The following is a 72,089-nucleotide window of genomic DNA, read 5'->3' on the forward strand; positions in this document are numbered from 1 at the left end:
CATTCCAGCCTGGGCGACAGACTGAGACCCTGTTTCAAAAAAATAATAAAAAATAAAAAAATAAATATCACCTCTTAAGCGTTAAAATCCCTGAGGTTGAGCCATTTCTGATATGGAGGCTTTTACCCTCTCTATTATTTATGATGTTGTTTCTATTCACTTTCTTTTTCCCTATGAGATTTAAGGGCCAAATCCACCTGCTCTTTCCATTCTCCAAAAACTCATGGAAATGAAATGGCAACAAAGAACTACTCAGTAATTTGACACTGGAGATTCTTATCTCTCCCCATTTTACTTAGACAATGTGAAATTTAGGAGGGATAAAAGTAAAGTCCTGCCCTAATGTCAAAAACAAACCAATGGCACGAGAACAGGACAGCAGAGGCGTGACTGAAGACTGAAGTGCTTAGGTCATTTCTAGCTGAATGAGCACAGCTTAATGTGCAGTTCCCAAGGATGCTGATCAAACCCAGCAGAATGCTTACTATGCATGGGGCAGCAACGTGTGGACAGGCAGGTCGTTCTGGGATTGACATTTTGAGAAGGTCATAGAAATATTAGACAGCAGCTGGAGGGCAGTGATCAGGATGGAAACGGTTGTATGTATGGGTGATGGTGCATGAATTTAGAAAATGAATTTAGTCTTTGAGCCAGTGCTTTTGTCTGAAGCTTTACGTCTCTCCCAGCTCTTGTGACAAATTCGTACCACCAAAGCGATGGTATTAGGAAGTGGGGTGCTTTGGGAGGTGATGAGGCAGAGCCCTCATGAAGGAGGCCACAGAGAGCTAACTAACTGCTTCCACCATGGGAGGACACAGCGAGAAAGTGCCATCTGTGAACTAGGAAACAGGCCCTCACCAGACAAGGAATTATTGGCATCTTGATCTTGGACTTCCCAGCCTCCAGAACTGTCAAATATAAATTTCTGCTCTTTATAAGCCACCCAGGGTATGGTGTTTTTTATAGCAGCCCGAACGGACTAAGATGCCAGCGATTTCATTTCTAGGTCTCTGGCTGAGTTTGCATCTTATTGTGGCTATAACAAATCACAATAACGAACTGGGCAGCCTAAGGAACACAAATTCATAACCGCACAGTTCTGGAGGACAGAAGTCCAATGGGTTGGCAAGGCCGCGATCCTGGAGGCTACAGGGAAGACTTCATTTCCTCGGCTTTTCCAGCTTCTAGAGGCCTCCTTTGGCTTGTAGTCCCTTCAACAATGGCGTCACTCTGGCCTCTGCTTCTGTCACTGCATCTCCTTCTTCCCCTCTGCTTCTGCATCACATGGCCTGCTCTGTGACTCTCTTGCCTCTCTCTTACAAGGACCCTTATGATTATAATGGGCTTACCACACAATCCAGGATCACCTCCTCCCACCTACTGCAAGAGCCTTAATTTAATCACTTCTGCAAGTCTCTTGTCATGCAAGGTAACAAATTCACAGGTTCTGAGCATTAGCATGTGGGCATCTTTGGAAGGCCATTATTCTGTCCTCTACACTTGCCTACAGAATACACAAGTGTGCAAGGATGTAGGAACAATGATCTCAAATAATGAAAACACAGAGACAGCCTAACATCTGACAACAGGGTTCTGGTTGGATAATGATGCAGCCATTCTATGGAATATCACACAGCCATAAAAAGATGGAGGTAGGTGACATGGAAGGATGTCTGCGATGTATTATTTATTTATTTATTTATTTTGAGACAGGGTCTTACTCTGTTGCCCAGGCTGGAGTGTAGCGGCGCGATCTTGGCTCATTGCAACCTCTCCCTCCTGGGTTCAAGTGATTCTCCCACCTTAGCCTCCTGGGCAGCTGGGATTACAGACTCATGCCACCAAACCCGGCTAATTTTTGTATTTTTTGAAAGAGACGGGGTTTCACCATGTTGGCCAGGCTGATCTCGAACTCCTGACCTCAAGTGATCCACCTGCCTCAGCCTCCCAAAGTGCTGGGATTACAGGCTTGAGCCACTGTGTCCAGCCCATGATGTATTTTTGAATAAGAGATAATTTTCAGAAATTCATAATTTGTTCAAGAAATACTTTCAATGCCTACTATGTGCCAGGAGCTGAGAACACAGCAGTAAGTTAAACAGGAAGAATTCATATTCACTTTCTAAAAACTGTATACAGAAATATGTGTATGCATGGGGGGAAAAAAGTCTTACCTGGAAAGTAAACGGTAAGTTGTTAATAGTGATTCTCAGGAGAGGAAGAGTGGGGCATGGAGATAGTGAGGATTTGCCAGGCTTACTTTGATATTTTCATATGGTTTTATCTTTTCAACAAGCACTTGTTATTTCTGCTAAAAATGAAAATGAACTAAGGTACAGTTATCAAGACAAATTATTATGCGAACTCTAACTTCTTGATGATAAAGCTGTACCAATCTGCAAAAGAGAAAGAAGGAAGGAAAGAAGAAGAGAGGGAAGGAAGGAGAGAGAATGGAAACAAAGAAAAGGGGAAAGGAAAGGAGGAGAAAAAGAACAAGCTGGTAAGTGTTAACTTCGAGAAGGGAAGGCTTGAGGGGCACTTTGCCAAGGCTCTTGAGGTTCAAAGTATCCCTCCCTCCCCTGCAGGAACTGGCAGCTCCTCCAGATATATTTCTTTCTATCCTCTCTTTGGGCACCTGGGCCTGTGCCTGTGCACAGTAGGTTATCAGTGACATATTGTCGACAAGCGAAGCAACAAATGGAAATGCTGGTTAATAGTGGAGAAGCCACTTCATCAAGTCAGGGCGCATCTTTGACCCCCTAAGCCATCAGGCACATTCACCAGCCTCAATTTTTTTCTGTTTTTTTTTTTTCTGTTTTTTTTTTTGAGAAAGGGTCTCGTTCTGTTACCCAGGCTGGACAGCAGTGGTGCCATCATAGCTCACTGCAGCCTCATCCTTCCAGGCTCAAGCGATCCTCCCACCTCAGCATCCCTAGTAGCTGGGACCACAACCCCAGCCTTAATACTATACCAAGTCTGGTTCTGTTGCCCAGGCTGGAGTGCAGTGGTGTGGTTTGGCTCACTGAAACCTCCAGCTCTCAGATTCAAGCAATTCTCCGTCTCAGCCTCCCAAGTAGCTGGGATTACAGGCACCTGCCACCACACCTGGCTAAATTTTATATTTTTAGTAGAAACGGGGTTTTGCCGTGTTAGCCAGACTGGTCTCCAATTCCTGACCTCAAGTGACCCACCCTCCTCAGCCTCCCAAAGTGCTAGAATTACAGGTGTGAGCCACCTTGTCCAACCCTCCCCTCATTTATAACCATTTCAGGTCAAACTCTGGTCCTTCCCAAACCCCTGGAACTTCCTAGTTTCTTCAAGGCACAGATTCTGCTGTTTGGGGAAGTGGGTGGAAATTCTAGCTCACTTATTTCAGCCGCAGTGGTCCCCAAGATGAATCTGTGGTTCGCTGCTTCCTCACCCTGAACTGTAATCTCTGAGCTGGACTTTCTGCCCTCTGCATGTGTCTCCGAGACTGAGGCTTTGTGGTGGGACGTGTGGGGGGAAGAGGAGGGATGAGGCCTTAGGCATGGGGACCCCCTATCCTGGGCACTGTGATCTCAGCCCTACATTCCCCTGATAGACACTGCCTCAGGTTGCACGCGTGGCAGATGGTTTTTCTGAGAACACCACCCAGTAACAAACAAAACCGGCTGTGTCTTTTCATTTTACTCTTCGTTCTTAGTGTTTTAGGAAAAAAAGTATCTGGACTTGAGAACTATTAGCATGTTTTACTGAGAAAACAAGGAACCTCTGATTTTCTTGGGAAACAATGAGAGTTGTCACTTCCTTTTGGTGTTCTTAAGCACAAGTTGAAACAAGGAAAACACAATTTCGATTAGTTCTCGTCGTCTCTTTGAATGCCTACTTCACCCTTCCTAGAGCTACAGTGGTATGAAATTAACACTGCTCCCTCCCAGCACTTTGGGAGGCCGAAGCTGGTGGATCATTTGAGGTCAGGAGTTCGAGACCAGCCTGGCCAACATGGCGAAACCCCGTCTTTACCCAAAGTACAAAAATTAGCCATGTGTAGTGGTGCATGCCTTTAAGTCCCAGCTACTTGGGAGGCTGAGGCACCAGAAATTCTTGAACCTGGAAGTTGGAGGTTACAGTGAGCCGAGATCATGCCAGTGCACTCCAGCCTGGGCAACACAGCAACACTCTGTCTCAAACAAACAAAAAAAAATGTAGCTCGATTCAACCTGCCAGGTCCTCCATGACATGTCCCCACTCCTTCACTGCTCTATCCTCTTCTCCTCCCATCCTCCCCCCTCAACTCAGGCAAGTTCCTGCCTCAGGACCTTTGCACATGCTATTCCCTCTGCCTGGAACACTCTCCCCTCAGGCGTCTGCATGTTTCCCTCCCTCCTGCAAGTCTTTGTGCTCCAATGTCACCTTCTCAGGGAAGCCCCCCTGACCACCCTCTGTAGAACTGCAGCCCCCACCCTGTCTCAGCCCTCCTAAACCCAGCCCTGCTTTATTTTCCTCCGTAGCACTTGTCACCTCCTAATAGATCACTTAGTCAGTTTGACTGTCTACTCCCTTTCTAATGGAAACTCCAGGAGGGCAAGGATTTTTGTGCATTTTCTTTACCATTGTTAACCAGTCTTAGAACCATCATCGAATCTGAGTCTTTAGAGATGAGTTTTGCATCATGTGTCCAAAATCTTATAAACATGGCCAGGCACAGTGGCTCACTCCTATAATCCCAGAACTTTGGGAGGCCGAGGCGGGTGGATCTTCTGAGGTCACGGGTTCGAGACCAGCCTGGCCAATATGGCAAAACCCCGTTTCTACTAAATACGAAAAAAACAAAAACAAAAACAAAAAAACAGTGGGGCATGGTGGCGCATGCCTGTAATCCCAGCTACTCAGGAGGCTGAGGCAGGAGAATCACTTGAACCCGGCTGGCAGAGGTTGCAGTGAGCCGAGATTGTGCCATTGCACTCCAGCCTGGGCAACAGAGTGAGACTGTCTCAAACAAACAAAAAAAACCAAAAACCAAATCTTATAACCATGCTCATGATTCCACCCAGCTATTCTACATCTAGGAATTTATCCCTTGGAAGTAATCACAGATGTGCACAAAGATATGGTTAGAAATGTCACAAGGGCAAAACACTGGAAATGATGAGAGCTGGCATTTAATTATCACTTACTGTGTATAGACCTTGTTGCAAACATTTTATGTGCATGAACTTATTTAAACTTCACAGCAACCCTAGAACCTGCTGATTAGTGTCATATTTTACAAGTGAAGGAACAGGCGGAGGGTTTGAAGAGTATGTAGTAAAGCCAGGATTCAAAGTTGTGTGTCTTGTGTCTGAATCAAGAGCCCATACTTTTTTTTTTTTTGGAGAGAGAGAGTCTTGCTCTGTTGTCCAGGCTGGAGTGCAGGGGTGCAATCCCAGCTCACTGCAACTTCTGCCTCCGGGTTCAAGCAATTTTCCTGCCTCAGCCTCCTGAGTAGCTGGGATTACAGGTGCCTGCCACCACGCCCGGCTAATTTTTGTGTTTTTAGTACAGACGAGGTTTCACCATGTTGGCCAGGCTGGTCTCGAACTCCTGGCCTCATGTGATGCACCCGCCTCAGCTTTATCAGATTCTCAAAGACCTCCAGGAACCAGGGTTGTAGAATAATTTTCCTACATAAACAAAGTTAGGAATTGTCAATACTGCTTTTAGCATAGTCTTTAAAAAATTGTTTTTTTACCTTCCTTCCTTCCACATAAGCTTCCCTTTTCTTGTCTCTAAACCATGTTAAGAATCTGGAATGTCACCATAGATGTATCTTTAGGCCAGGTGCAGTGGCCCTTGCCTGTAATCCCAGCTTTTTGGGAGGCTGAGGTGGGAGGATTGCTTGAGGCCAAGAGTTCAAGACCAACCTGGTCAACCTAGTGAGAGCCCATCTTTACAAAACAAAACAAAAATAAAAACAAAATCCAAGACTCTTTAATGACTTGGAAAGAGCTTTGTTATATATAGTTAACTGCAAAAGGCAGCTTACTAAAGAGAGTCTACGTTCTGACCACATTTTCATTAAAAATGTATCTCTACCTATATGCATGGTAAAATGACTCAAATTGACTATGTATGTTAATAACGCCACTTCTAGGTAATGAAATTCTGGGTGTTTTAAAACTTATTTTCTGGTCTTGTTTGTATTCATTACATGTTTATGGGAATCTTACTTTTGTCATTAAACCTACTTTTTGTTTTTAGAAAAAGGCAGACTTTGGGCAGACAATTTGGTAGTCTCTATCAGAATTTTAAGAGATGGGGGTCTTGCTGTGTTGCCCAGACTGGTCTCGAACTCTAGCAGTCCTCCATCTCGGCCTCCCAAAGTGCTGGCATTATAGGCATGAGCCACCATGCCCGGCCCCCTATCAGAATTTTAAATGTACTTACTCTATGCTCCATCAATTCCACCTTTCCAGAAGTCTGTACTACAGAAATCCTTGCACATATGGCTGCATATAAGTCCTGTGACATTCACTGTGACGTTGTGAAAATTTATAAACAGCCCAAATCCTTCAGAGAAGTTGAGTGGTTAAATAGAATACGATATTTCCCTACTCTGAAAACCTCTGTGGTTGTTAAACAAGAATAAGGTAGATAGATCTCTGAGATATTGTTAGGTAAAAAAGGGAGGGCACAGAACAGAATGTATAATAGGATCCAACCTACATAAAGGACTATATGTGAGCATGAAGGCGTTGAAAGGGGCTGGAGGGAAGCCATCTGTTTGTTGATGTTGTTACCTCCCAGAGCTGGGTGTGGGTGTGGGAGGTGATGGTGGAGGGGACTTGATGTTTTGTTCTGCTTACTTGAATCTTTCAGAAGTCTGTACATGCATGACCATGTATTATATATGTCATCAATTTAACACGGTAAAAATATGAAAGTTTTAAAATAAAAGCCCCTAAACTCTAAAATGTTTTCCCCTTACTGAACTGCTCAAGGACTCCATTTGCAAACTGATAGAAAGTCTTAGGAAACGGCCATGGGTTTTGGTTACTGTCTAGATAGAAACAGGCTCCATCACTGGGCCGGGCGCAGTGGCTCACATCTGTAATCTCAGCACTTTGACAGGCCGAGGTAGGAGGATCATTTGAGGCCGGGAGTTTGAGATCAGCCTGGGCAACATAGCAAGACACTGTTTCTATTTGAAAAACAAACAGGCCAGGATTGTGGCTGACACCTGTAATCCCAGCACTTTGGGAGGCTGAGGCAGGCAGATCACTTGAGGTCAGGAGTTTGAGAGCAGCCTGGCCAACATGGTGAAACCCCATCTCTACTAAAAGTACAAAAATTAGCCAGGCATGGTGGTGCATGCCTGTAACCCCAGCTACTCAGGGGGCTGAGGCAGGAGACTTGCTTGAACCTGGGAGGCAGAGGTTGCAGTGAGCTGAGATTGCGCCACTGCACTCCAGCCTGGGTGACAAAGAGTCCGTTTCAAAACAACAACAACAACAACAACAACAAAACTGTAAAAAACAAACAGGCTGTGTCTCCAGCAAAGGACAAATGATTATGTAAACAGTGATGCAGCCATAAGGGGCACTTTTTTTTTTTTGAGACAGGGTCTTGCTCTGTTGCCCAGGTTGGAGTGCAGTGGCGCCATCACGGCTCACTGCAGCCTCAACTACCCAGGCTCAAGCAATTCTCCTACCTCAGCCTTTCTGAATAGTTGGGACCACAGGTGCTGCCACCACACCTGGCTAATTTTTAAATTATTTGTAGAGATGTGGTCTCACTATGTTGCCCAGGCTTGTCTCAAACTCCTGGCCTCAAGTGATCCTCCCGCCCCAGCCTCTCAAAGTGCTGGGATTACTGGCATGAGCTGCTGTGCCTGGCCTGGGGCACAATCTCATGTCCTAAGCAAGAACACTAGTTGTGAATATCTTGGAGCGATGTGGAAAGTAAGGGACAAAAGTCAAGTGGGAAATTGTGCAAGTGCTGCTGGGCTTACAGCCAGGCAGGATGACGCGTGCCCCGGATAGAGGTAGGAGGGCTGCAGCGCACAGCCAGGTGGGACTATGGCATCTTAGTCCAAAGCTGTTTCTCCCAGGGCTTTCTCATCCCAGCTCTGAAGCTACAAGCCTGCAAGTCATCTGGAATCCTGTCGTCACCACATCCTCTTGGCTCCCTTCACTTCTTGACATCCCCACAGTTCTCCCTCTGGCCCCAGGCACCTTCATCTCTCACCTCCTTTATCACAGCAGCCTCCCAAGGGGTGTCCTGGTTTCCCAAGGCCATCTGTATTAGTCTGTTCTCACACCGCTATAAGGACATACCTGAGACTAGGTAATTTATAAAGGAAAGTGGTTTAATTGACTCACAGTTCAACATGGCTGGGGAGGCCTCAGGAAACTTATGATCATGGCAGAAGGAGAAGCAAACACATCTTCTTCTCACGGCAGCAGGAAAGAGAAGTGCCAAGCAAAAGGGGGAAAGCCCCTTATAAAACTATCAGATCTGTGAGAACTCACTATCACGAGAACAGCACGGGGAAAACCGCCCCCATGATTAAATTACCTCCCACGGGGCCCCTCCCATGACACGTGGGGATTATGGGAACTACAATTCAAGATGAGACTTGGGTGGAGACACAGCCAAACCATATCACCATCCTTCTCCATCCTGGAACGCCCACACTGTTCCCTACTTAAAGATTTGACGTCCTGGCTCCCTTGCCTGGATGCTCCAGGCCTCCGTATGTCCGGTGGCTCCACAGACTACCCAGACGGCCCTTCTTACAGTGCGGCCACCCCTCTTGCCCCAATTATTTACCATCTCAGCCTGCTTGTCTTCTTCATGATTCTATCCCTGTCTGAAATCCTCACTGTTACTTGTTTATTCCCGATCTCCCCCACTAGCCAGCATTACTCGAGGGCTTACCACGTGCAGGACACTGCTGTAAGCATTTTACATAGAACCCATTTAGTGCGCCTCAAAATCCTTCCAGGTGAGTATAATCATGGTTCCCGCTTTACAGATGAGGAAAGTGGGGCACCGAGCTAAGCACCGTACTCCCACGTCACGTGGCTCCAAAATGGCAAAGCTGGGGTTTGAACTTGGGGGCTCCCAGCCCAGAGCCTGGACCCCTAATTACTAAATGATCCTACCTGAAACTACTGATGCACTAAAAACTGACTTTTTTTGAGATAGCGTCTTGCTCTGTTGCCCAGGCTGGAGTGCAGTGGCGCAATCTTGGCTCACTGCAACCTCCGCCTCCCGGGTTCAAGCCATTCTCGTGCCTCAGCCTCCTGAGTAGTTGGGATTATAGGTGTGAGCCACCATGCCCACCTGATTTTTGTATTTTTAGTAGAGAGAGGATTATGCCATGTTGGCCAGGCTGGTCTTGAACTCCTGACCTCAGGTGATCCACCCTCCTCCAACTCCCAAAGGGCTGGGATTATAGGCGTGAGCCACCACACCTGGCCAAAAAATGGACATCTTACTTACTTTTTGAAGATTCAAATTGTCTTGAGGAGCAGCCAGTGTCCTGCTCACTCCAGTGCTGGGGAGCAGGACCCCGGGCACCCCCACCCCTACCAAGCTTTTATTGCCTTTAGTGATTTGGGGCATGTGTCTTGACCTGTTTTTCCCTGGACCTAGGATAAACCAGGCTGTTGTTGACAGAGTTCTGGTTTTTGTTGAAGCTCTCAAAATATCGAATCCATAAGCTTGTTTTCCTTGTTTAATTCTCACCAGGGTCTCATGGCATGGAGACCCTCCTGGCTAGCACTGATGGCATTGAAACTGTGGCAGTGCCTCTGGTTGCAAAAAATAGGGGATCAACGCCTATTTGGGTTCTATTTTTATTAAAACCCCATTAGCTTGTTTCTATCGGAGCAATTAAAGTGTCGAGGCCTGATGCTCTGCAGGGGCTGTGGAGGAGGCGCTTTCTTGAGAGCAACTGTTCTCAGGCGGAGAACTTTCTTTTCAAAAGGACCCCTGGGGGCTGAAGTCTCAGGCTTATTCTCAGCCCCAGGTGAGTTTTCTTAGCGGATAATTTGGTAACATCCTCTGCAGCTGGGCTTGAGTTAATGAGGTTGAAGATCACCTAATTTTCCCCCTTCCTTTTTTTTCTTTGCCTGATTTTGTAACTCACAGTCTAAAGGCTTCTAACCTGCTCCAGCAAATGTTAATTCTGTTCACACTTTGCCAAGTGTGAAATTTCACCCAGCACAGCTGTGCAGATGCTTTTCTGTTTCTACCCTGGCACCTTAAAATCAGCTAAACCCAGTCGAGCTGGGCCCTGTCCTCGTTCCACGCCGGGGTGGGCACAACCTGCCGGCTAGGGTGTGTCCCCACAACACGACTCTGTGCATCTTAACACGGCAGCACACTCTGGAACTTGACAGCTTGCAATTCGGAGGCCATGAATTGAGTGCGTGTTAGGCTCGGTGCTCTGTGCTCTGGAGGACTCAGTAGGTCTGGGGTGGGCGCTGGAATCTGTAGTTCTAGCAAATTCACAGGTGATGCTGATGCAGCTGGCCTGGGGACCACACCTTTGAGAACCACTGTGGTGGGGTTTATTTTTTTTTTTGAGACGGAGTCTTGGTCTGTCACCCAGGCTGGAGTGCAGCGGCATGATCTGGGCTCACTGCAACCTCAACCTCCCGGGTTTAAGCGAGTCTCTTGCCTCAGCCTCCCGAGTAGCTGGGACTACAGGCCATGCCACCATGCCTGGCTATTTTTTGTATTTTTAGTGGAAATGGGGTCTTGCCATGTTGGCAAGGCTGGTCTCGAACTCCTGACCTCAAGTGATCCATCTTGGCCTCCCAAAGTGCTGGGATTACAAGCATGAGTCACTGCAGCCAGTTCCTGTTATGGACTTTTGCTTAAATGTTACCTTCCCCAGAGGCCCTCCAGTCACACACAGCCTGACTTGGAAGGTGGCCCTGCCAAAGGCTCTCAAGGCAATATGTATGGCCCATCCTGGGCTCACACTTGTGATGATCTAATAATGTCCTCCCACTCCCTGACCGTCAGCTCTACCCCTATGGCCAGCTCTATCATATTTACCCCTCAAAGGATCTGCTCTCTGCCTCCTCCCCACTCCCTCACCTCCTGTCACTCTCGTCCACACCTCTGCCACCCAGGCCTGCTTTGTTCCTTAAAGCAGGCCAACCAAGCCACACAGTTCTCACCTTTTCCTGCCCCAGGACCTCCTCTCACTGCTTGGAATGATGACCTCCTCTGGGCTCTTCACCCAGCCAGCTCTGCATCTTTCCTCAGAGAGCCCCTTTTTGGACTCACTAAAGAAGGTCCCCGAAAGCCGAGCAAAGTGGCTCACACCTGTAATCCCAATGCTTTGGGAGGCTGAGGTGGGATGGTTGCTTGAAGCCAGGAGTTCTAGACCAGCCTGGGCAACATAGTGAGACCCCCATATCTATAAAAATTAAGAATAAGAAAAATTAGCCAGATGTGGTGGTGCACACCTGTAGTACTAGCTACTTGGGAGGCTGAGGCATGGAGATCGCTTGAGCCCAGGAGTTCAAAGCTACAGTGAGCTAGGGTTGTGCCACTACACTCAAGCCTGAGTGACAGAGTGAGACTCTGTCTTTATACACGCCCTTTAATTCACCTCACAGATCTTATTGCAATCCTGTTTATAGTCCGTCTTGCCCTTTACAGTGTAAACTCCACAGGGCAGTGAGGGATGACCATTCCACTCCCGACTTCAGACCCTCACTGGAGGGGCGAATGAATGAGTGAATGAGTGGGATTAATTGCTGCTGTCAATGAAATTCACAGCAGAAGAAGCCAGAAAACAGCCAAGCCTGCCCTGCAGGGGACTGGTTGAACTGTATAGCCTCTGCTTTCTCGGATTCTCCCTTCCTCTGGACCAACCATGAGCCACCCATCACTTGTTTTGAGCAAGGCAGTTGGGGGTGAGGCAGACAGAAGGAGGCAAGGGAGTTTTTGCAACAGCCAGAGCTGCAGATTAGACACATGTAATCAATCCGGAGAGCCACGCGGTGTTCTGCCAACTGAGATACACAGATTAAACAGACCAAGGGCCCCTGAGGCAAAATGCCATGCAAAATAACTTTTCAAAAATAGCAGCTTGCAATCTCGGGAATGAGCACGGGTTGTCAATGACATGAGCAGTCTTTTGAAACAGAAGGAGGAGTCCTGTTTTTACTGCAGATAATGGTGATATGACATAGGCATAGGTTGGGCCAAAATTTTTCCAAAGGAGACACTTAGAAGGGATAGCGAGTCCTACAGAAACGGTGTTGGGAGGACCAGGACTGAAGCGAGAGATGCCTGATAGCGCAGTGGGAAGAGGCTGCCCTGGCCTGCTCTGTTGCTTATTGCACAGTGGAGCAGAGCAGGGAAGAGGCGGATCTCAGGATCAGCCTGACCTGGGTTCCAGCCCTGGGCCCAGCACTGGTTGCTGTGTGACCTTCGGCACACACTTAACCTCACTGAGTCTATTTCTTTCTCTGTAAAATGGGGATAACAATAATTTATCTCTTAGGGTTTTTATGGAAATTAAATAATACATATAAAATTAGCTGGGCATTGTGGCAGGCACCTGTAATCCCAGCTACTCAGGAGGCTGAGGCAGGAGAATGGCTAGAACCTGGAAGGTGTAAATTGCAGTGAGCTGAGATGGCGCCACTGCACTCCAGCCTGGGTGACAGAGTGAGACTCTGTCTCCAAAAAAAAAAAAAAGAACACCTGTAAATCAGTAAGAAGATAAACAATCCAGTAGAACAATGAGCAAAACATGTAAACAGGCATTTCACAAAAGAGGAAGCATAAATGGCCAATGAATATATTTTAAAACCAGGGCCTGTTGTGGGGTGGGGGGAGGGGGGAGGGAAAGCATTAGGAGATTCACCTAATGTAAATGACGAGTTAATGGGTGCAGCACACCAACATGGCACATGTATACATATGTAACAAACCTGCACGTTGTGCATATGTACCCTAGAACTTAGAGTATAATAAAAAATAATAAAAATACAAAAAAAATTTAGCCAGGTGTGGTGTTGCATGCCTGTAATCCCAGTAATTCAGGAGGCTGAGGCAGGAGGATCACTTGAGGCAAGGAGTTCAAGAGCAGCCTGGGAAATACAGCAAGATCCTGTCTCTAAATAAGTAAAAGAAGTCAGGTGTGGTGGCATGCACCTATAGTCCCAGCTAGTCGGGAGGCTGAGGTGGGAGGACTGCTTGAGCCTCGGAGTTCAAGGCTGCAATGAGCTATGATCCCACAACTGCACTCCAGCCTGGGTGACACAGGGAGACCTTGTCTCTAAGGAAAAATAAAAAAAGATACTACAAAGAAAATTAAAAGACAAGCTACAGAATGGGAGAATTTTGCAATACAGATAACTGACAAAGGATTAGTATAAAGAACACCTATACTGGCCAGGCGCAGTGGTTCATGCCTGTAACCCCAGCACTTTGGGAGGCCGAGGTGGGTGGATCACCTGAGGTCAGGAGTTTGTGACCAGCCTGGCCAACATGGTGAAACGCTGTCTCTACTAAAAATACAAAAATTAGCTGGGCGTTGTGGCAGGCACCTGTAATTCCAGCTACTCAGGAGGCTGAGGCAGGAGAATTGCTAGAACCCAGAAGGCATAGGTTGCAGTGAGCTGAGATGGTGCCACTGCACTCCAGCCTGGGTGACAGAGCGAGACTCTGTCTCCAAAAAAAAAAAAAAAAACCACCTATAAATCAGTAAAAAGATAAACAATCCAGTAGAACAATGGGCAAAACATGTAAACAGGCATTTCACAAAAGAGGAAGCATAAATGGCCAATGAATACATTTTAAAATGTGCAACTCATTAGTACTCAGAAAAATGCAAATCAGAATCACATTTATATATACAAATTTATATATATAAATTCTTTTGTGATAGAGTCTCATTCTGTCACCCAGGCTGCAGTGCACTGTAGCCCTAAGCCTCTATACTCAAGCAGTTCCCCTGCCTCAGCTTCCCATGTAGCTGGGACCACAGGTGCATCCCACCATGCTTGGCTTTTTTTTGTTTTTAAGTAAAGATGGGGGTCTTGCTATATATCCTAGGCTGGTCTCAAGCAATCCTCCCACTTTGGCTTCTCAAAGTAGTGAGATTATAGGTGTGAGCCACTGTGCTCGGCCATAGTGAGATATTTTTTAATACCCATTAAATTGGCAAAAAAAAGAATTCTAATAATGGAAACTCTTATACACTGTTGATGGGTGAATAAAGTCATGTGATTTGGCGGTAGCTTGTGAAGTAGAGCACTGGCAGACCCTATAAGCCAGCACTTTCACTTGGGTGTTCATCCCAGAGAAATGTGTGCTGTGTAAGAATCTGCACAGTGACAATGTTTGTAATAGAAAAAAAGCTTGGAAATGGACCAAATGTCTGCTGATAACAGAACACTTATAGAAGTTGTGGCATGTTCCCACAATAGAATAATATACAGCAGTAAAAATGAGCTGCGATGACATGATTGAGTGAATTAAAATTGAGTGAAAGCAGCAAGATGCAGCTGACTGCATGCAACAGGAACTTAGTTTCCAAAGTTTGAAAACAAACCAGGCCTGGCGCGGTGGCTCACGCCTGTAATCCCAGCACTTTGGGAGGTCAAGGCGGGTGGATCACCTGAGGTCAGGAGTTTGAGACCAGCCAACACGGTGAAACCCTGTCTCTCCTAAAAATACAAAAATTAGCCAGGCATGGTGACACATGCCTGTAATCCCAGCTACTTGGGAGGCTGAGGCAGGAGAATTGCTTGAATTCAGGAGGCAGAGGTTGCAGCGAGCAAAGATTGCACCACTGCACTCCAGCCTGGGCAACAAGAGTGAAAATCTGTCTCAAAAACAAACAAACCAACCAAAAAACAAAAAATCAGGCCAGGTGCGGTGGCTCACGCCTGTAATCCCAGCACTTTGGGAGGCCGAGGCAGGTGGATCATCTGAGGTCAGGAGTTTGAGACCAGCCTGGCCAACATGGCGAAACCCCATCTCTACTAAAAATACAAAAATTAGCTGGGCGTGGTGGTGTGCACCTGTAATCCCAGCTACTTGGGAGGCTGAGGCAGGAAAATCACTTGAGCCCAGGAGGCAGAGCTTGCAGTGAGCCAAGATCATGCCACTGTACTCCAGTCTGTGTGACAGAGCAAGACTCCGTTTCAAAACAAAACAAAACAAAACAAAACACCACCAAAATAATATATTCACTAGATATAAAAACTAAGGAAGTAATAAATATAAAATCCAGGATAGTGATTACTCTGGAGGTAGAGGGTGGCAGAGAAACTATGCAGGAGGCAATGATCATGTTCTCAACTTAAATTAGTGGAAGTTAGTGGGTGTTCGTTGTATGACACTTCATAACATACAGATATGTTACATATATTTTTCGGCATGTATCAAATATAAAATAAAAAGTATATATATATGTGTGTGTGTATATATATGTGTGTGTATATATGTGTGTGTGTGTATATATGTGTGCGTGTGTGTGTGTCTGTGTGCGTGTATATATATATATTTTAAGACCTAGTCTCACTCTGTCACCCAGGCTGGAGTACAATGGTGCAGTCTCGGCTCACTGCAACCTCTGCCAGCCGGATTCAAGCAATTCTCACGCCTCAGCCTCCCAAGTAGCTGGGACTACAGATGCACCCCACCACACTCAGCTAATTTTTGTATTTTTTAGTAGAGATGGGGTTTCACCATGTTGGCCAGGCTAGTCTCGAACTCCTGACCTCGGGTAATCCATCTGCCTTGGCCTCCCAAAGTGCTGGGGTTACAGGCATGAGCCACTGTGCCTGGCCAAAAAGTATACATATTTTTAACAGCCCTGGAATAGTTCATCCTTCTGGGCCCCTTTGACTTTAGGCTATGATTTCTGAGCCGCTGTGTAGCAGCTCCCAGTTTAGGGAGGTTTGATAACATCTCCACAGCCTCCACCAAGTGGCTACCCTTGTATCAGTTTATTTGATTTTGCAGCAAATGACTGTCAGGGGCTTGAAGATGTAACCTCTTTCCTGTGAGGTTTACTCTGAGACTTGAGTCCCTGAGGGACCTTGCCACATCATGTGGATGACATGAGGAGGTGGGTATGCATGAGCTGTAATTAAGCAAAGCAATAGTTTCATCTCCATTTAACTCAGCTGAACACTTTGTTCCTTCCACAGATACGTATACGATAACCCGTGACACACTGTTCTTCTATTTTTTTTTTTCTATTTGAAGTGGCAGAAGAACCCTTTAAAATCACAAAGGCTCTTTAATTTTTTTTTTTTTTCGATTAGCCAGGCATGGTGGCACATGCCTGTAATCCCAGTGACTCCTGGAGGTTGAGGCAGGAGGATCCTTTGAGGTCAGGAGTTCAAGACCAGCCTGGGTAATATAGCAAGACCCTGTCTCTAAATAAATAAAATAAGCCAGGCGTGGTGGCATGCACCTGTAGTCCCAACTAGTCGGGAGGTTGAGGTGGGAGGATTGCTCTGTCTATGAAAATTAGAGTCTTTGAAAATGGGGTGAGGTTTTAGCTTTTATTGATTTCTTTTGAAAAAATGCCTTAAACATTGGGGAACTGGATTTTCAATCCTGGCCATACACACACATGATGTGTTATATGGCTTCCCCCTCCCTAAAAATCTTTAAAATGATCTAGGAATTCAGGCGGTAGGATCCTCTGAAATGTTGGTCAAGGTCTGAGCTGGCTCAAAACCTGGGAAAAGACTTCTTGGACTGCTGAACTATTTAAAAAGAAGCATGCCAGCATGGTGGTTCATGCCTGTGGTCCCAGCTACTCAGGAGGCTGAGGCGGGAGAATCACTTGAACCTGGGAGGCAGAGGTTGCAGTGAGCCAAGATCGCGCCATTGCACTCCAGCCTGGGCAACAGAGCGAGACTTTGTCTCAAAAAAAAAAAAAAAAAGTAAATAAATCAAAATAAATAAATAAATAAATAAATAAAAAGAAGCACATTACTTCATGTTTACCTAGCATCTCAGATAAAGAAATCAGAGTGAACATGAAATGCTAAATTAGAAAACAAGTGTCCTTTGAAATAGTCTTTAAAATGTTCTGCTCCTGAACCAAAGAGATAGCTGAGTGCCAAGTCCCCTCGGTCCTATTAAGATAAGGCCACTCTCTGGGAACAACCATCGTCATCTCTCTCCTCCACGACTGGCAATGCTGGCTTTTAATACTGGTGTCTGCCTCCAGTCTAACAAGCCCCAAACCAAATCCCAAGCACACTTTCCCTTCTTCTTCTTCTTCTTCTTTTTTCTTTTCTTTTTTTTTTTTTTTTTTTTTTTTGAGACGAACTCTTCCTCACTCTGTGGCCCAGGCTGGAGTGCAGTGGTGTGATCTCTGTTCACTGCAACCTCTGCCTTTTGGGATCAAACAATTCTCGTGACCCAGACTCCCAAGTAGCTGGAACTACAGGCACACGCCACCACGCCTGGCTAATTTTTGTATTTTTGGTGGACACAGGGTTTCACCATGTTGGCTAGGTTGGTCTCAAACTCCTGACATCAAGTGATCTGCCCACTTCAGCCTCCCAAAGTGCTGGGATTACAGGTGTGAGTCACTGCGCCTGGCTACTTTCCCTTCAATGAATGACACTTTCTTGTATGTACCTCATTTGCTGCACTTGAATCTATACTCCTTAGCTACCTGTTTGCTTTCCTGTGTCCAAAGAAAAGAAAATGCCCTCAAGGAAGAATTTTTGTTCTACAAAAGGAGACATACAAGTCATGTGAGAATCAAATAAACTTTTTTTTTTTAAACCTGGAAATAAACTTCTCTCTCAAGGGTGATACAGGAGCAGAAAGCGTTGTAAAGGCTTGAAACTCTGGGTTCTTTCTTCTTTTTTTCTTTCTCTCTTCCTTCCTTCCTCCCTTCCTCCCCCTTCCTTCCTTCCTTCCTTTCTTCCTCTCTTCCTTCCTTCCTCCCTTCCTCCTCCTTCCTTCCTTCCTTCCTCCCTTCCTCCTCCTTCCTTCCTTCCTTTTTCTTCTTTCCCTCCCTCCCTCCTTCCTTCCCTTCTCTTTCTTTCTTTCTTCTTTCTCTCTTTCTTTCTCTCTCTTTCTTCCTTCCTTCCTTCCTTCTCTTTTTTCTTTCTTCTTTCTTTTTTCTTTCTTCTTTCCTTTTCTTTCTTTCTCTTTCTTTTCTTTTCTTTTTTTTTTGAGACAGGGTCTTACTCCCTTCACTCAGGCTGGAGTTCAGTGGCGCTATCACTGCTCACTGTAGCCTCAACTTCCCCGGGCTCAAGCAGTCCTCCAATCTTAGCCTCCTGAGTAGCTGGGACCACAGGCATGAGCCACCACGCTCAGCTAATTTTTTATTTTTTGTAGAGGCGAGGTCTTACCATGTTGGCCAGGCTGGTCTCAAACACCCAGGCTCAAGCTATTCTCCTGCTGCAGCCTCCCAAAGTGCTGGGATTATAGGCAGGAGCCACCTCGCTCAGCTGATTTTTTCTTTGTCCTGAGCCACAGGTGGGAGATGTTTGCAGGATGAGCTGATTCCATGTGCTCCATTATGAATTCTGAAACACTGGCAGTTCCCAGGAACTATTTTCAGAGCTATGCTGACATTTAATCATGTTGGTGTAGAAAGCCATGCTTGTTTTAAACTCATTTAGACACAGAGAAAATTAGCTAGAGAGTGCCAGAAGAGAAAGGGGAAGAAAATCAAGTTATTGCTATCAAAGAGAAAGAATGCTAAAAGTTCTAAGTAAAATCAGAGGCCTTTTCCTGTCAGTTGCAAGTACTAGGGGAAAAGTAAAAATTTCAATGAAAGGCAAATATTCGACCAGGCACAGTGCCTCACGCCTGTAATCCCAGCATTTTGGGAGGCCGAGGCGGGTGGATCACCTTTAGGTCAGGAGTTCAAGACCAGCCTGGCCAAGATGGCGAAACCCGGTCTCTACTAACAATGTTAAAATTAGCCAGGCGTGGTGGCAGACACCTGTAATCCCAGCTACTAAGGAGTCTGAGGCAGGAGAATCGCTTGAACCCGGGAGGCAGAGGTTGCAGTGAGCTGAGATGGTGCCATTGCACTCCAGCCTAGGCAACAGAGCAAGACTCCATCTCAAAAAAATAAATAAAAATGAAAAATTAAATTAAATTAAATTAAAAAGAAAGAAAAGCAAATATTCTTTTTCTTCTTGATGAGCTTACCAGTAGTTTCATCCTATGCAAGCTCCAGCTGGCCCCAGTGCGCCTGCCTCAATGCAGTGAAACCTTTCCAATAAGCTGAACTATTGAATTAATGTAGCGAAGAGTCTGATGCAGTTTTGCTTTAAAATGTGATTGCCCTCTAAGTGCAATGTGGGACTTTGGATTGGATTCTGAAACAGGAAAAGGACATTTATGGAAAATCTGGTGAAATCTGCATAAAGCCCGTGGTTTAGTTAAAAGTGTTGTAGCAATGTTAACTTCTTAGTGGTGATAAATGTACCATGATTATGTAAGACGTTAGGGCAAGTTGGGTGAAGGATATATGGGAACTCTCTGTCTTACCTTTATGACTGCTCTATAAATCTAAAATTATTTTTAAAATAAAAAGTTTGGTTGGGTACAGTGGCTCATACCTGTAATTCCAGCACTTTGGGAGGCCAAGATGGACGGATCACTTGAGTTCAGGAGTTTGAGACCCACCTGGGCAACATAGCAAGACCCTGTTTCTACAAAAAATAAAAAAAATTAGCTGGTGTGGTGCTGCATGCCTGTAATTCCAGTTACTCCAGAGGCTGAGGTGGGAGAATCGCTTGAGCCTGGGAGTTTGAGGTCAAAGTGAGCTGAGATCACACCACTGCACTCCAGCCTGGGTGACAGAGCGAGACCCTGTCTCGAGAAAAAAAAAAAAAAGTTTAATGAAATGATGCTTACTTTGTTGATTTGAATTGATCTTGAAAAAGCAGATACAGAAAGGAGACCTCTGTTTCTGGGTGTGTCCTCGTTTGCAGCTTTCCCTAGACCTCAAGGCTGGCAACAGGACAGCGTAGCCCAGGAGGAGAATGCTGCTATGCTAAAGTAAGGTTGCTTGGCAAGCAAGTTGTGTCTGGCTGCACTGTCTCCTTTGATTAACTAGGCAGAAAAGCAGAAGCCTAGAAAAACAAAATGAGCTCAAACAAAAGCAGGCTGGGCCTGTCACCTATATTAGTCATTTGCTCTCAGGAAAAGAGTGACTCTACATTTTTCCAGACTTGTCCTTGATTCACTGTACATTTTATTTGTTACCATTAAGGATGAGAAATTTTCTCCTCCTCATTCAAAAGGATAATATCAAGAGTTAGCAAAACACACACACACACACACACACACACACACACACACACACACACACAGACACAGATTTAGCAACAGAATTCCAGCTTTCAGATACCTTTCCTTAGGTTTAGAACATTTACTTAATTGTCTTTCAAACAAACGTTTCTATGTGTACTCAATACTAAAAATTTATCGGCCGGGCATGGCGGCTCATGCCTGTAATCCGAGCACTCTGGGATGACAAGGCAGGTGGACTGATTGAGCTCAGGAGTTTGAGACCAGACTGGACAATATATTGAGACCTCGTCTCTACAAAAAATACAAAAATTAGCCAGGCATGGTGGCACATGCCTGTAATCCCAGCTACTTGCGGGGCTGAGGTGGGAGGATTGTTTAAGCCTGGGAGGTCAAGGCTGCAGTGAGCTGTGATTGGGCCACTGCACTCCAGCTTGGGTGACAAAGTGAGACCTTGTCTCAAAAATAAAATAAAATGACCTAAAAATCTGCCTTCACTAGATAAGGAATGTTGAAATTATATTTCTTAGACTAGTTCTTACAGTTGGCCTGGTGCAGTGGCTCATGCCTGTAATCCCAGCACTTTGGGAGGCCAAGGCGGGTGGATTACGAGGTCAGGAGATCGAGACCATCCTGGCCAATGTGGTGAAACCTCGTCTCTATTAAAAATACAAAAATTAGCTGGACGTGGTGGCACGCACCTGTAATCCCAGCTACTTGGGAGGCTGAGGCAGAAGAACTGCTTGAACCCAGGAGGCAGAGGTTGCAGTGAGCTGAGATCACACCACTGCACTCCAGCCTTGGTGACAGAGCAAGATCTGTCTAAAAAAAAAAAAAAAAAAAAATTCTTACAGTTAAGCATCTACCTTACATTTTATAGATTTTCCTCCTGAACACAAAAATATCTGTGTGAGAAATATATATATGGCCTCTGCAGTTATTTTCTTTTGCCAAGGTCAGTTTAAAACATTACATTTTCACGTAGACACAATTGTTTCAAGCATAAAGATCAAAAGCTCTCTTGGGGCCAGGCGCGGTGGCTCACGCCTGTAATCCCAGCACTTTGGGAGGCCGAGGCAGGCGGATCACGAGGTCATGAGATCGAGACCATCCTGGCTAACACGGTGAAACCCCGTCTCTACTAAAAATACAAAAAATTAGCTAGGGCGCGGTGGCGGGCGACTGTAGTCCCAGCTACTCGGGAGGCTGAGGCGGGAGAATGGCGTGAACCCGGGAGGCAGAGCTTGCAGTGAGCCGAGATCGTGCCACTGCACTCCAGACTGGGCGACAGAGCGGGACTCTGTCTCAAAAAAAAAAAAAAAGCTCTCTTGGGGTTTCTTGAAGGATCGGGGCAGGGGGAGGGACAGAACAGACAGACACAGAGTGGAACTGACTGCTGTTTGAACTTGAGTCACTCAGTGCTTCTGCGTGCCAGTTTCACTAGTTCAGATACAGTATTCCAGAAACCTCGGGTTCAGAGGTGCTGAGAGATCAGTGAGAAGCTCTGTTAAGATGCTCAGAATTCTTAGGGAGAAGGTGGACTTTTTATTTAAAATAAGAAACAAATTATTTCTGCCATGCAAGCAATAAAGAAATTCAACATCAGATTAGCAGGGTAAAGATGACTTTTTTTATTTGTTTTTGAGACAGTCTTGCTCTGTCACCAAGGCTGGAGTGCAGTGGTGTGATCTCAGCTCACTGCAACCTCTGTCCCCTGGGTTCAAGTGATTCTCCTACCTCAGCCTCTCGAGTAGCTGGGATTACAGGCGCCCACCACCATGCCTGGTTAATTTTTGTGTTTTCAGTAGAGACAGGTTTCACTGTGTTGGCCAGGCTGGTCTCAAACTTCTGACCTCAAGTTATCCACCTGCCTCGACCTCCCAAAGTGCTGGGATTACAGGCATGAGCCACCGCACCCGGCCCAAAGATGAGTTTTGAACAAAGTGTGCTGGGATAACTGGGTAGCCTTTTTCTCTGAGATGGGAGGGTCTTGAGCAGAGATTCAACAAGATTGGATATACTTTTTAACAAGAGCACTCTGGCTGCTATGGTGAGAAGAGTCTGAAGATGGAGTGGAGGGTGAATGCAGGGAGGCAGTTAGGGGGTGACCCCAAACTCCAGGAAAGAAATGGTAGGGGCCTGGCCCAAGTGACAGCACCACAGGTGATGGGGAGGTGGCCGGATGCTGCAAATGATTTGACGGTAGACCCAAAAGATATGGAGAGTAAGAGGAGGAAGGTCAGGGGAGACATAGAGTTTTTGTTCGGAGCAATAGGGAAGGATGGAGTTGCAAAAAATGGAGATGGGAAACATCAGAGGAGGAGCAGGCCACGGGGAAGTAGAAACATCAAGCAGGGGATTGGATACAAGTCTGGAGTTGGAGGGAGCGATCTGAGCTGGAGATAGGAATTTGGGAGCCATCAGCGTGGAGATGGAGAGGCATGGACAGCCCAGAGCCACCCAAATCCAGAGGTCACGAACAGCAGGAGGAATCAACAGAAACAGAGCCTTGCCCCACTGCTCCTGGCAGCCCACATTGTCCCTGGGAAAAATCTATATATACTGAGGTCTTCTGTCTATAAGTCCACAGTCATGTGGGAACAGAGTGCTTCAGGGGAAAGGGCACATCTTTACTCCTTGGAGTTTGACAGCAATTTGGTATTTGAGTCCATTTGTTGTTTTTTGAAAAAATAACCTCTTGAAGGGACCAAATCAAAATCTAAATGACTAACTGGAGGGCTGCTGGGGAGAGGGGTAGTCCGACAGGCTTGAAGGCAGATCTATAATTGAAAATGGGTTCAAAAGCTACATGTAATATAATCTGTTCAAAATGCAAAACAGGGGCTAAATTTTGGACATGAATACCTACATATTCCTGACACATGGCCCCTGAGGAATTTCTGTTTTTGGGGAAGTAGGAAAAAAACGGCAGCAGACTTAGAGTTGACTTTAAATATAAAGCTATGTGTGAAAAGAATGATGCCAAAAGTTAAATAATATGCTTTTCTCGCTCTATGAATGGTTTCTGGGGCCCTGGCTATATATAAATGCTGCGGTAGTAATGGAAATCTCATCTTCCTAGGACACAGCACCCTCCTACAGAGAATGTACCTCCTATTTATGTGTACCACACAAGCAAAAGAGCAGCTGCTAAAACGTGGATTTATTTGTGCATTACTGTCAAATATGATCAAAGACACAATTCTGATAGCTTTGATGATTATCTGTAGTACTAGTGACAGAAAGAGCACTTGTACAGAACATACTCATGTATAAAGCCAATCATTTATTTAGCACTAAAATCAAATTATAAAAACATCAATTCCATCTTAAAACAGGCATTTTAAAAGCATTTCTGTGGTTCTAAGTTTGCATCAAGACAGTCTAAGTTTGCATCTGCACAATCTGGATACCCAAATCCCTCTATAATTTCCAAAGACAAAGACAATTTTTGCTAGTTGTGGGGTGTCAGGGGGAAGCAGTGATGCCCTGCAAACAGTCTAATGGGCCCAGGGAACACTGTTTCTTTCTCAACCTGAGGTTGTGTCCTTGATCTCCAGGAAAAGAGATTAGTGCTTGCTTAACCACGTTCCTAAAATGGTCAGGGATCTTCTATGCAATAATGTTGCAAAATTTACTGAAGAGGAAAAAAAAGCACAACGGAGGCTTCTTGCCCATTTACACTCACAATGTTAGATTTCGAAAACAGGGCCCTTCGTAGTCAGCAACCAAGTCCTGACTTCCGGATGTAATGCAGGCTGGTTAACACCCCTTAATAACTACTTTGCAATTCCAAATGACTCCCCGACAGCTTTTCTAGACAGAGAGTGGAATAAGTGTGCGGGTGCTCTTAGGCTCTCGGAGGCAAAAACAAGCTCAGTTTAACCATTTCCCTTCCGGGTTGACTGCTGAGTTATGCAGATTCCAGTTCATTAAGCCCTGAATATAGAGTATGAGGCCAATATCTTTTCTTTAGTAAAAGCCATGCCATTCATCTGCCTTTCCCTTTTCCTCCTTTATCTGGGCGACTGTTTTTGGAAACTGGGGTAACTCCCTGCAGGCAGGCAGCAGGAGATATCTCCAAGTCAGGCCGGCATGGTTCGGTGCTATCCTCTGTACAACCATGAGGAAGATGAGGCAAATAAGATCAAGAGAGCATTTTGTGAACAGGCGATGACCCAGTTTGTACCTATGCTTTGTGGCTAGTGAAACTGTACATCTGAAGCCGTCCAAACTCCCAGACACAAAGAATCCCAGTTGCAACTCTACTGTGATATATTATATGGCAGTGATTCTTATTTAGGAAGGACTTTGATTTCTCCTTGGCCGTGGGTTTTTGGGTTAAAGGGCCTGGGCTGTGGGTCAGCAGGGTGGGACGGTCCTGGAAGACTCACAGAGCCAGGGACACCCACATCCTCCAGCATGTCCAGTTCCCTATAATTCTCTATGGCCACAGGAAATAAGCCACGAAATGGGACAGGATTCCGGTTCTGTACAAGGTCAACCAGCTCCTATTAAGGACACACGGAGGGATATGTCTACAAGGAGCCATTCTGTGTTCTTCCAGCCTTCAGTCTTCCATATCAGTGAATTTTCTCTTCTTGTAATTCTGAACGAGGTTGGAAGCTGTGATCTGAGAAGCCTGCCCCTTCTCCCAACACTGAAAGTCATTCAGTCCTTTCTGCCCTGTTTGAAATAAGCCCCTCTCCATCTCGTCTAGCCTGGCTACCAGGGCTGAAGTGTCTTCGTTGTAAGCGTTCTGTGAGGAGTCCATGATGCGGCGAAAACGTCCAATAAAAGTCTGGAAAACAAGGGAGTAAGAGAAGTCAGTATGACCCCACAAAGTCATATCCATTTTTATCTCAGAACATTTAAATGGCATGAAAAGAAAGAATGATGTGTAGGACTCAGAAGGAGGTCTGAATTCTCTCTAGCACCCAAGTAAGTTATTGCACATTGCCAAGCCTCAATTTCCTCGTCTGTGAAGTGGATTGTTATGAAAATCCAGTAAGTTGTTAAGAAAACCAATGAATACATGTAATGCGCCTAGCAAATGGCTAGCACACAGCAAACTCCTTGAGAAGCATCACCTATTATTGTCATTAGTAGCAAATGCTTCTGTCCCAAGAGGCAGAAATGATGGTTTCTTCTAACAGTAACAGATTAAAAAATAATTATGAAAAATTAAAATAAGGTTATACCATAAAGGTTGGGAACAGATGTATAACATTGTTTTGTCCTGGAAAAGTAATAACGATATGAGTTATTGTTTATTACATGGCATTACATAGTTTTACCACAACTCTATAATTTTGGCACAATTATCACCTCCATCAATTCTTACAGGTGAATTGATATCTAGAGAGGTCAAGTAGCTTGACCAAGTCATATTGCTAGTTCATGGCAGGGCCAAGCCCTAACCCCAGAACAAAGGAAGGAAACAAATAACCCAGTAACTCTCGTATTTCCAACAGGAACCCTCAGGCCAGGCCTGGGACTGTGTATCTAAGTGCCTGTCACCTGTAATGCACCATCGCCCTTTTTTTCTCTTTTTTCTTTTTAATAGAGATGGGATCTCACTATATTGCCCAGGTTGAGTCTTGAACTCCTGGGCTCAGCGATCCTCCCACCTTGGCCTCCCAAAGTGCTGGGATTACAGGTGTGAGCCACCATCCCCGGCCATCATCACCCTTTTCTCATTTCCTAGAGTTCCTGCTGGCCTCAACTTGTAGCAAGCAAATATGAGGGGTGGCAGACAAGTCATATTAAAAAAAAGTGTGTGTGTGTGTGTGTGTGTGTGTGTGTGTATAAAATATAATGGGCAGACAGTGTAGGCTGACCTGGAATAATAAACTAAATTTACAAGTCATACACTGTCCTGGATAAAAGCAGTATCTCTGGCTGGCTCTTGAGACAAGTGCAGCACCACAGGTTTTCACACCCATTACTTGCCTGCAGCAGAGACTGGGAAATGTCTGCATTCTCGGGACTGTCAAAATGCAGGAGTTGGGAGCCAAACCCGTAGAAATGGGGCCCCATTTTGTGGAGGTCCACCACATTGGCATCTGCACTGAACACGGTCCTCCAACCCTCTTGGTAGATCTTGGGGAGTTCCACAGAAAGGATCCGTCGCTTGTTGTCAAAAAGTCCTTTTGCCAGCCACAAGGGTAGTTCAAGCTTGGAACCCTGCAGCATGCACGAATGTAGATTTTAAAAACAGGCAAATAACATAGTAAATGTGTGTGATGAAAAGGAAATACACATCGCCTGCGCAATACTGCCTTTTCTCTTTGGGGGAGTGGCTGTCAAGCACAGAAGACCTGGTCGTGACTTGAAGCCATTAATGAAGTGAGTGGGCTGAAGTTTTATGTGATGATGGAATGGAGACAGAAAATGGATTTATACAACAAAAACAAGGTGGAGAACAAAAATGTAGGATAAGGGAGAGTTTTCTAACTAACACATATAAAAATTGTCCAATTGTAGACACTTCAGAGCTATAGTAAACATTTCCTTTTTCTTTGAATATTCAATATTTATTCTAAATATCCACTTGCCGAGTGCCTGCTGTGTACTAAGCACCCTATTGGATGCTAAAGGTCAGAAAGAAAAATAAGATCAACCTGAGCTTGGGTGGCAGCCCCTTTCCATCCCACTTCACAGCTTCAGAGATGACAGCACACATGTCTCTAGTTTTTAAAGCCTCAATAGAATTAGAAAACAAGATGAGGTGGTCATGACAGACCAGAAATTAAGAGTCATAAATCTCCAAAAAATCAAAGGCAAACAACTGGATTGAATGAAGCAGTAACAGCCGAAACTCTCACAAGGGAGAACTGTTGCAAAAAGATGGGAGCAGTTTTGTGGGTGTGGAAGCAGAGCTTTTGGCAAACTGCACAGGACTAGACAGACCAATATTGAGTTCAAGGCTGCCAACACCACCAGGACATGAGGGCCTAAGATCTGAGAAAGAAGGGACGGAAGTAAGCCCACTATTTGACACCGAATAGCAGAGAAATTAGGCGCCAACTTTAAGATAAATTTAAAAATCAAATGGAAATTCCAGAACTGAAAAATATAATAATTGAACCTAAGAAGTCAATAGATTAAATCAAATTTAACATGTTTACTGGATTGGATTTGGATGAAGAGAGGACTGTGAATGAGAAAAGGTCAATAGAAAATATTCAGACTAAAGTATCTAGAGAAAAAACAGAGAAGAGCCTAAGAGATGTATGAAATAAGGTGTAAAAGAAAGAAAAAGTTCAACATGCATGTAATTTGATGGGGAGGAGGGATAGATTGAGGCAAAATAAATGTCTGAAGAAATAGCTATACATTATCCAAAATTTAAAAAAGGTATCAAACCACAGATTCAAGGAACATTATGAATAACAAGTATTAATAGGATAAATACTAATAAAATCACAACTAGGCATTTATTACCTGAATTGCGAGACCAAAGACAGAGAAAATCTTAAAAACAGCTGTAGATGGGAGTGAGGAACACACTGCCTTTAAAGAAGGAACATGAAGAGTTAAACCCAACTTTTTGGCCAGGGCCGGTGGCTCACGCCTGTAATCCCAATGAAAGGTGAAGCCGGCTGGGCTTCTGGGTCGGGTAGGGACTTGGAGAACTTTTCTGTCTAGCTAAAGGATTGTAAATGCACCAATCAGCACTCTGTATCTAGCTAAAGGTTTGTAAACACACCAATCAGCACTCTGTAAAAACAGACCAAGCAGCACTCTGTAAAACGGACCAATCATCACTCTGTAAAGTGGACCAATCGGCAAGATGTGGGTGGGGCCAAATAAGGGAATAAAGCAGGCCACCGAGCCACCTGCAGCAACCTGCTTGGGTCCCCTTCCATGCTGTGGAAGCTATGTTCTTTAGCTCTTCACAATAAATCTTGCTGTTCACTCTTTGGGTCCGCACTACCTTCATGAGCTGTAACACTCACTGCAAAGGTCTGCAGCTTCACTCCTGAAGCCAGCGAGACCATGAACCCACCAAAAGGAAGAAACTCCGGACACATCTGAACATCTAAAGGAACAAACTGCAGACACACCACCTTTAAGAATTGTAACACGCACCACAAGGGTCTGCGGCTTCATTGTCTCAGCGAGACCAGTGAGACCAAGAACCCACCTGAAGGAACCAATTCCAGACACATCAATACTTTGGGAGGCCAAGGCAGGCAAATCACCTGGGCTCAGGGGTTCGAGACGGGCCTGACCAACATGGGGAAACCCCGTTTCTACTAAAAATACAAAAATTAGCCAGGCATAGTGGTGGGCGCCTGTAATCCTAGCTACTTAGGAGGCTGAGGCAGGAGACTCGCTTGAACCCAGGAGGCAGAGGTTACAGTGAGCTGAGATCACACCATTGTACCCTAGCCTGGGCGACAGAGCAAGACTCTGTCTCAAAAAAAAAAAAAAAAAAAAGCCAACTTCTTAACAGAAATTGTGGAAGCCGCAAAACAATGGAAATGGAATTTCTTTTTTAATGTGCTAAAAGAACATAACTGCGAGTGTAAAATCTGATACCCAGTGAAAATATCCTTTAAAAGTAAAAGTGAAATAAAGGCATTTCCATAGAGACAGTATGCAGGAAAGAGTTAACACAGTAGGCCTGAGACTGCTATCTTAGCAAGGCATGCTTGCAAGATTGGCCCTTGGTTGGCATTTGGGAACTTGGATTTCAGGAGGATTCTCACCCGTCCTAGAACTGATGAGAGTGTGCCTGAACTGTCTGTGAAAACAATGTGATTCATGTTGAACATCTGCTTTCCCTCTGGAAGTCTGAATTTTGGTCTGTGCTAGATAGAAAGTGCCACATGAACAGCCTCCAATAAAACCCTGGAGACTGGGTCTTTAACAAGTTTCCCTGGTAGACAGTATTTCAAACATTTTATCAGAATTCAAATTACTGGAGAATTTAAGTGCATCCTGTGTGACTCCACTAGGAGAGGACTCTTGGAAGCTTGTGCTTGGTCTCCTCCAGACTTGACTCCATGCAACCTTTCCCTCTGCTGATTTTGCTTTATATCCCTTTGATGTAATAAATCTTAACCATGAGTGTGACTATATGCTGAGCCCTTTGAGTCCTCTTAGTGAATCATCAAATCTGGGTTGGTCTTGGGCATCTGTGACACAGACAGAAACTGAGACTTATCACCAGAAGATTCAGAATAAGGGAATTCTGAAGAGAGAATGCAAACGATTCCAGAAAGAACTATGGAAATGCAAAAAGGAAAAACGAGTCATGAAAATAATATATAAGTGGGTATATAATAATAATGTTTTACAGGGGTTTTCAATGAGTCAAACTAGAATACATCACAGTAACACAAGAGAAAAAATGGGTTTAAGTGTTCTAAGATTCTAGTCATTTCTGTGAAGTGGTGAAAGTAGTAACTTATATAACATTCTTTTTAGTCAGAAATGATTGTGTAATATATTTAAGGTAGCCACTAAAAGAAGAATATATAACTAAACTAATAAAAAGGTAAATGAATAATAAAATAAATTTGATTAATGCAAAACAAGTCAAGAAAGGATAGAAAAAGAAAGCTAAAACAGATGGGACATAAGAAAACAGTAAGAAGGTAAAAACGAACACAAATATGTCAATAATTAAATGTAAATGGATTAAATATAACAATTAAAAATCAGCACACTGAACACACAAAAAAACCCAACTATATGCTGCATAAAAGAGACATACCTTAAATATGAAGACACACAAAAATTAAAAATAGGATAAAAAAAGTCATGTAAACACGAATCAAAAGACAGAAGCATTATTAGAGATAAAGAGAGACGTGGCAATAATAAAAGGGTCATTATATCTACCAGAAAATTATTAATATTTGTCTAAATTAACAGAAGTAAAAGGATAAATAGACTAATCCATAATCATAATGACAGACTTTAACATTTTTTTAATCAATTTTTTTTTTTCAGAGAGGGGGTCTTGTTCTGTCACCCAGGCTGGAGTGCAGTGGTCTTCTAGGCTCAAGTAATCCTCTTGCCTCAGTCTCCTGAGTAGGTGGGATTATAGGCATGTGCCACCACACTCAGCTAATTTTTCAATTTTTCCTAGAGACAGGGTCTTGCTATGTTGCTTAGGCTGATCTCAAACTCCTGGCCTCAAGTGATCCTCTCACCTCCACCTCCCGAAGTGCTAGGGTTACAGGCAGGAGCCACAATGCCTGGTCCACATGTTTTTCAGGATAAAAAAAAAAAGTAGAAAAAAAAAATCGCAAGGATAGAGAGTATCTCAACAAAACAATTAACAAATGAGCTAATTTACACATACAGATTATTTATTGCACACTATGACTTCCCATAGACAACTTTTCAAGTCCACACAGAATGGTTAAATTGGTCTTATGCTTTGCCATAGAGCAAGTCTCAGCAACTTTCAAGACTGAAATCATGCAGACTATGTTTTCTGGCCACGGTGGAATTAAGCTAGAAATAAAAAATGGTAAATGACCAAATCTCAAAATGTTTGAAATTAAGCACTAGTCTTCTAAATACCTACAGCTCAAAAAAGAAATCACAATAAAAATTAAACAGTATTTTAAAATTTTTATTTATTTTTTGAGACAATATCTTGCTCTGTCACCTAGGCTGGAGTGCAGTGGTGTGATCACGGCTCACTGCAGTACTGACGCTCCAAGGCTTAAGCGATCCTCTTGCCTCAGCCTCCTAAGTAGCTGCGACCACAGGTGTGTGCTACCATGCTTGGCTTTTTAAAAAAATTTTTTGTAGAGATGAGGACTCACTATGTTGCCCAGGCTGGTCTCGAACTCCTGGGCTCAAGTGATTCTCCTGTCTCCACCTCCCAGTGTTGGGTCTACAGGTGTGAGCCACCATGCCTGGCCTAAAAAGTATTTTTAGTTCATTGATAATGAAAATATAACACATCAAAACTTATGAAATGCAATTAAAGTTGTACTTAAAAGAAATGAATAGCTATGAATGTATAAAAGAAGATTGAAAAATTAATGACCTAGGTTTCCATCTCAAAATGTGTGTCTGTGTGTGTGTGTGGTGGGGGAATTAAGCCCAAATAAAGTAGAAGGAAAGAACTAATTAAGAAATTAATGACCTAAAAAACAAAGGTACAAAAGAGAAAACTAACAGAGTCCTAAGTTAGTTCTTTTAAAAGAATAAAAAAATTGATAGACTCCTGGCAAGGGTAATCAAGAAAGGGAGAACACAATTTATTGATATTAAAAATAAAAATAAGGATACCACTGTAATCCTACTGACATTAAAAAGATAGTAAAGGAAATTCTGAACATTGTACTGATACCATTGAAAATTTAGACAAAAAAAAAATACAAAAATTAGCTGGGCATGGTGGCATGTGCCTGCAATCCCAGCCACATAGGTGGCTGAGGTGGGAGGATCACTGGAGCCTGGGAGGTCAAGGCTGCAGTGAGCCATATCACACCACTGCACTCCAGCCTGGGCAACAGAGCAAGACCCTGTCTCAAAAAAAAAAAAAAAATAGATAAAATGATCAAAGTTTTAGTTAAAAACCAAATATACCAAAACTAACACAAGAAGAAATCAAGCCCTGAATAATCCTATAAATGAAATTAAATGTCATACAAACCTTCCTACACAAATCTCCCATGCAGAAGGATTCTAAAGATTTAATATAGACACTCTGCACTCAAAGAAGTGGAACGTTGACTGCCTTCTCCTTCAGTGTGACAGTGATAATGACTTCCATCCAAAGAGTACAGTACGAAAAGGTGGAGAAACCTAATGAACATTACCTCTGCCAAGGTTCAAATGAACAGTAAAAAGTCCTGTTGATAGTAGGCACCCTTAATATGTGATGAAAGTGGCACTTTACCTCTGTGGTCTTCCTCCCTAAAGCTGATAACCAAGTCTAATGCTGAGAAAAAAAGAATAAAAAACAAAAACAAAGAAGGCTGAGCAAGGTGGCTCACGCCTGTAATCCCAGCACTTTGGGAGGCTGAGGTGGGTGGATCACTTGAAGTCAGGAGTTCCAGACCAGCCTGGCCAACCAACGAGGTGAAACCTCATCTCTACTAAAAATACAAAATTAGCTGGGTGTGGTGGTGGGTGCCTGTAATCTCAGCTACTTGGAAGGCTGAGGCAGGAGAATCGCTTGAACCCAGGAGGTGGAGGAGGCTGCAGTGAGCTGAGATTATGCCACTGCACTCTGGCCTGGATGACAGGGCAACTCCGTGTCAAAAAAACAAAAAAACTAAAACCAAAAACAAAACTACCCCCAAACCAAAGATTTCCAATTGAGGAACATTTTACAAAATACCTGACCACCACTCCACAAAACCGTCGAGGTCATTAGAACAAGGAGGTCTGATTAATTGTCACAACCAAGAGAAGGCTAAGGAAACATGTCTACTAAATGCAATATGGTATCCTAGGTGGAATCCTGGAATAGAAAAAGGACATTAACTAAAAACTAAGGAAATATGAATTAAGTATGGGCAGCATAGCGCCATGTTTACCAGTGTGTATGGGAACGAAATCCTCATCTGCTAGGATGAAAATCAACAGATAATGTCTATATTAAAAAAAAACAACCCAACAAGGTAAGTTGAAGAATATTATTTAGAAATATGAAGATGAATCTTGAAGACACCACTAAAAAAGGTACATGAGCCCTGTGGACTTGGAGGGGCAAGTGGGAAAAGGAAGGCAGGGCCTGCTATTTTTTCTTATAAATCTTTTGGTACTACTTGACTTTTTTTTTTTTTGAGATGGCGTCTCGCTCTGCCGCCAGGCTGGAGTGCAGTGGCACAGTCTCGGCTCACTGCAACCTCTGCCTCCTGGGTTCAAGAAATTCTCCTGCCTCAGCCTCCGGAGCAGCTGAGATTACAGGCGCCTGCCACCACACCCAGCTTTCTAGTAGAGATGGGGTTTCACCGTGTTGGCCAGGATGGTCTAGATCTCTTGACCTCGTGATCCGCCCGCCTCAGCCTCCCAAAGTGCTGGGATTACAGGCGTGAGCCACCACGCCCGGCCTATTTGACTTTTAAAACGTTGGTTATGTATTACTTTGATAAAAATTAACTTGAAACAAACAGACCAAACAAAAAACATCGTTCTAAACAAAACTTAGGTGAAACAGGATATCCAAATTAATCATTACAAGCCATGTTCCTGGGACAATTTTATATTTGAAGCCATACGGCCTTGGGTTCCGAATCCCAGCTCACCACTAACTGAAGCCCTGGCCAAGTGACCCAACCTTTCTGGTTGTTGAAGGATTAAAGGGAAAAGCTTACTCCCCACACCGGACCATGCTGGCACTAAGTAAGCCCTCAGTAGGGCTTACTGATCCTGTCATCATTATGTAGGAATGAATTTAGCAACCTGGGGTTCCTACTTATCATATGCTCTTACAGAACCCAAAGCTGTTTTAAGGCAAACATGATCAGAACTCTAATTCTTAAGTATTCAGCTGGAGCCAATCTTTAAGCATTCAACACACGTTGCAGGGGGTAGGGGGAAGACACTAATTTGGACAGTCTCAAAAAAGAAATCAATGTTGGAGGCTGCCTGGCGACCTAGGATAAATGTAGTTTCACCACAGATGGCGAACAAGTCTGGAGACCACCCCGAGCGCGAGGGGACCCCCGCGGAGTTTCCAAGAAGAAGTCGTTAGCGCCTTCGGCCCTGGCTCATCGAAAACTACAAATCCCAAAGGGCAGCGCGCCCCGACGCGGCGTCCCAGGGCCGCGGGGCCCGCCGGGAGCTGCAGTCTTTCCAGGCGGGACCCCGCACCCAAAGGCTCACCTGTGGGACCGCGTTGTCAGTCTCGGCGCCTGCGCTCCGCTCCAGGAAGAAAGCGCCAAGGCGAGGCATGGCGGTCTCCGTGCGCACCGGCAGCTTCTCGTGGGACATCAGGATGTCGTCCAGAGAAAGAAAGTTCTCCTCAGGCCCCAGCGCACCCGACTCCACTCGGAAATAAGCCTCCGACATGGCGGCCACTTGAGCTTCTCCGCTTCCACTCGCGTGATTCGGAAGAGCCTCAGGGAGTTAGGGGTGTACAAGACGGGGAGGCGGAGACTGAGCAGGATGGTTGGGGTCAGGAAAGTGGATTGAAACTTGTTTCCCGCGCCCGGTGACGCATCAGACAGGAGCAGTCGATTCGGGCGGTACCGCCCAGGCAGAAGCAATCGATCAAGTCTGCAGATTTCGAGCAGCTGGACACGGCTGGGGAGCGGTAGGTGGGGGTGCCGGAAGTTCTCTTCCCTCCGCTTGTTGCACAGTGTGGGAACGTTACGAAGAAGCTGGAACGCTCGTTGAAGCTCCTGGACCCATTTGTACTGGACTGTGTTCATGTGATCCTTAAATATTTATATGAAATTAAAAACACTTCGCAACACTTTAGGGGTTTAAAATAAAGGCATCTTGTGCCCTTCACTCCAGGCCTAAGTCCAACCCTTTCCTACAGTTTTTTTTTTTTCACTATGCAACTCCGTTAATTTTGGTATTTGAAAGAAATGTTAAACAAACAAAAACTTCCAGCACTATCCCCAGCGAGTTATTATGGTCTAGTTGATGAACTAGCGTGTTGTATTTTGTTAGTATTTTGGTGGGTGTTGGACGGGGTGGGTAGAGGGGTGGAGCACTAGACTGCACATGGCTTGCGAAGGTTGTGAGTATACTTCAGGGTGTCCTAGCTCATCATCAACTGACAATCTCCTTTTGTGGCTCTGAATTTAAATCCCTAAAAATGGAAATCCAATTGGTCCGGTTTATCGATTGGTCCAGGCAGGCCACAATGGTCATAGGTCGCCAGCCACCCTATAGATGGGGGTACCTGTGTTGGGTGCGATCACTATCCAGTGACCAGGGGAAGGACCATGGTCGCATAGTACCAGGTTTAGTGGCTCTCCTCAGCCAGGGCTATGGGTGGCCGCAGATTGTTGAGAGATGCACTACAGAACTTACTTCGTCTAGAGCATTTCTGGGGCTACTGGAGCCGGGAGTAAAGGGTGTGTGGGAAGGGAGGTGTGTATTAACCATGGATTTAAGTTTCTGTTTTCCGTATTTTATGATGGTTTGACATCTTGGGGCCTTGGGGACCTGGGGAGGAATTGCCCCTCCAGAGTTAGCTAATTCCTAGAGATAGCAAACAACTTGCTTGTGAACACCACTTTCATATACAAACCAACCAACCCAAGCCTATATCCCCACACCATCTTTATCCATCTCACACACCAATATTTTCCCTGCCCCAAGTCACAGTAATAAATCACCCCATGGCCAAGTACCAGACAACTAAAATTCACCCCTATATCCCAGAGCTTGCCAACGTTATTCAAACTATTCAATCCTAAGCTTGCTCAGACTTCCCTTCCCTGCCTCGCCCATTCCTTCCCTGCCTCGCCCATTCCTTCCCACGGCAATAAAGGCTCTGGGCTTTCTCCTCGCTCCCTCTACCTCCTCATTGACCCTAATACTTTCTCGTGTGGCCGTAGGCACAGCCCCTTCTCTTGAGAACTATAATAAAACTTTCAAAGGCACTGGCCACTAATTCATTGATTGTCATCACCCAGTCACCTTTATAAATGAAATTCTGAGGATAATGAAAACAAGGTGCAGTGGCGTGGAAAGGCATGGCAAACTGTGTAAAGTCTTGGTACCATTCTAAGGAGTTAGGCCATTCCATAGAAAATGGGAGGAAAATGTAAGGTTTGGGGGCAAATAATAACATAAATCTGAGCTTCAGGAAGAGAATTCCAGTAGTAGATAAAGAAGAGAGAGATTAGATGCTTGGAAGCTGTTCAGTGGGCAGTATTTGGCAACCAATTCAATATAGGAAGTGAAGTATAGAGAGTAGTCAAAAGATTCAAATTTTGAACATGGCTGAACAGGTGGATGGACATGTCATGAATAGATACACAGAACACAGGAATAGGAGCAGTTGGAGGGAAGGGATGAGTTCAGTTTGGGACACATGGTGTCCAGGAGCTACTAGACAGGAAGGTCTGCAGCCCAGTGGAGAAAGCAGCCTAGAAGCTTTAGAGAGGAGGCACACTGAGAGGCAGTTATATGAAGGTTTTTTCCTTTTTCATATTTTAAATGTTCAGTTTGTGATACAGTCCAATATAAAAATAAACACAATCTGCAGTGATAATTTAGAATTTCTCTGATGACATGTATATATGGTACTGGATGTAGTCTGAGATAGAAATATAATTTGGCTAATTGAAGGCAATGTTATTTACTGCCAAGGAGAGTAAGCTATTTTTTATGCTGATATAATTAAGATAGATGCATACTGATTTATTGATGCCAAAGAAAGGCATTATTTTTGTACAAAGACCAGAATACTGGCTCCAAACTCAAATACCACTATTATTTTAATAATAAAGTAACAGGCCAATGTTTAACATAAAATCAGATTGCCTTGTTTGTCTTATTTAATGTCTTGGCTCATCATGAAACTATCATTGTGTATATATTGTTACTCTATTTAAACTGTCCTCTTCTTGAACTAATAAACAAGTGAATAAATCAGAAAAAAGTTTAAATTAGCGAATGTTTGAGTTTATGATGCTGAACTGCATCAATTCATTTAACAAAAGTGGCATGTGGTTTTCAAGCATAGATATGTGTTAATAGCTTAAATCCTAAGAGCCAGGAGTATTTCTGTTCTCTGAGAAAGCTGTGTTCCTTGGCACCCAGCCAACCAATCAATATACCAGTATTATGATGAACAGAATTACATTATACTGATAATATTCAGAGTATATTTGGTATATTTACAATATACAAAATTTAGTATTCTGAAAAGTGTCTGCTGGATCCTTCAAAACAGAGTATTTTTTTCATTGTAATCCTTTCAAGATTTCAGAATCATAGAACTGCAGTGTTTTAGAACTTAGAACAAGTGTTTTGGTGAACAGGGCAGGGGCTTCTTTGGCTTTTATGACTTGCCCTCAAAAGTCATAGCCTCCAAAGAACACACAGGCTTTAGATGAGCAAAACCTCAAGCAGCTTTACATCTGTTCTTTTGAATACCAGTGCTTTCTAAATTTCTTTCATTGAGTGGGGAGGTTGTGGTGCAAGTGACAGAAATGCAAATCTGGGAGTGGGGACAAAAAGAAGAAATATGAAAAACTGAACACATGGTTCATTTAAAGAAAAAGAAAGAAAAAAGAAATGTATTGGGCGCCATCTTTCCAGTTGCCCACTCAGGCCAAAGTTTGGGGGTTTTCCTTGATCTGCTTCCCTAACCCTTACACTTTGTAATGGCCCATCAGCTAAATGGCCCATCAGCAAATGTTGACTTAACATTCATATTTCTAGAATCTGACCATTTCTCATCATTCTGGTTTAAGCCACCATCATCTCTTGCTTGGATTTTTGCATTAGCTCTCTAGTCTCCTCGCTTCTGCCCATGACCTCCCTATTGTTCCTTAAGCACCCCAGACACACTTGGTCCTCAGTGCTTTGCATTGTCTGTTCCACTACCTGAATTGTGTTTCTCTTGGATTTCCACATGGCTTGTCCCTTTCAGGTCTTTACTTAAAAGTCACTGTCTCGATGAGGTCTTCCCTGGCCACCCTATCTAAAATTTTAACTGTTTAACAACAATTTTAACAACTCACATACTTGATATCCCCTGCTATGGTTTGACTGTATCCCCCAAAATTCATGCGTTGGAAACTTAATCCCCAATATAACAATGTTGGGATGTGAGTCCTAATGGGAGGTGTTTAGATCGTGAGGGCTCTACCTTCAAGAATGGATTAATGCCATTTTAAAAAGGGATTGGGGGAGTGGGTTCTCTCTCTACACATGCCATGTGAGGACACAGAATTTGTGCCCCTATTGGCCCTTCTGATTTCCACCATGTGAGGACAGCAAGAAGGCCCTCATCAGACGCTGGTGCCTTGATCTTGGACTTCCCAGCCTCCAGAATTATAAGAGAATAAATTTCTGTTCTTTAGAAATTACCCAGTCTCAGCTATTCTGTTACAGCAGCACAGAATGGACTAAGACACCCCCTTTTCCCTTCAGCACTGATCAGTCTCTAACTATATATTTTACTTATCTTGTTTATTTTACTTTATTATTTTTCTTTTGAGAAGGAGTTTCGCTCTTGTTGCCCAGGCTGGAGTGCAATGGCACAATCTCTGCTCACTGCTACCTCCACCTCCCGGGTTCAAGCGATTCTCCTGCCTCAGCCTTCCGAGTAGCTGGGATTACAGGCATCAGCCACCATGCCCCGCTAACTTTTGTATTTTTAGTAGAGACGGTGTTTCACCATGTTGGCCAGGCTGGTCTTGAACTCCTGACCTCAAGTGATCTGCCCGCCTCGGCCTCCCAAAGTGCGGCATTACAGGCGTGAGCCACCTTGCCCGGCCTTTTATCTTGTTTATTGTCTGTCATCCCTACTAGAATATTAGCTCCATGAGGGTGGGGATATTTTTAGTCTCTTTTTCACTGCTATATCCCCACTGCCTAGTATGTATTAGGCACTTTGTAAATATTTATTGAGTGATCTAGTGTCTCTTTATTTAGAGCAGTGATATTAAATTTCCTTTAAAACATTAAGTAAAAGTTTTAAGTAAATAATAGTACAGATGATATGTAAATACTATAGTGGTTACAAAATGTAGCAGTAAAACACTGAAAATACTAAGTTAAAGTAGTTAAAAAATAATTTGCCAGGCGCGGTGGCCCTTTGGGAGGCTGAGGCGGGTGGATCACAAGGTCAGGAGTTCAAGATCAGCCTGGCCAGCCTGGTGAAACCCCGTCTCTACTAAAAATAAAAAAAATTAGCCAAGCATGGTGGTGCACACCTGTAGTCCCAGCTACTTGGGAGGCTGAGGCAGGAGAATTGCTTGAACCCGGCAGGCAGAGGTTGCAGTGAGCTGAGGTCACATCACTGCACTCCAGCCTGGGCCACAGAGGGAGACTCTGTCACAAAAAATAGTTTGCCAAGGTACATGTTAGTCACAATATAATTCTGTAGATCCATGAGCTTAAGTCATTAATATCATGATGAAAGTTCATTGATTGGGCTCCAGTAATGTAGATTTTGTTGAGTTTTGGTAGAACTGTACTGAATTTTACCTTTATATCAACTATAAAAAAGGAATGCTTAAGCAAATAAAATTTTAAATGGCTTAGTTCCCTACCTATGAAGCATTTCCAGCAGCCGTTTCTACTCAATTGCTGTGTTACTTCAGGAAGCCAACAGGCCTGAGTAGGGTCCAATTTTTACCACTTTAATTGGCTTTGTAACCTTGGGTGAGTTACCTCTCAGAAGCTTCTGTATCTGTAAAATGGAGATAATGATAGTAGCTTACAGAGTTGTGGTGTGGGTGGGACAAATAAGCTAATACACAGTTGGCCCTTGAACAATGAGAAGGTCAGGGCACTGACCCCTACACAGTCAAAAATCTACATATAACATTTTAAATTAAAAAAAATATTTTTAAAATGTTTATAGAGGTGGGATCTTGCTATGTTGCCCAGGCTGGTCTCAAATGCCTGGCCTCAAGCAGTCCTCCTACCTCAGCCTCCCAAAGTGCTGGGATTATAGGTGTGAGCCACTGCACCTGGCTTACATATAACTTTTGACTTCCCAAAAACTTAGCTACTACTAGCTTGCTGTTGACCAGAAGCCTTATTGATAACAGTTGATTAACAGATATTTTGCAGCTCTATGTATTATATACAGAAGCCTTATTGAACAGTTGATTAACAGATATTTTTGCATGTTATATGTATTATATACTGTATTCTTACAATAAAGTAAGCCAAATAAAAGAAAATGTTAAGAAAACTATAAGGAAGAGAAAATACATTTACTATTCATTGAGTGGAAGTGAGTCATGATAAAGGCCTTCATCCTTGTTGTCTTCATGTTGTGTAGACTGAGAAAGAGGAGGAAGAGGAAAGATTGGTCTTGCTATCTCAGGGGTAGTCAAGGTGGAAGAAGTGGAGGACCTGCAAGGGGAGGCAGGAGAGTCAGACAAACATGGTATAATTTTTTTTTTTTTGAGACGGAATCTCGCTCTGTTGCCCAGGCTGGAGTGCAGTGGCATGATCTTGGCTCACTGCAAGCTCCGCCTCCCGGGTTCACGCCATTCTCCTGCCTCAGCCTCCCGAGTAGCTGGCACTACAGGCGCCCGCCACCACGCCCAGCTAATTTTTTGTATTTTTAGTAGAGATGGGTTTCACCATGATCTCAATCTCCTGACCTCATGATCCGCCACCTTGGCCTCCCAAAGTGCTAGGATTACAGGCGTGAGCCACCGCGTCCGGCCTAACCTTTGTATTTTTAGTAGAGATGGGGTTTCACCATGTTGGTAAGGCTGGTCTCAAATTCCTGACCTCGTGATCCGCCTGCCTTGGCCTTCCAAAGTGCTGGGATTACAGGCGTGAGCCATCGTGCCCGGCCCATGGTATAACTTTTATTGAAAAAAGCCTCACGTATGAGTAGGGACTCATGCAGTTCAAATCAACCAGTGTTATTCAAGGGTCAACTGTATACAAAGCACTGAGCTCAGGGCCCAGCCCACAATAAGAGCTCAATAAATGTCCTTCGTATCATCATTATTCATATGTTTGTTTAGAGCTGCATCCTCAGCACCTCAGAGAATACCTGGCACATAGCAAGCACTCAATGAACATTTGTTAAATAGCTGTCATTATTGATGATCATCCTTGGTCTAGGCTTGGCTACTTCTTGTCTCCCCTTCAGTTCCAGTTACCAAATATACTTGAAGGTGATAAAGTATTGTTCTCCAACTTTTTCCTGCAAAAAATTAGGTAGAATTTATCTCCTGTGAGATCAAATTATTACAGTTTTTTGTATTTTGAAATTACAGTACCATGTTCAAAATCTTACTATGTAAGATTAATAGATCTAAATCATTGGAGTTCATTTTTACATAATTTAAATGTTCTTTTAGTTGAGCTATTTCTTGAGCACTGCTCCAAAACGCCTTCCATGAGATCAAAATAAATTGATGGGCATGATGCGACCTTGTGTGTGGGTAGCACCAATTTTAGATTCTTCCCACAGTCTTCAGCAGCACTAACAGGAATTGTTAACCCATCTTACATATTGAGAGATATTGTATGTGTGTGTATGTGCGTGTGTGTGTGTGTGTCCCTCTTAACTTGCAAAGAAGTAGCGATTGCATCATTATAAGAGAGGTACCTGTTAATTCAACTTCATCAGGCAGGGCTGGTTTCTCTGAGGCCTCTCTCCTTGCATGCAGATGGCTGTCGTCTCACTGTGTGCTCACGTGGCTGTTGCTCTGTGTGCATGCATCCTTGGAGTCTTTCTCTTCTTCTAAAACACTAGTCATATTGGATTGGAGCTCCACCCTTATGATCTCATTTAACCTTAATTACCATTTTAAAGGACTCTGTCTCCAAATTTAGTCACATCAGTGGTTAGGGCTTCAAACTGTAAGTGTTGAGGGGACACAAAACACAGTCCATAACAATGTGGTCTCTATCTTCATGTTCTGAAACTTTTTTAAAGTTTATTTTTGAATTTTTAATTGGCAAATAATAATGATATACATACATACATACATACATATATATATATATACATATACATATATATGTATGGTGCAATGTGATCACTTGATACATGTGATATTTCTTCATCATTGCCCTGAGACATAGTTTTTCAAGAGCAAAGGTTGGCTAGAGACGTCTGACTGAACACAAGCACACACACTACCTCCCTACTTCCTGCCTCAAATCTCCTTACACAACACATTCTGTCTCTCAGTGGGCATTTGATATGTATATATGAAACCCACAAAAACAGGAACACAATCAACAGGGCCACAGAAGACCAGAAGGATACAGGAATTCCTGCAGGATAGAAAGCAGACGGATCTGATTGACAGCAAACCTGGGGCAAAGACAAACACAGCTTAACCAAAGTAGGCAAATGACTACCAAGGAAGTAAGAGCAGTTTAGGGATATTCCCAGCTTAGTCAGCAGATACCTGGAGCAGGAGCAGGTGCTGGCACAAGAGATGGAAGAGCTGTATTCACAAGAGCCGGATCAGGACTTGCTTCCACAGTACAAACTAAAATGGGAAGGATAACACAATGATTAGCATGGCCCCTGTACTAGAATGACATGAATTTGTGAGGCATTTGCATTTTTCATAGTACCACCCCACAAATCCCATGCAAATCACAAAGATCACAAAGGTGAAAATGTACATTTTTACAGTGGAGAGATCTGGGGTCACCACTCTATGCAAACGATGAAACCTAACCTGTTAATAACAGGACGATCTGACATGATGTACCTATAGATATCACGCAGTGTGTATACTGAATCACCTATGAAGTATTTGTGCCTAAATATTTAACCTGAATCCAATTAAGCATCACAAACTGATTTTACATGGAATATGAAGGTAAGGGAGGGGGATCTGATAAGAAGTTCAATATCACCAAGAGGAAACAAGCAGACAAAGTCAGAATGTAGAGTATTTTACAAGGGCAATGCTAGTAAAATATTATCTCAGGGAATCCATAACTGTAAGACCCTTGTTATTGACCTCAGAAAGATTTAGGATGGTGCTTTGCACTCTCTTAGTTACCTAAAGAGCTAAGAATCTAAAGGGCATGCCTCCTAGCACCTCTCAGCTAGACAGCAATACTTCGAGGACTCCTGAGGGTGTAGTTGTACAGCAGCTTCACAGGGAGCCCAAGAAGGGCAGATCTCAAAGAGCCCAGTCTGATGTCACAATGGGATAAGACTTCGGAGGAGTCTTGGAAAGGGGTGCATGTTTTGCCTGTGACAGAAAGGCAAATTATCTGTGGCCAGAGGGCAGACCATGGCAGTTTTAAAAACAGGCCGGATATGGTGGCTCATGCCTAATAATCCTAGCACTTTGTGAGGCAGAGGTGGGAGGATCGCTTGAGCCCTGGAGTTCGAGACCAGCCTGGGCAACATGGTGAGATCCTGCCTCTACAAAAAATCCAAAAATTAGCCAGACATGTTGGTGTGTGTGCCTGTAGTCCCAGCTACTTGGGAGGCTGAGGTGGGAGGATCGCCTGACCCCAGAAGTTTGAGGCTGCAGTGAGCTGTGATTGTGCCACTGTGTTCCAGCCTGCGTGACAGAAAAACAACAACAAAAAACCCAAAAATCAAAAACATAGCTGCAAATTCTCCGAATCTGGGTGGGCTTTGTCACAGAGCATAATGGGAGCGACAACAGAGCCTGATGGAAGTGACACTGTGTGACTCCTGATGCTGGGTCATAAAAGGTAATGCAGCTCCTGTCCTCTTCCCCAAAACACTCGTCCTCAGAGCCAGGAGTCAGGATGTAAGGAAACTGACCACTCTGAGGCCATGCTAGCCAGGGAGGCTACATGGACATGCTCTGGTGGGCAGTCCCAGCTGATCACAGCCTTCCTGCCCTCCCAACCAAGGTCTCAGACATCAGTGTGCAGAAGCCATCTTGGAGCCTCCAGATCAGTCCATATGACAAGTGGATACCACCAAGTGACCCTGTCAATATCATGTGAAAAAGAAGAATTGCTTGACTGGGCTCTGCCTGAATTCAGGATCGACAAAATTGTAAAATATAATAAAATAATCGTTTTAGGCCAATAAGGTTTTGAAGTGTTTTTTTTCTTAAATCTTTATATAGACTTCTAGAACAGAATTTGGCTCTCTAAAAAGTCGATGTCATGGGTGGGGGATGGGGAAAATGGGGGGGGTATCTGTTTAAAGTGCTATAACAATCAAATGCAAGGATTTGGCCTTGATTGGCTTCTGGTTCAAAAAAGTAGATTACAGGTACTTTGGGGAAAACTGAGGAGACTTGCACACAGACCATTACATAGTATTTTTAGGAAATTACTGTGAATTATGTATTAGCCTGTTTTTGCACTGCTATAAATAACTTCCCTGAGACTGGATAATTTATAAAGGAAAGAGGTTTAATTGACTCACAGTTCTGCGTGGCTGGGGAGGCCTCAGGAAACTTATACAATCATGACAGAGGGAGAAGCAGTCACCTTCTTAACAAGGCAGCAGGAGGGAGAAGAGAGAAGGAAAAAACTGTCACTTTTCACACTATCAGATCTTGTGAGAACTCACTCGCTATCTTGAGAGCAGCATGGGGAAAAACTGCCCCCATGATCTAATCACCTCCGTTCCTTGACACATGGGGATTACAATTCAAGATGAGATTTGGGTGGGGACATAGAGCCAAACCATATCAATTGTGTTAGATATGATCATGGTTTTAGGGTCGTGTAGAAAAATGTCTATTTGTAGGAGATACTGGTGTATAGGTCAAGTATCATTATGATTGCAACTTACTTTACAATGGATTAGCAAAACAATTATACACACACACACACATACATGAAGCAAATACAGCAAAACGCTAACAACTGTTTGAATCTAGGTACTAAGTATACACATGTTCATTATGCCAGCCTTTCAACTTTTCTGTGGGTGAAGATTTTCATAATAAAAAGCTGAAAAAAAAAGATCAGAGAAAATTAACTCATAAAAATGTTTCCAACTTCAGTAGTCATGAAGACAATGTAAATTAAGACCCAAATTCAATACCACCCACCAGAATGGCTAAAATGAAAAGGACAGAAAAGCGTTGGCAAGGCTGTGAATCAAGTGGAACCTCCTCACAGAAGTGTAAAATGGTCCAACCACTGTGGAAAACTGTTGGCTGTGGCTACTAAAGCCAACATATGTAAACATATTGCATCATTATTATAGAGGTACTTGTTCATCCAAGTTTTGTTTTTCTGTGTTTTCAATCCCACAGAATTACCCTTTCCTACCATTCCTATATTTTCAGATTTGTCTGATAACTTGGTAAGTAATTTATTCCCTGGTCTGATAGCGGGTTTCTCTCAGTCTAAATGAATGGGGTGGTGAACAGATTCATTAGTTTGAGGAGAAAATGGGGGAAACAGCTTTTATTTACTCATCAAGATGTTTAGGTGCCTATTAAATGCATTGGGGCTGCAAACCTGTACATAAAGATGAGTATGATGTGTTCTGGACTGTTAGGGAGGTCAGTCAGAACCCAGGGGAGAACATGGTAACATGAGGTGATAAAAGCAACAATAGGCGGGTGTAGTGGCTCGTGCCTGTAATCCCAGAACTTTGGGAGGCTGAGGCAGAAGGATCACTTGAGCCCAGGAGTTTGGGACCAACCTGGGCAACATAGCAAGATTCCATCTATAAAAATAATTTTTTAAAAAATTATCTGAGTGTGGTAATGCATGCCTGTAGTAGCAGCTGCTCAGGAAGTTGAGGTGGGAGGACTACTTGAACCCAGGAGGTTGAGGCTGCCATGAGCTGTGAACTTGCCACACCACTCCACTTCAGCTTGGGCAACAGAGCAAGACTTAAAAAAAAAGCAATGATAGAGCCATGTCCAAAATGTATGGAGATTCAGAAGGCATGGTGAATTCTCAACTGCATATAAGAGGGGTTTATAATGTTTCAGAGGAAGGGTCATCAGAATAGGGCCTTAGAGTATGAGTAGGACTTTCCAGGCCCAAGGATCAACATCAAGCAAAGATGTGGGATTGTGCAAGTTCAGGACAAAGCATCTCTCCTTTCAAACCAGCCCCTGTTTTTGCTTTGCATTTCCTGGTTAATGGCTCCACCATCTACCCAATGACCTGTGTCTTTATGAGACTGATATGCTGCCTACTGTGCTAAAGCAGCAACTAACCTGTATCTTTATATGGCAAGTAACATAAAAATCCAATTCGAACTGGCTTAAAGAATAAGGGAGTTTCTAGGCTTTATAACAGGAGAGTCAAGGACTTCATGGTTGGTTGATCCAATAGCCCAAGGATACCACTGGGGATCTATCCTTGCTTTGGTCTGCTTAAGGTCAGCTCCAGTCTATGGCTCATTTTCCTGAGGCCTTGGGTCACAAGATGGTTGCCAATTAAGTGAGGTCTATCCACCTCCCTGTTCTTGTCAAGTGGGAAAGGGCACTTCAGTCCCAGTATTCCAATCAAGAGTTCTGGCATTCACTGATTGGCAGATTTAGAGCACATTGTCACTCCTGAACCAAAAACTACAGTGACAGCCATGGAATGTGCTAATTAGTGTAAGTCAGTCCAGGCCCACCTCTAAAGCTAAGGCAGAGTCCAGTTTCTCCAAAGCACATGGGCTGTACAACAAGAGAGGTTGGGAGATTGTGTTGAGTGACAATCTGGAAGCTCTTAGGAAGAAGGAAGCTGGGTGGAAAACAAATAAATGTTCATTGCAGTTACTACTTGCAATGAACAAATAAATGTTCATTTCAATTACTAGCTGCAATTCAGGAGCCTGGGAAGAATTTGGTATTTCTTACTCTCTTACCTCCCCACATCCAACCAGTCAACAAATTCTGCTGATTCTACCTTCTTGTTGTTATATTATCTGCCCAACTGTCTTTGTTCAATCCGTCATCATTTCTCACCCATATGCTTAAAATGCCTCCTAATTGGTGTCCCTGCCTCTACTGTCTCCTCGTTCCAGAGTTCCTTTGGACAACTCTGATAGTGATCTTCCTAGTCCCAAGTTCTGATCCTGTTACTCCCCTGCTTATGACCCAAATGGCTTCCCACTAGTTACAGAATAAATCCTGAATTCCTGGCTAAGTCACTTCCTGGGGGTCACATCTTTCATGTTATGTGTATTAGTCTGCTAGAGTCATAACAACGTATCACAGACTGAGTGGCTTAATAACAGACATTAGTTTTCCCACAGTTCTGGAGGCTGGAAGTCCAATATCAAGGTGTCCACAGGGTTTGTTTCTGGTGAGTCCTCTCACCTTGGCTTGCAGATGGCCACCTTCTCACTCTGTCCTCACATAGCCTTTCCTCTGTGCATGCTCATCCATGGAGTCTCTTTCTCTTCTTTTAAGACACCAGTCATGTTGGATTAGGGCTCCACCCTTATGATGTCATTTACCCTTAATTACCTTTTCAAGGATGCTATCTCCAAATATAGTCATTGGGAATTAGGGCTTCAAACTATGAATTTAGGGAGAGCATAATACAATCCATAACAACCTGGTTTCTATCTTCATCGTCTGATATTTATTTATTTATTTTTATTTTTATTTTTTGAGACGGAGTCTCGCTGTCGCCCAGGCTGGAGTGCAGTGGCGCAATCTCGGCTCACTGCAAGCTCTGCCTCCCGGGTTCACACCATTCTTCTGCCTCAGCCTCTCCGAGTAGCTGGGACTACAGGCACCCACCACCACGCCCGGCTAATTTTTTTTGTATTTTTAGTAGAGACGGGGTTTCACCGTGGTCTCGATCTCCTGACCTCGTGATCCACCTGCCTCGGCCTCCCAAAGTGCTGGGATTACAAGCGTGAGCCACCACGCCTGGCCATGATATTTATTTTTTATTTAATTTAAATTAAATTTTTTTTTTTGAGATGGAGTCTCACTCCATCACCAAGGCTGGAGTGCAGTGGTGCAATCTCTGCTCACTGCAACTTCCAGCTCCCAGGTTCAAGCGATTCTCCTGCCTCAGCCTCCCAAGTAGCTGGGACTACAGGTGCATGTCACCATGCCCAGCTAATTTTTTTTTGTATTTTTAGTAGAGACAGGGTTTCACCATGTTGGCCGGGCTGGTCTTGAACTCCTGACCTCAAATGATCCTCCCGCTTCGGCCTCCCAAAGTGCTGGGATTACAGGCATGAGCCACCATACCTGGCCCTTTTTAAAATTTTTAATTGACAAATAATAATGGTATATATTTATGGGATACAATGTAATGATTTGATACATGTGACACTTCCTCGTTTCTGCCCTGGGATATAGTTTCTCAAAAGCAAAGGTTGGCCAGAGATGTCTGACTGAACACAAGCACATACACTACCTCCCTACTTCCTGCCTCAAATCTCCTTACACAACACATTCTGTCTCTCTGTGAGTATTTCCTATGTATACATGAAACCCACAAAAACAGATGAACAAAATAAAGAGGGCCACCAGAAGACCAGAAGGATACAGGAATTTCTGGAGGATAGAGAGCAGGTGAGATCTGATTGACAGCAAATCTGGAGCAAAGATGAACACGGCTTAACCAAAGGTAGGCAAAATGACCACTAAGGAAGTGAGAGCAGTGCAGGGATATTTTAAGCCTAAGTCAGCAGACATCTGGAGCAGGAGCAGGTGCTGGCACAAGAGATAGAAGAGCTGTATTTGAAGCTGTCCTCACGGGGTTAACAAGAGTTCTGGACAGAAATATAGTTATAATTAAGCATTAGTCAGGCTGCAATTTGACTCACTTCCTTGTAGCCAAAATTCATGTAGCACTAGATATTGACCATTTGTATCCCCATTGTTTCTATAGATGAAGTTTCTGATGTTAGAATCATAAGGGTTTTGTTTAAGAATGGCTTAAACAGATCCTTAATTCTAGTGGAGTAGCTGATGCCAGCCAGTTCAAAGATTCCACAGAGGAACCAAATCAATGTACAGATACAGTTTCTTTATCTCCCTGCCCCATGACGTCACCCTGGACTCGCTGACCAATCAACCATGTCCACACTTGGCCCATTCCAAAACCCTTAACATCCCTAGCCCCAGACTCCTTAGGGAGACAGATTTGGGATTTTCTCCTGTCTTATTATTTGGCGGCCCTATGATTAAACCTCTTTCTCTGCTGCAACCCGATGTCTTAGCATATTGACTTGCCATGTGCCTGAAGCAAAGAACCGATTACAGTTACAAATTCATGAGAGCCAGGGCAGGACATGCTTCCATAGTACAGACTAAAATTGGAAGGATGCCAAGATAATTAGCATGGTCTCTGCACAAGGATGACATGAATTTTTGAAGCATTTCATATTTTTCCTGGTATTACCCCACAAATTCCATGAAAATCACAAGGAAGAAAACGTACATTTTTACAATGGAGAGGCCTGGGGGCCACCACCATATGCAAGTGATGGACTGTAACATATTAATAGTAGGACAACCTGACATGATATACCTATAGATATCAGGCAGTATAATGTATTCAAAATCACCTACGAAGTATTCTTGCCAAAATATTCAACCTTAATCAAATCAAGTCTCTAGACCCAATTTTGTAGGAAATATGGAGGTGAGGGAAGGGGATTTGAAAAAAGTTAAATGACTCCAAGAGGAAACAAGCAGGCAAAATCAGAATAGGGAACATTCTACAAGAGTAATACTAAGAAAATAGTCTCAGGAAATCCAGTGCGTAACCGTAAGACCCTTGTTAATGGCCTCAGAAAGACTTAAAATGTTGCTTTTTGTGTGTCCTCTTAGTTATATCCAAAATTCCTGAAGAATCCAAAGGGCATGCCTCTTAGCCCATGTCAGCTAGACAATAATACTTCTAAGACTTCTACAGCAGCCTCACGGGGAGCCCACGATAAAGAAAGGCGGATCTCAAACAGTCTGAGCCTGGTGTCCTAATGGAATGAGAGTCTGGAGGAATCTTGGAAAAAGGTGTGTGTTTTGCATGTGAGAAAAAGGCAAATTATTTGTGACTGAAGAACAGATCATTGCAGCTTTAAAAATGTAGCTGCAAATGCTTTGCATCTGGGTGGGCTTTGTGACTGCTTCAAACAACAGAGCCTGATGGAAGTGACGCTGTGTGACTCCTGATACTGGGTCATAAAAGGTAATGCAGCTCCTGTCCTCTTCCCCAAAACACTCGTCCTCAGAGCCAGGAGACAGGATGTAAGGAAACTGACCACTCTGAGGCCATGCTAGCCAGAGAGGCTACATGGACATGCTCTGGTGGACAGTCCCAGCTGATCACAGCCTTCCTGCCATCCCAACCAAGGTCTTGGACATGAGTGTGCAGAAGTCATCTTGGAGCCTCCAGACCAGTCCATATGACAAGTGGATACCACCAAGTGACCCTGTCAGTGTCATGTGAAAAAGAAGAATCACTTGACTGGGCCCTGCCTGATTATGATCGACAAAATTGTAAAATATAATAAAATAATTGTTTTAAGCCACTAAGGTTTTGGGGTTTTAAAAAATTTTATATAGATAACTGGAACAGAATTTGGCTCTCCAAAAAATCAATGTCATGGGTGGGAGGTTGGGAAAATGAGGGATCTGTTTAAAGTGCTATAACAATCAAATGCAAGGATTTGGCCTTGATTAGCTTCTGGTTCAAAAAAGTAGATTACGGGTACTTTGGAGACAACTGGGGAGACTTGCACACAGACTGTTACATAGTATTTTTAGGAAGTTATTGTTAATTGTGTTATATATGATCATGGTTTTATGGTTATGTAGAAAAATATCTATTTCTAGGAGATACTGGTGTAATTATGAGTCAAGTGTAATTATGATTGCAACTTCCTTTACAATGGATCAGCAAAACAATTATATATATGTATGTATATATACACACACACACACACACACACATAAGAAGCAAATATAGCAAAAGGCTAACAATTGTTTAAATCTAGGTACTAAGTATATGCATTTTCATTATGCCAGACTTTCAACTTTTCTGTTTTAAGATTTTCATAATAAAAAGCTGAGAAAAAAAGAGCACAGAAAATTTAACTCATAAAAATGCCTCCAACTTCATTAGTCATGAAGAAAATTTAAATTAAAACCAAAATGCAATACCACCCACAAGAATGGCTAAAATGAAAAGGACAGAAAAGCGTTGGCAAGGCTGTGAATCAAGTGGAACCTCCTCACAGAAGTGTAAAATGGTCCAATCACTGTAGAAAACTGTTGGCCCTATCTTCTAAAGCCAACATGTAGCTACCCTATGACCCAACAACTCCCATTCCAAAAGAAGTCCATACATATGTTCATCAAAATATATGAGTAAGTACTACTAACAATAGCCTCAAGCTGAAAACTACCCAAATGTACATCAACAGGAAAAGGAATAGATAAATGTTTGTTCATAAAATGGAATGCTATACATCAACAAGCATGAAGAAACCACAACCACACAGAACAAGGTGGATTAATCTCACAAACATGCTACATGAAAGAAGTCAGATATGAAACGGTGTGATTCCATTGATAATATTTTAATAAAGTAGAGATAATATTTTAATCAAATAATATTTAATAAATCTACAGTAATAGATGTTAAGGCAATGATTACCCTTGGAGGTGCAGTGACTGGAAGGGGATGCAAGGCCCCTAGTTGTTCTGTTTCTTGATCTTGGTGCTGGTTATAAGGATGTGTTAACTTTGAGCAACTTTCCAGTATATGCTGCATTTTAATACAAAGTTAAGAAAAATAAAAGAAAAAGATCTTCTCCCACATATGCTGACTCAGAAGCTGTCCTTACCTTCCCCACCCCCACCATCAGGATAAAGCCTTGAGTAGAGCTCTCTGAAATGGGACTTCTGAAACTGGCACCAAAGAAGGAGGGAGGTATTTCAGGTAAGTTACAATGACCCTGAGAGCTCTTCTTACTCAGAAGGCAAACATATTATCCTTTCCTAATTTAGTAGTCTGTCATTAGGAGACCCAATATTTACTTTTGAACTACAAAATAGATAAATGATAGATGGACTGATATAGACAGATATTCAATTACAACTTCCAATTATAACTATTAATAGATACCTAAGAATTATCAACAGTTTGGGAAACACAACACACACACAAAAGCATCAAACTCAACAAATAGAAAAATGAGTATCCAAAAAACAGAATTCATAAAGCAATCAAAAGACTTTAAAATAATTATAATTAATATTATCAGAGAGAAGAAACCGCTAATAAATAAACCACTCTGTTTTTGGAAAATAAAAATATTAAAAATATTATCACCACCATAAAATAAACCCTCCACAATTTAATAGGTAGGGTACATAGCAGAATAGACTCAGCTGAAAATGAGCTAAAAGATCAAGTTGAGAGATTTTCCAACCTCCTGAATAGCTGGCATTACAAGTGTGTATCACCATGTCTGGCTAATTTTTGTATTTTTGGTAGAGATGGGTTTTCATCATGTTGGCCAGGTTGGTCTTGAACTCCTGGCCTCAAGTGATCTGCCTGGCTTTGCCTTCCAAAGCGCTGGGATTACAGGCATGAGCCACCGCACCTGGCCATTCCCCCTAAGTCTTGATGAAATCTTTTGAGACTGGGGACCGTGTCTTTTTTCATCTTTGATTCTCCAGTTTGTGGCAGGGTGCTTAGCCCATAGTAGTTGTTCGATAGGTGTTGAATGAGTCATCTAGAGCAGTCAAATTCAGAGATAGAATGTGTAATGATGGTGGCTAGGGGATGGGAGGTGGAGGGAAGAATGGGGAATTATTTTTTAAGGAGTACAGAGTTTCAGCTTGGGAAGATTAAAAAGTCCTGGAGATGGATGTTCGTGATAGTTGTACAACAATGTGAATGTACTTAATGCCACTGAACTCTACTCTTAAAATGGTTAAAATGGTAAATTTTATGTTATGCATCTTTTTTACCACCATTACATTTTTTTAAAATGTTGAATAAATGATGGTGTGACAGGCAGAATAATAGTTCTCCCCAAAGATGTCCAAGTCATAGTTCCTGGAACCTGGGGATCTATTATGTTACCCATCAAAGGATAATTAAGGTTACAGATGGAATTAAAGTTGCTAATCAGTTGAGTTTGAGATGAAGAGATTATGCTGGGTCATTTGTGTCAGCCCAATGGACTCACATTGATTCTTCTAAGTGAAAGAGGGAGGCAAGAGCAGAAGTCAGGGGTTTGGAGATGCAACATTGCTGGCTTTGAAGATAGAGGAAGGGCCATGACCCAAGGAATGTAGGTGGCCTTTAGAAGGTGGAAACAGCAATGAAATGGATTATCCAGAATAACGCAGCTCTGCTGACACTGTGATTTTAGCCCAGTGACACCCATCTCAGACTTTTGCCCCCTAGAACTGTAAGATAATAAATTTATATAGTTGCAAACCACTAAGTGTGTGATAATTTGTTATTGCAATAATAGGAAATGAACACAAATGGCAATGACATGATTAGAAAAAGTTTTTATGTATAAGAACATTCAGTTTTTATTATTATGAACTACTTCAGGCACACCAAAAAGGCATATTTATCTGAATGCCTATATATCCAGGTCTGCACAACACACGAAGAGTAAGCAACTAAAATGCAAACCTGACTATTTTCTCCTTAAAACCATCAATGGTCCCTGCAGCCTGCAGGAGAGAGCCTAAATCTTTGCTTCTAACTGGGCTCCTGCCTGCAGCTTTGGCCTAATCCTCTGCCTGCCCCTCTGGAAATGCTGAATTTCTGGCATTCTCACTCAAGTTCATTCATGCAGTTCCCTCTGCCTGGAGTGCCTTCACTCCTCAACTCAGATGTTCTGTCCTCCTCAAAGCATTCTCTAACCTCCAGCTTCAACTAAATTCCTCTTCTCTCTATACTGTAGATACAGCATCTGCTCTAGATGGTTATCCTAGTACTTACTGCAATACAATGAAGTTATTTCAACTCTGTTGCTACACTGTAAGCTCCTTGAAGACAGGAGCAGCACTAGCATTTGGGGACTGTTTGCTAAAATGTCTCAACTGAAGCATCCCCTAGATACTTAAAAAAAATGTGAAATGAAGCAACATGTTTGACCATGAAGGAAATCATTCCTTAGTCTGATTTGGATAACTGTCTGTGGCCCAAATTTGGAATTGTATGTTCCTAGGTCCATTCATTTGGCTCCTATGTATATCCAGGGATCTCCTAGGCTGGTGAGAGATCATCAGACTCTGCTAGGAGGCAACCTCTAGTGCCCTAATAGAGAAGGGTGAAGCCGGGAATGGTGGCTCACACCTGTAATCCAAGCACTTTGGGAGGCCGAGTTGGGTGGGTTACTTGAGGTCAGGAGGTCGAGTCCAGCCTAGCCAACATGTCGAAACCTCATCTCTACTAAAAATACCAAAATTAGCCAGGCACGGGGGCACATGTTGCTCCATGGGCTCTAGGTCTGGATACTACATGACTCATTTGATAGCAGCAAGAATTTCCACATATACCACTGGGACTTGTGCAGGTATTGTCGAACATTTAAAACAGGTAATTTTTTTTGCAAGTTATTCACTCGTAACAAAGGTCCATCTTCCCAAGCCAACTTTCTTCCATTTTCAGCACAACAACGAGGCAAGTCAGAGTCCCAAGCGCAGACTCGAATAAACAGTAAAACAGGACAAATACACACACTCATTCTGCCGTTTCTTAGGAAAAATAAAGAGGCAACCCAGGATGTACTCTTTGGTACAAATTTTCAACAGAGAAGTTAGAAAGGTTTAGTGAATCCTGCTATTTCTCTCCTAACCTTAAGGAATATAATTAATATGTTTTCATTTCCAATGACTCTATTGTGTGTGTAGCAACTGGAACTGCCCCTGCTGTGTATTTGATTCCACCGAAGATGGGGTGGGTTGGATTTTAAATGATGTGTGAGCACTTCTGTTCTTTCTGTGCTCTGGTTTATGTGTTATTCATGACTCGCATTACAGACATGGCTGATACACAGATGTAAATGTTATTAAATCTTTTGTATTTTAGAGGCTTGTGAAAGGCTTCTTTGTTTTCAATTAATTCTCTTCACCACCAAAAATAACCAGTAATACATGACAATGTCTTGGGAATTTTTTCACTGTATTTTCTGATGAAGAGATTTCCCCCTCTACTGCTATCTTTTCATCAAAATAAAAATGTAGAATGAAAAAAAAAAAGAAACGTGAAATGAGTCCAATTTTGTTTTAAAAACACAGCCTGAAGAATTTGGTTGAATAAAAAATAGTAATATTATCTAACTTTGATACATAAAAAGATAATATAGTACTTTTCTATTTTTACAAAGCCACTTTTTAGTTCTATAAATTTGGTTTCATTTTAAGCAAAGTTTAAACTTATCTCAAAATTTAGCAACTATAACCAGAATATATTCTTTTTTCACCTTTCAGGCTAGCAATGATATTTAAAGTTTGAGAAGACAATATATTGGATAGGATTATAAATTGAGTCAAACTCTTTGGATCGCAATTCAGCACTGTCAAAATGTTAAGTGAATATACTCTTTGATGCAACAATTCTATTTCTAGAATTTTTTTCTGTAACACCCTGCACATGTGTGAAAAGATATGTATAAGGATATTCATTGAAGCATTGTTCCTAATAGCAAAAGATTGAAATCAACTAAAGGCCTATCAGTAGGACACTAGCAAAATAAATTTTGGTGATTTGACTATGGAACACTACAAAGTCATTAAAAACATAAGGTTGATCTAAGTTGCTGATCTGATATGATCCCCAAGTAATATATTAAGTGAGAAAAACCACTGTGATAAGTAAGAAAAAGAAATATAAAGCATACAGTTTGAGAAGAAATAAAACTGTTCCTATTTGTAGAAGAAATAGTGACAACATCAAATGCTGGTGAGGATGCAAAGGAACTGGATTGCTGATGGGAACATAAAATGGTATAATCACTCTGGAAAACAGATTGGTAATCTCTTATAAAATTAAATATGCAATTACCATATGACCTAGAAATTGTACTCTTGGGCATTAATCCCAGAGAAATGAGAACTTATGTTCATGCAAAAACTTGTATATGAATGCTCCTGGAAACTTTATTCATAATAATCCAAATCTGGAAACAACCTAGATGTCCTTCAACAGGATGATGTCTAAACAAACTGTAGTACATTCATATCATGGAATACTATTCATCAATAAAAAGGAATAAGCTATTGCATGACTAATAGTTGTGCATTTATTATGCAACAACTTGGATGAATCTCCAGGAAATTGTGTTGGGAGAAAAAAAAGCCAATACCAAAAGATAATACACTGCATATTTTAATTTATATAACATTTCTGAAAAGACAAAATTTCGGAAATGGAGAATAGATTGGTGATTTCCAGGGGGTTCAGGATGGGGGAAGGGACAGGGAAAAGCTGGGTATGGTTATAAAAGGGAAACATGAGAGATCCCTATTGGGATGGAACTGTTCTGAACTTTGACTGTGGTGGTGGATCCCAAACCTACACATGTGATAAAATTGTATAAAGATAAGTACATATATAAAGGAGTACCAGTAAAAGTGGGGAAATCTGAATAAGGTCAATGGATTATATCAATGTCAATATCCTGGTTGTGATATTGTACAACAGTTTTGCAAGATGTTACCATTGGGGGAAACTGGATAAAGAGTACCCAAGTCTCCCTATATTACAGTGAGTCCCTGAGTTACAATGGTTTGATACTATTTTTCCAACTTTACCATGCTGTGAGAGTGATACCTATTTAGTAGAAACCCTACTTCAAATTTTGAATCTTGATCCTTTCTCAGCCTAGTGATATGCAGTATGATACTCTCTTTTGATGCTGGGCAAGGGGGAGTGAGCCACAGCTCCCAGTCAGCTGTGCCACCATGAGGGTAACCAACTAATATTCTACAGGGTCTTGTCTTGCCAGATGATTTTGCCCAAATGTAGGCTAATGTAACTGCTCTAAGCATGTTTAAGGTAGGCTAGGCTAAGCCATGATGTTTACTAGGTTAGGTGTATTAAATGCATTTCTGACTTATTATATTTTCAACTTATGATGGGTCTACTGCAATGTAACCCCATCATAAGTCTAGCAGTGTCTGTATTTCTTTTTTTTTTTTTTTTTTTTTTGAGATGGAGTCTCGTGCTGTCGCCCAGGCTGGAGTGCAGTGGCACAATCTCAGCTCACTGCAAGCTCCGCTTCCCAGGTTCACGCCATTCTCCTGCTTCAGCCTCCCAAGTAGCTGGGACTACAGGCACCCACCACCATGCCTGGCTAATTTTTTGTATTTTTAGTAAAGATGGGGTTTCACCGTGTTATCCAGGAAGGTCTTGATCTCCTGACCTCATGATCCGCCCGCCTCGGCCTCCCAAAGTGCTGGGATTACAGGCGTGAGCCACCGCACCCGGCCAAGTGTCTGTATTTCTTATATTTGCAATATGAACCAACAAATAACTTTAAAAGTTTAATTTAAAAAATCAAGGTACAGAACAATGTGTGTAGCATACTACCACTTCTGTAGAAACGGGGGCTATATATTTATTACTGTGCTTGTATTAGCATAGAATATTTCTAGAAATCTATTAATAAAAATGGTAACAGTGGTTTCCTCTAGGAAGGAGAACTAAGAACCTGAGGGTAAAGGAAGGAGGGAGACTTACTTTCCACTGTATATTATTTTTGCATGGTTTAACATCTAAAATCTGTGCCTGTATTGTTTTTACATTTAAAACTCAAAGAAACTGTAAGGCAAATGTGAAATTTAAATATTTTTTTTGTAGTGAATGCAAAGATGAGAGCTTACAAATCATCAGTTTATGTACCACAATGATCCTATGCCCCTTTCAGTGGGGAACATCAGGGTTTTTACTGGTGGGAGAGGGAACAGAACTCAGGCTAGTGCCAGCAATATGCACCCACCTCAGAAGGCCACCTGAATCTCCTGATTAATAAGTTTAGGGTGGGAAGGGGTGTCACTGTACCCCATGAGGTGACAAAGCACGGCTCCCCAACATTCTGCTGCTGGATGTATAGATGGCTCTGTGACTCCACTATAAATCACCATGATTGAGCCCCAGGGGAGCGTTTATATTCTGAAATATCATTACACATTATTTAAATTTTTAAATTATTAATTTCTGAAATATCATTACACATAATTTAAATTTTTAACTCATTAATCAGTACCAGCCACGTAGGTGTTCTTATGCATTAATGTGTTGAGCTGGAGGGTGTGCTGTAGGTAAAGCAGACTCACGCTTCAGCAGGAATCAGGATTGCCCCCTGACAATTCTGATCCCTTAAAGTGAAGCTACTTATAGTGTCTGATCCTGAGAAACAGGCCCAGTTGCCTGTTTACTTTATTTATGACCATCAATATCACATCACTATCACTGAGTTCTTTCAATTTCCTTACAGCTTATCCTGTTCACCTAATATTTGTTGGTGAAAACTCTTTTTAGGAGATAAAGGTTTTTATTTAATGAAAATAAAAAAATTAACTAGAGAGTCCATAAAAATACACTTTAAAAAATCCTGCATCCCACACTATCTCTATAAACACAAGACAATATAGTGCAGTTAAATTTAAAATGTGAGATCTAAAGTACAGAAAGTATGGTTTGATTCCATGCTAAACAGATTAAGCATATATTTTAGAAAAAAGACACTTTTTCCCTCCACCCATCTCCAGTGCCATGAAAGATCTAAAATATTTCAGACCTGAAAGATGCTCAAATCTGTCAGCACTAGCAGTTGGGAAAGCAATGCAAATAGAACATTACACCTCCCCAAAACCTACTGTTCTCATTCTTACCACACAACAAACCTCATTACAGACCATGAAAAACAGACGCCTTGTCAATTGTACTGATGCTAATACAAAAAAAAAATGTGTTTAATGCCAGAAACTGAGCATTCTGTTTTCTTGTAAGCAATGCAGTGTGAAAAAAATATATAGAAAAGTGGTACATTTGGCAGCTAGCGCATTTAAGAAATAGTGCACAAAAAACAGGAGGACTGGGCACGGTGGCTCATGCCTATAATCCCAGCACTTTGGGAGGGGGAGACGGGTGAATAACTTGAGCCCAGGAGTTCGAGACCAGCCTGGGCAACATGGTGAAACCCCATCTCTATTTAAAAAAAAAAATTAGCTGGGGTGTGGCACACACCTGTAGTACAAAGAACTCGGGAGGCTAAGATGGAAGGATTGCTTGAGCCTGGGAAGTTGAGGCTGCAGTGAGCTGTGATCACGCCACTGCACTCCAGCCTTGGTGACAGAGTGAGACCTTGTCTCAAAAAACAAAAAACAAAAAAACAGGAGGGAAGAAACAGATCTATGATTTACTGAAAAATGCATGATTTTTATAAGGTCTCTTGTGAATGGAAAACCCTCTCAGTTTTGTAGGAGTTAGATCATTGATGCACTTTGGTATGTAAGAATAAGGCCAGGCTTAGGCAAAACCGAATCCCCTGGACTGTGAGGATGTGTGTGTGTGAGAGGGTATTATGTTCACTGTCCCATTTGGATAATGAATTCTGTCACTGAGAATTGGCTGCTCCATTAAGGATCTCTGATAACTGCCTCTCTTTAGCCTACTTAGTTCTCAGAGGTTGTGTGGGAAGTCACCTTTCCTGGGACACCCAAATCATGCCCTGTGCAGGTGGAGTTTCCCTGGTGATGATGCCCTTGGCTGCTTGTGCTGGTGTCCTGTTTTGGGGATGCTAGTTGGGTCTATGTCTGGGATGATCCCAGTTTGCCCAGGACTGAGAAGTTTCTTGGGACACAAGACTTTTAGTGTTAAAATTGAGCCAGTCTCACCCACAACAGCCTAAAAGGCAGAACTAACTCAAGAGTCCATTGATGAATAAATGAGCAAACAAAATGTGGAATATTATTCAGCTTGCAAAAGGAAAGAAATTCTGACACATGCTACAACATAGAGGAACCCCGAGGACATTATGCTACATGAAATAAGCCAGGCACAAAAGGACAAATGCTATATGATTCCACCTATAGGAGGTACTTAGAGTAGTCAGATTCATCGAGACAGAGAGGAGATGGTTGCCAGGGGCTGGGGAGAGGGGAAATGGGGAATTAGTGTATAATGTGTGCAGTTTTAGTTTGGAAAGATGAAAAGTTCTAGAGATTAATGGTGGTGATGTTTGCACAATGACACCACAGACTAGCATGCTTGAAAGCCATTAGAATGGTAAATGTTATGACATATACATTTCACTACTATTAAAATTTAAACCTAGTCCCAGGCAAACTGGGACAGTTGGCCACTCATGTCTTACACCTGCCTGCCTTTTCTCCTCCATCCCTCCAACAGATAGATATAACTCGGGACGCTGCTTACTCAGTGTGGTCTCATCCGTGGCAGATTTCATGGTCTCAGCTCCTGTTATACGAAAGGACAGGTTCTGAAGCATGGGATTCCACTTTCCCTCTAGCCCTGGATACAGCTGATTGGATGGGCAAACCCCTGTTCCAAGCAGAGCACAACTCATGGGTTTCACTTGAAAGGATGAACTGAACCAATCAGAGTCCTCCCTTGAATACTGGTTGACACAAAGTACAGTTGCAGCTGGCATGGACACTGGAGTGGAGAAACAGAAACAGGCTAGTGTGGTGGCTCACACCTGTAATCCCAGCACTTTGGGAGGCCGAGGGGGGCAGATCATCTGAGGTCAGGAGTTTTAGACCAGCCTGGCCAACATGGCAAAACCCTGTCTCTACTAAAAATGCAAAAATTAGCCAGGCGTGGTGGTGGGTGCCTGTAATCCAGCTACTTAGGAGGCTGAGGCAGGAGAATCACTTGAGCCCAGGAGGAGGTTGCAGTGAGCTGAGATTGCAGGACTGCACTCCAGCCTGGGTGACAGGGTGAGACCCCATCTCCAAAAAAAAAGATACAGTGGCTCAGGAAATATCCCTGTCATATGTTTAGCAAAGCATAGAAAAGACTCTGGTGGTAACATGTAGTGTATATGTACGTGTAGATATAGAATATATATATATATATGCATATATAAAATATCAATACTATTTGAAGCTTTGCTATATGATTTTTTTTCCCCAACAGAAGATCCATATACCTTGTTACCACTCTGCCTATCTCATTTTCTGTCAGTTTTCACCCATATCCTCTCCTCTCCAAGCTCAGCCACAGTTATTATTGCCTTTAGCCCATTGTGCCTAGGGTTCCCTTCCTAGCAGGGTCTCCCTGTTGGTCCCAGTGAATTGAATTTCATCTCATGCTCACTGAGCCTCTACTAGATGTCATATACTGTGCCAAGCGCTGCATATGCATGACCTCATTTTCATCTGCATAACAACTCTCTGTGGTGGGTACTGTTATTTTCCTCATTTTACAAATCAGGAATTTACCTGCTATGATTTGAAAGTGTCCTACAAAGTTCATGTCTTGGAAGCTTAATCCTCAATGCAACAGTGTTAAGAGGTAGAAACTTTAAGAAGAGATTAGGTCATGAAGGCTCTGCCCTCATCTATGGATTAACCCAGGAGAGTGGGTTTGTTATAAAAGCAAGTTCAGTCCTCTTCCTGTGTGCCTGGGTGCTCTTTTGCCCTTCCACCTTCTGCCACAGGATGACACAGCAAGAAGGCCCTCACCGGATACCAGCACCTTGATCTTGGACTTCCCAGCCTCCAGAACTGTGAGAAAATAAATTTCTGTTCTTTATAAATTACCCAGTCTGTGGTTACTCTGTTACAGCAGCACAAAATAGACTAAGATATTACCCAAGATCTCACAGCTCATAAGTGGTTGACCCTGAATTCAAAACACAAGTCTCTTGAAGTTCATTACTTGTGCTCTTCATCACTACATCACACTGGCATCTGCTTAGAAGAATTAATCACTTGAACCAGTAAAAAAAGTTCTATGGAATTAAATTAATACATTTTTCTTACAGAGGCTGTGATATGAAGAAAGATATGCTGTAAGTTTTCTTATCTACTGACTGGATTTATAATCTCAAGGCATTTTGTAATCAAATACAAGTTCCCAAAATTTCCTCAAAGAGAAATGTAACTTATAGAGTTCTGAGCTGTTCTGCCAGCCATATACCACAATGCAATCTTTCTAATCACTGTGTGAAAATGCTTAAGCACTGCTTAGTAATATATTGTACCACATGGCTTTGTGTCAGCATTTCTGAGTCATGGCTGCATACCTATAACAGTCAAGTGACATATGCTCTAATGGGGTCTGACTCACTTAAATAAATCCATTAACTTGACAAGTTTGATTTTATAAAGCTGAAGAGGACTCTCTGAGCTCTGGGTTTTTTTCGTCTCTATATAAAACTATGGTATGAGTTAAAAAATATCCCTATGATGCTGTGTGGCCTTAACCGTTGCTTAACTCCTCTCCTTTTTCAACTTGAATTAAATTTCTCAAACATGTAGTGTGCCCTTGCTGTGTCCACCTCTTGCTCCACACTCACTTCTCCATCCCCTGAGCCTGTACTCTGGCTTCTGCTCCCTCCATGTCACTGAACTTACCCACGACCTCCTACACCCTTTTCAGATATTACTTGACTTGGTTTCTCTGCAGAATTTGATGCTATTTGGCTCTCTATTCTTCCTGATATTTTGTCTTCTCTTGCATTCCACTATGGCATTCGACCTTGGTACTTCTCTTACCTTTTGCTAGTTTTTGGTCTCTTGCTGGTCACATTGTTTCTCCTCTTTTGATGAGGATATAGTATCCTTACTCCCCTTTCTCTTTCTAGTCTACACACATCCCTAGATGATCTCATCAGCTGTCATGGCTTCCAATATGATCTACATGGTGGCGACTCCCAGGTTGATGCCTCCTGAATTCACACCAACCTTCCAATCACCCCTATATGGATGGCCAGGGCCACTTAAACTCTACCAAGTCCCAGAAGTGAATTTATTACCTTATTTATTCTTGTGTCCATGAATGGTGCCATCTCCCTATTACCCAAAATAAAACCTAAAAGTCCCTTTAGATGTTTTCTAGTTTGTCCTTCACATCCAACCAGTCACCATGTCTTGTTGCTTTTAATTCCTAAACATCTGGGGACTCCATAATCTCCTTTCTGAGTATTGACCATGTTTCACCTGAAATATTGAGCTATCTCCATAAAGAGTCTCTTAATTGAACTCACCATCTGTCTCATTTCCATGAACCTATCCTCCACCCTTCTGCCTTGGGGATCTTTCTAATGTAACCTGAATAAATCTTAGGGTGCCCAGTGCCCATCTGAGCTTGATGTGGCATTCAAAGAACTATACCCCAATAACCAAAGGTAATTTAAAATACTTTCAATTTTCACTTATATATCTGGAAAAACATCAAAGGATGTCCTATTCTTAGTCCTAGACACCGCCTCCCTAAATCCTTTTTCCCAGTTATGCATTAATTTAAAGAACAAGGTAAATTTATATACACTGGCCTGAAAAGCTAAAGTGACTGGTATACTCTTAAGTAAAAAACACAAGTTGGCCAGGCGTGGTGGCTCATGCCTGTAATCCCAGCACTTTGGGAGGCTGAGGTGGGTGGATCACAAGGTCAGGAGTTTGAGACCAGCCTGGCCAATATGGTGAAACCCCATCTCTACTAAAAATACAAAAAAAACTAGCCAGCTGTGGTGGCGTGCACCTATAGTCCCAGCTACTCAGGAGGCTGAGGCAGGAGAATTGCTTGAACCCAGGTGGCAGAGGTTGCAGTGAGCTGAGATTGCACCACTGCACTCCAGCACGGGCAATAGAGGGAGATGCCATCTCAAAAAAAAAAAAAAAAAAAAACCAACAACAACAACACAAGTTGAAGACAAAGATGTATATCAAAATTCCATTTTTGTTTTCCAAAAAGTGCATGTGGGCTGAGCATGGTGGCTCATGCCTGTAATCCCAGCACTTTGGGAGGCTGAGGCAGGCAGATCACTTGAGGTCAGGAGTTGCAAGACCAGCCTGGCCAATATGGTGAAACTCTGTCTCTACCAAAAACATCAAAATTAGCCAGGTGTGGTGGTGTGCGCCTGTATACCAGCTACTCGGGAGGCTGAGGCAGAAGAATCGCTTGAACCTGGGAGGCGGAGTTTGCAGTGAGCCAAGATTGTGCCACTGCACTCCAGCCTGGGCAACACAATAACACTCCGTCTCAAGAAAAAAAAAAAAAAGTGTATGTGGAATCCACCCCACCTGCTCACCACTGGGTGCCTGTGCACATTGTCCATTGGATGCCCCCAGTGCCCCTGTGCATCACTGGGGAGACCTAAAGACAGCATGCCCCTCCTGCCACCAGCACCCATGCAGGGATTGACCCCTGCCACCTGCCACCGCTGATGTGCAGCATCCAGGGTCCTGAGGAGAAGCCCACTCCACCTGTTGCTGCTGGTGTGCATTGTCTGAGGCCTGGGGATAGATCTGCTCCACTCACCACTACTGGCATATGCACACACCATCAGGGGACCTGAAGACAGGTATGTTCCACCTGCCACTGGCATCCACACATGTTGTCTGGGAGCTTGTGCATCGACCCACCCTGCCCACTCCACTGGTATCTGTGCATGCCATGTAGGGGCCTGAGGACAGGCCCACCCTTAGCCACCACCACAACAACTGGCACCTGAGAACTGGCCTGCTGGCTGTTTCTATTCCCAGCAAAGCCTCACCACAGCCTCTGTTAACAACCATGGTCTAAGCCACTGAAGAACTCACAGATACCACTGATGCTGATTGTAGTTTACAAAATCACATGGCAACTATACCACTGTGTCCACCCAGAATCACAGCCAAAGCACTCTACCCAACCAACACTATAGTTAAATCTATAGGAAAAAGTCTTCCTATGACAGCCAATTCATAAAATTGGATTACACCAGATGCATAGACATCAACATAAGGACATAAGAAACACGAAAAGGCAAGAAAACATGACCACTGCAAAGGAAAGCAGTAACTCTCCAGTAGTGGATCCCTCAAAAAAGGAAGTTTATGAAGTACCTGAAAAAGAATTCAAGATAATGATATTAAAGAAACTCAGTGAGATATGAGAGAACATAGATAAACAATGCAAAGAAATCAGAAAACCAATTTATGATCTGAATTAGAAATTCAAAAAAGAGATAGATATAATTAAAAAAAGAGACAACAGAAATGCTGGGCTGAGGAATTTATTGGATAATATAAAAAATACAATTGAAAAACTTCAACAATAGACAAGATCAAACATAAGAATTTCTGATTTCAAAGACAGGCCTTTTGAAATAACCCAACCAGACAAAAAGAACTAAATAAACAGGATAGAATAAAAAACAACGAAAAAAGCCTACGTGATATATGGCACACCATAATGTGACCAAATATTTAATTTTTAGGAATTCCACAAGAAGAAAAGATAGGCAAAGTCATAGAAAGCCTATTTAACTAAATAAAAGCTGAAAACTTCCCAAGTCTTGCAAGACAGATAGACATCTAGATATAGGAAGCTTGAAGATCACCAAATAGATTCAACCCAAAAAGGGTTTCTCCAAGACATATTATTGTCAAACTGTCAAAAGTCAAAGACAGAACGAGATTTCAAAAAACAGCAATATAAAAGCATTACATCACATATAAAGGAAATTCCTATCACACTAACAGTTGATTTCTCAGCAGAAACCTTACAGGCCAGGAGAGACTGGGATGATATATTCAAAGTGTTAAGAGAGGCAGAGATGGAGCAAGATGGTAAAATAGAAGGCTCCACTGATTGTCTTTCCTGCAAGGACATCAATTTAACAACTACCTATATACAAGAAACAAAAAAAAAACCTTCATAAGAACCAAAATCAGATGAGTGCTCATGGTACTTGATTTTAACTTTGTATCACTGAACAGGGCACTGAAGAGGTAGAAAAAAACAGTCTTAAATCTCTGACACCACCTCTTCTTAACCCCTGGTAGTAGCAGCGATGTGGCGTGGTCAGTGTTACTATGTGCTGGGGGAGGGACAGCACAGCAATTGTAAGGCACTAAACTCAGTGCTGTCCTGTTATGGCAGAAAGGAAAGCCAGACCAAACTCAGCTGATGCCCACCCAGGGAGGGAGCATTTAAGCCAGCCGTAGCCAGAAGGGAATAGCTGAACCCAGTGGTCAGAACTTGAGTTCCTACAAACCTCACCACTGTGGGCTAAAGTACTCAAGAGCTCTAAATAAAGTTGAAAGGCAGTCTAGGCCACAAGAACTGCAACTTTTAGGTGAGTCCTAGTGCTAAACTTGGCCCACAGCCAGTAGACTGGGTGCAGGAGGGGGGCACATAACCTACTGACACACCAGCTGGGGCGGCTAAGGGGGTGCTGGCACCACCTTTCCCCTAGCCCCAGGCTACACAGCTCTCCAAAAGAGATCCTCCCTTCTGCCTGAGGAGAGGAGAGGGAAGAGCGGGCGGGGGCGGGGAGGAGGGATTTTGTCTTGCATCTATCTTGGATACCAGCTCAGCCATGAGAGGATAGGGCACCAGAGTTGTGAGGCCCCAATTCCAGGGCCTAGCTTCCAGATGATATTTCTAGATATACCCAGGGCCAAAAGGGAACCCACTGCCTTGAAGGGAAGGACCCAGTCATGGCAGCATTCATCACCTGCTAACTGAAGAGCCCTTGGGCCTTGAGTAACCACCGTGATACCCACATACTATGTCAAGGGCCTTGGGTAAGACTTTGAGACTTGCTGGCTTCAAGTGAGACTCAGCACATTCTCATGGTGGCTATGGGGCAATACTTCCGCTTGAGAAAAGCAGAGGAAAAAGTAAAGGGGACTTTGCCTTGCACTTTAGGTACCAGCTCAGCCACACTGGGGTGGAGCACTAAGCAGTTTCTTGGAGTCCCTGATTCCAGGACTTGGCTCTTGGATGACATTTCTGGACCTTTACTGGGCCAGAGAGAAGCCCACTGCCCTGAAGGGTGAGTCCCAGCCCAGGCAGCATTCACCGCAAGCTGACTGAAGAGTGCTTGGGCCTTAAGGGAACATCAGCGGTAGTCTGGCAGTACTCCCCCATGGGCCTGTAGTAGTTGTGGCCATGGGATGAGGCTTCTCTACTTTTGGAAAGGGGAGGGAAGAGTGGGAAGGACTATGTCTTGTAGTTTGAGTGCCAGCTCAGCTGCAGTGCAGTAGAACACCAGGTAGACTTCTAAGGTTTTTGACTCTAGTCCCTGGTTCCTGGACAGCACCTCTCGATCCACCTGGAGCCTGGGGGAACTCATTGCCCTGAAGGGAGGATCATAGGACTGGCTTTGCCACCTGCTGATTTTAGAGCCCCAGAGCCTTGAGCGAACATAAACAGTAGCCAGGGAGTATTTCCTTGGGCAAGACCCAGTGCTATGCTGGCTTTAGGGCTGACCCAGCACAGTCACAGTGATGTTGATCATGGAGGTGCTTGTGTCACTCCACCTCCAGCTCCAGGTGGCTAAGAAGAGAGAGAGAGTGACTCTGTTTGGGAGAAAGTAAGGGAAGAGAATAAGAATCTCTGTTTGGTAATCCAGAGGATTCTCCTAGATCTTGTCCAAGACCATCAAGGCAGTGCCTCTACAAATCTGCAAGAACCACAGTGTTACTGGGCTTTGGGTGCCCCCTAAAGCAGATCCAGCTTAGATCACAACATCCAAGTCCTTTTGAACATATGGAAAGCCCTATCAAGAAGGATGGGTATGAACAAGCCCAAACTGTGAAGACTATAATAAATACCTAACTCTTCAATGCTCAGACACAGACACACATCTACAACTATCAAGATGATCCAGGAAAATATGACCTCACCAAATGAACTAAATAAGCCACCAGAGACCAATTCTGGAGAAAGAGAGAAATGTGACCTTTGCAACAGAGAAATGAAAATAGCTATTTTGAGGAAACTCAATGAAATTAAAGATAACACAGAGAAGAAACTCAGAATTCTATCAGATAAATTTACCAAAGAGATTGAAATAATTAAAAAGAATTAAGCAGAAATTATTGAGCTGAACAATGCAATTGGCATACTGAAGAATTCATCAGACTCTTTCAATAGCAGAATTGACCAAGCAGAAGGAAGAATTATTGAGCTTGAAGATAGGTTATTTGAAAATACAGTCAGAGGAGACAAAGATAAAAGAATAAAAAACAGTGAAGCACACCTACAGAATCTAGAATATAGCCTCAAAAGGGTAAATCTAAGAGTGATTGGCCTTAAAAAGGAGGTTGAGAATGAGATGGCATAGAAAGTTTATTCAAAGGAATAATAACAGAGAACTTCCCAAACCTACAGAAAGCTATCAAAGTGCTAAAAGAAAACAACAACACATCTGTCAACCAAGATTACTGTGGCAAGCAAAGCTGTTTTTCCCAGCTAAGCAAACGTTGAGGGAATTTATTATCACTAGACCAGTCCTACAAGAAATGTTTAAGGGAGTCCTACATCTGGAAGTGAAGGACAATATCTACCACCATAAAAACACATGAACATGTAAAACTCACAGGTAGAGAAGATATACAAATTAGAAAGAGGAAAGAGTCAAATGTTACCACTAAAGAAAATGACAAAGTCACAATGATAAACAATAACAGAGGAAGAAAGAAACAAAGGATATACAAAACAACCAGAAAACAATTAACAAAATGAGAGGCATAAGTTCTCATCTATCAGTAATAACCTTGAATATAAATGGGTTAAATACCCCACTTAAAAGATATAGACTGCTGAATGGATTAAAAAAAAGAATACTGCTTACAAGAAACTCACTTCACCCATATAGACACATATAGATTGAAAGTGACTTCACCCATATAGACACATATAGACTGAAAGTGAAATGATGGAAAAAGATGTTCCTCAAAGACAGAAACCAAAAGCAAGTAAGAGTATCTATACTTACCTCAGATAAAACAGACTTTAAGTCAATAACTGCAAAAAGAGCCAAACCAATTAGACAGGAGAAAGAAATAAAGGGCATCCAAATTGGTAAAGAGGAAGTCAAACTGTCACTGTTCACTGATAAAATGATCATATACCTAGAAAATCCTAAAGGCTCATCCAAAAAGCTTCTAGATCTGATAAACGAATTCAGTGAAGTTTCAGGGTACAAAATCAATGTACACAAATCAGTAGCACTGGTATCCACCAACAATGACCAAGCTGAGAATCAAATCAAGAACTCAACCCCTTTTACAATAGCTGCAAAAAATTTAAATACTTAGGAATATACCTAACCAAGGAGGTGAAAAATCTATACAAGGAAAACAATAAAACACTGCTGAAAGAAATCATAAACAACACAAACAAATGGAAACACATCCCATGCTCATGGATGAGTAGAATCAATATTGTGAAAATGACCCTACTGCCAAAAGCAACCTACAAATTCAATACAATTCCCATCAAAATACCATCATCATTCTTTACAGAACTGGAAAAAAAAATCCTAAAATTCATATGGAACCAAAAAAGAGCCTGCATAGATAAAGCAAGACTAAGCAAAAAGAACAAATCTGGAGGCATCCCATTACCCAGCTTCAAACTATACTACAAGGCTATAGTCACCAAAACAGCATGTATAAAAATAGGCATGTAGACCAATGGAATATAATAGAGAACCCAGAAATAAAGCCAAATACTTACAGCCAACTGATCTTTGACAAAGCAAACAAAAACATAAAGTGGGGAAAGGACACCCTATTCAACAAATGGTGCTGGGCTAATTGGCAAGCCACATGTAGAAGAATGAAGCTGAATCCTCATCTCTTACCTCATACAAAAATCCACTCAAGATGGATCAAAGACTTAAATCTTAGACCTGAAATCATAAAAATTCTAGAAGATAACATTGGAGAAATTCTTCTAGACATTGGCTTAGGCAAAGAGTTCATGACCAAGAAACGAAAAGCAAATGCAACAAAACAAAGATAAATAGATGGAACCTAATTAAACTAAAAAGCTCCTGCACAGCAAAAGAAATAGTTCAAGTGATTTCTGGCTAATTTTTGTGTTTTTTAGTAGAGATGGGGTTTCACCATGTTGGCCAGGCTGGTTTCGAACTCCTGACCTCAAGTGATCCACCCGCCTCAGCTTCCCAAAGTGCTGGGATTACAGGTGTGAGCCACAGCGCCTGGCCTCAACAAACTTTTACAAATAAAAATCTTGTCGTGTATCTACTCAGACCACACTTGGAATAAGACTAGAAATCAATACCAAGAGGAACTCTGGAAACTGCACAAATACATGGAAATTAAACAACTGCTCCTGAATGACCACTGGGTCAATGAAGAAATTAAGAAGAAAAAAATTGAAATAAATGAAAATGGAAACACAACATACCTATGGTATACAGAAAAACAGTGCTAAGAGGGAAGTTTATAGTAATAAATGCCTACATCAACAAAAGTAGAAACATTTCAAATAAGCAATCTAAGGATGCACCTCAAGGAAGTGGAAAAACAAAAACAAACCAAATCCAAAATTAGAAGAAGGAAAGAAATAATGAAGAACAGAGCAGAACTGAACAATATCAAGACAATATCAGGCAATACAATATCAAGCAATACAATCGACCAATGAAATGTAAAGCTGGTTTTTTGAAGGGATAAACAAAACGGATAAACTGCTAGCTAGACTAACTAAGAAAAATAAGAGAGAAGACCCAAAGAAACAAAATCAGGAATGAAAAAGGAGACATTGCAACGGATTACCACAGAAATAAGAAAGATCATTAGAGACTATTATGAACAACTATGTGCTAACAAATTGGAAAAGCAAATTGTTTTGGGAGGAAGTGGATAAATTCCTGGACACATACAACTTACCAAGATTGAATAAGGAAGAAGTAGAAAACCTGAACAGACCAATAATGAGAAATGAAATCGAATCAATAATGAAAAGTCTCCTAAACAAAGCAAAGCACAGGACAAGATTGCTGAATACTATCAAACTTATAGAGAAATAATACTAATACTTTTCAAACAATTTTTAAAAATTGAATGGGAGGAAATTATTCTTGACTCATTCTATGAGGCCAGCATTACCCTGATACCAAAACCAGATAGGGACACAACAAAATAAGAAAACTACAAGCCACTATCTCTGATGAATATAGATACAAAAATCCTCAACAAACTGCTAGCAAACTGAGTCCAACAGCACATCAAAAAGATAGTATAGTGATCAAGTCATATTTATTCCAGGGTTGCAAGAATGGTTTAACATGTGCCAATCAATAAATATGATATATCATGTCAACAGAACGAAGGACAAAAACCATATGATCATCTCACTAGATGCAGAGAACACATTTGATAAAATTCAACATCCCCTCATGATGAAAACTCTTAACAAATTAGGCATAAAAGAAACATACTTCAACATAATAAAGGCCACATATGATAAACCCATACCTAACATCCTACTGAAAGGAGAAAAACTGACAGCCTTCTCTATGAACTGGAACAAGACAAGGATGCCCAGTTCCACCATATTATTCAACATGGCACTGGAAGTCCTTGCCAGAGCAATCAGGCAAGAGAAAGGAATGAAGTGCATCCATTTGGAAAAAAGGAAGTCAAAATGTCCTTCTTTGCAGAAAGTACTCTTATATATAGAAAAACCCATCAAAAAACTCAGAATTGATAAACAAATTTAGTATAGTTGCAGGATACAAAATCAACTTATAACAATCAGTAGCATTTCTGGCTGGGCATGGTGGCTCACGCCTGTACTCCCAGCACTTTGGGATGCCAAGGCGGGTGGGTCACCTGAGGTCAGGAGTTCAAGACCAGCCTGGCCAACATGATGAAACTCTGTCTCTACAAAAATACAAAAATTAGCCAGGCATGATGGTGGGTGCCTATAATCCCAGCTACTCAGGAGGCTGAGGCAGAAGAATTGCTTGAACCCAGGAGGTGGAGGTTGCAGTGAGCCAAGATTGTGCCATTGCACTCCAGACTGGGCAATAGAGTGAGATTCTGTCTCAAAAAAAAAAATCAGCAGCATTTCTAAACACCAATAATGAACTAGCTGAAAAAGAAATTGAGAAGCAATCCCCCATCTACAATAGCTACAAAAAAGTAAATAAAATACCTAGGAAAAAATTTAACCAAGGAGGTGAAAGACCCCTACAATGACAACTACAAAACACTGATGAAAGAAATTGAAGAGAACACAAACAAATGGAAAGACATCATGTGCCCATGAATAAGAAGAATTTATATTATTAAAATAACTATACTACACAAAGCAATCTATAGATTCAATGCAATCCCTATAAAATACCAATAACA

General features: G+C 42.7%; 1 protein-coding gene and 2 pseudogenes across 2 annotated transcripts; 2 read left to right on the forward strand and 1 right to left on the reverse strand.

Annotated features, from left to right (window-relative positions):
• Positions 1–23,407: 23,407 nt before the first annotated feature.
• On the reverse strand, positions 23,408–40,311 carry GINS3 (GINS complex subunit 3). 2 transcript variants are annotated; one of them, XM_030796149.1, is made up of 5 exons: positions 40,111–40,311; positions 39,435–39,574; positions 34,072–34,625; positions 26,212–26,445; positions 23,408–25,060 (listed from the first exon to the last, which is right to left on the reverse strand). In XM_030796149.1, the coding sequence occupies exons 3-5, from the start codon at positions 34,255–34,257 to the stop codon at positions 24,830–24,832; spliced, it is 651 nt and encodes a 216-aa protein (XP_030652009.1). In that variant the 5' UTR covers positions 34,258–34,625; positions 39,435–39,574; positions 40,111–40,311; the 3' UTR covers positions 23,408–24,829. The 2 variants fall into 2 exon arrangements, with proteins under 2 accessions (XP_030652009.1, XP_030652000.1); XM_030796140.1 differs by having other exon boundaries at positions 40,105–40,311.
• Positions 40,312–42,342: 2,031 nt separating this feature from the next.
• LOC115831841 lies at positions 42,343–42,443 on the forward strand (annotated as a pseudogene).
• A 6,600-nt stretch (positions 42,444–49,043) lies between these two features.
• On the forward strand, positions 49,044–49,144 carry LOC115831830 (annotated as a pseudogene).
• Positions 49,145–72,089: the final 22,945 nt, after the last annotated feature.

The sequence above is a fragment of the Nomascus leucogenys genome, chromosome 2 (assembly GCF_006542625.1).
Source record: "Nomascus leucogenys isolate Asia chromosome 2, Asia_NLE_v1, whole genome shotgun sequence".
Taxonomy (NCBI): domain Eukaryota; kingdom Metazoa; phylum Chordata; class Mammalia; order Primates; family Hylobatidae; genus Nomascus; species Nomascus leucogenys.

Bases quoted from the DNA above. Each gene is read 5' to 3' on its own strand.
- GINS3 (XM_030796149.1), bottom strand. From the start codon at position 34,257: ATGTCGGAGGCTTATTTCCGAGTGGAGTCGGGTGCGCTGGGGCCTGAG. The intron at 26,446-34,071 runs GTGAGCCTTTGG...TGCATGCTGCAG, and splicing joins CTGACAACGCGGTCCCACAG to GGTTCCAAGCTTGAACTACC. The intron at 25,061-26,211 runs GCAAGTAATGGG...CTTGTTTTCCAG, and splicing joins TTTCCCAGTCTCTGCTGCAG to ACTTTTATTGGACGTTTTCG.